At 41.2% G+C, this 72,089-nt stretch overlaps 1 protein-coding gene and 1 pseudogene across 1 annotated transcript; one reads left to right on the forward strand and one right to left on the reverse strand.

Moving 5' to 3' along the window:
• Nucleotides 1-2,022: 2,022 nt before the first annotated feature.
• Nucleotides 2,023-5,470, reverse strand: Pabpc4-ps2 (poly(A) binding protein, cytoplasmic 4, pseudogene 2; annotated as a pseudogene).
• A 20,732-nt stretch (nt 5,471-26,202) lies between these two features.
• Nucleotides 26,203-41,310, forward strand: Cldn1 (claudin 1). The gene is given in 4 exon segments (NM_031699.3): nt 26,203-26,604; nt 34,888-35,052; nt 37,052-37,136; nt 38,741-41,310. Coding segments are annotated over 4 exon segments (636 nt in total). The 5' UTR covers nt 26,203-26,381; the 3' UTR covers nt 38,904-41,310.
• Nucleotides 41,311-72,089: the final 30,779 nt, after the last annotated feature.

A 72,089-nucleotide genomic window follows, 5' to 3' on the forward strand; every position in this document is an offset into this window, starting at 1 on the left:
TGGTTCCTTTGGAAGAGCCAAGCAAGATTGAAGAATGCAAATGCTCCCAGGACTATCCAGAGGAAAGCCATAGTACTGTTGGTCTTCTTAGGAGAGAAAAGAGAAGCTGGATTCCACGGTACATGCTCACAAGCCCACCATCCAAGGGGCCAATGTAGAGCATGAGAACATTGTAGCCTGTATGTCCTGGACTATACAGTAAGGCCCTTCCTCAAAAATCAAAATAAAACAAAGAAAGCAAAGGGAGGCAGGAGGAAGCCTTTACCAAAGTCTGCTGTGTGAGGTAGACAGAAGGAAAATGGCCACTAATAAAACTGTGGCCAGTCTTCCAAGATGAACAGCCATTGTTGAGCCCTATTGACTCAGGACAGGGAACCTTGAGACAGAGCATTAAATAGAAAGTGTCACACAAATGATTTATTGGGGGAAAGTTCTTGCCAGAAATCTGTAAGAGATTAAGGCAGGCTGACAAAGGGAAAGGACGGAATTGGACATAAATGACTTCAGTAGAGTCTTGGACTGCTTGATAGAACTCCATGTAAAACTAGGGAGCACAGGTGGTACCCAAAGAATTTTCTATTCACAGCAGAGACCAGCACTGCTTATCCCTCATTGTTGGCCACCATCACAGGGTAACCCTTAGGGGAGGGAAAAAATAAAAATTTTAAACATCTCTGCTGAAATCTTTTCAATTTTTTTTTTTTGGTTCTTTTTTTCGGAGCTGGGGACCGAACCCAGGGCCTTGTGCTTCCTAGGCAAGCGCTCTACCACTGAGCTAAATCCCCAACCCCAGATCTTTTCAATTTTGTGAGAGGAATCTTACAGAGAAAGAATCAAGAGGAACAACTGTTAAACCATAGGTGCAGGGAACAAATGCTGACGACATCATTCCAGCCATGGAGATAGACAGGTCCTAAGAATTTCTGCTACGTTGACAATTTCTTCTTCTCAGCGCGTTGGCTTCTAGGATCAAGTTTTTCCCATTTGGTCTCAGCTTCCTTGAAGTACTGTTGGTCTCAGTTCCCGGAGACGCTTGTAAGAGAGGCATTAGCAGGAAAAATTATAGCTCTCTCCGCTGCAATTAGTCTCAGGCCTGCAAATGATACTCATCTTCTCTTTCACCTACAATTCTTGATTTCTCTTACCGGCAGATGGTCCAGGTGGCTTGTCTGGAGCGGTAACTCAGATCTTTATTCCCAAGAAGCCTTATTTCCTAGTTACCATGCTTGTCTCAGACAATGATTACTATACTTTTTAATTTATAATTAAAGTCCAGCAGTAGCAAGACATACCTGTGGTTCACCTGAAAAACCAAAACTATTCTTCCAGACCCCTATTAAGTAGCAGCAGCCAGATCACCTTAGATAATCTGCCTAAATAACAATGTTCATATTAAAACAAGTCAGTATAACCCAAACTGCCCTTATGACAATTATTTTCTGTTTGCAAGTCTATTGAAGAACTTAACATGTGGAGAATCATTCACGATTTTGAATTTAGAAAAACTCTTAGTGTGTCTCGGTTTGCATCTCCATTGTTATGATAAAGCATTGACTAAAACCAAGCACTTGGGGAGGAAGGGGTTGTTGTCTTCCTATCTTTGCTGCCTTCCATTATGGAGAGATGTCAGGGCAAGAAGTGGAGCAGAGGCAGAATACGGAAGACAGCTGCTCACAGGTTCATTTTCCCTGCTTGCTCGGGCTGCTTTCTTTTTCTATAGAGAGATTTTATTTCCTTTATTGAGAAACCTAAGTCTTGGCGCATCAACACCAATTTCTGGAAGAGGGGAAAAGCAGAACCCACAATAGAAAAAATAAGTTACCATCATCTAGGCCACAACAGAACCCAGAGAATATATTCTTATAATTGAAAAATTGTAGGTGCTTCATAATTAACCCTTTGATCTAAAATGACCTATTGAACTTGCCTTGGTTCTTGATGTGGAGGTCCACAAACCAGGAAGTCTTCAGACTTTAGCTGAATTCCATAAGGGATTATTTAACTTTCTTTTTTTTTAATTGTCTAAGAGATAGCAGCAGCAACTGTGCCCACCTTCTGGGCAGCTTATTTCTTGGCATAATGAGCTTGCAGGACTTCAATGGCTTCATCCTGCTTGGAACGGAAGAACTCGGGGGACTCCAGCAGCTCAGAGTTGTAGATTTCTAGCAGCACCCCCATAATTTTCCCAGCCAGGTTTGAACGCATCGTTTGAATAAGTGGAAACAAATGCTCCCCCAGTATGTGCTTGGGGGTGGGGTCGGGGACGGTATGTCTGCGCATGCGCGTGCACGCGTTGATGTTTGCTGGGTGCTTGTGTGTGCGTGCGTGTGTGCTTGTGTGCGTGTGTCCGTGTGTGCGTGTGTGTGCGTGTGTGTGCGTGTGTGTACGTGCGTGCATGCGTGTGTGCGCATGTGTGCTGCATGGGTGTGTGTGTGTGTGTGTGTGTGTGTGTGTGTGTGTGTGTGTGTGTGTGTAAGCAATCAGCGGCTCCTGATACTGGACATAGACTGTAGGCTAGGGGCCTGTAGCAGCTGAATGGCAAGTTGAGGGCTGTGGACACTGGATACTTGTATGGAGCCACAGCCCTGGGAGCAGCAGCAGCAGCAACTGAAGCATGAAGTGCAAAGTTTGGCACAGTTGTAGGGATGCCTCCAGACTGGCAGCTGTCAGTCAGCCCTTGCTGGGTGGCACCAGCCCAACAAAGTCCATAGCCAAGTGGTTTGGGCACTCAGACCCAACCCTCTGAGCAGTAGTAGGAAGGCCACGAGAGGCCAGAGTATTACCAGTTGAAGCCAGATGTCGAAGAGCTGGAAGAGGCTCAATCTGCCACAGAGCACTTGGCAGTCCTTGGAAGCCTCGAGGTCTCCCGCCTTGCTGCGTGGATTAGGCCCCATCTGTGCTAATTGGTTAGGTGTGTGATATGGAGGTCTTCCCTGAGCCTGCAGAACTACAAAGTAGCCACCAGCTGCAGGCTGGAACTGATTTAAGATGGCATCGGCAGGGAGCGCTCTCGTACTAGCCGCACGCTGCATGTACTGGTTAGTCAGGTGAGACTTTCCACTCTTCCTCTCGGCCAGAGCAGTGCGCAGTGGCTCAGAGCCTACAATTGCATCGGTTCATCTCGGTGACAGCTTGGTTGCCTCTTCAGGAGAGGAGAAACAGACCCCTAGGAGAAACAGACAAAGCCAAACGCCATGCTTATTTCCTCTCCTAGCACCTTTGCTCTAGTGATTGATCCAAAAGGAGAACATTTTTTTTCTTTAATTTCTCATCATCAATGCTGTCATCCAAGTTCTTATTGTAGAGATTTACTCCCTGGTACTGACTAATCCTCTCCTGCTTCAGCTGCTCAAATTTTTGTTTTAATTCAGGCTGACGTTCTAGTGTTTTCTGTGCATAGCCTATGAATATGACTTTCCCGCTCATTTCTTTTCCCTTCATTTCTTCCACAGCCTTATTGGCATCCTCGTGTTTCCTGTAACTTGCAAAGCCCAAGGCTTTGGACTTCCTGCTTGAGTCTCTCATCACCTTGACACTTAGGGTCTGACCAAACTGGCTGAACAGCTTTTTCAGATTCTCATCATCCACATCTTCTCCAATGGTTTTGATATAAACATTGGTGAATTCCTTGGCCTAGGCTCCAAGCTCAGCTTCCCACACTTTTTGAGACTTGAATCTGCCCACAAACACTTTGAGGTCATTCAGGAGCATCAGTCTGCTTTCTAATACAACCCATGACCACCTGTACAGCGGCAGCATGTCCTACAACAACCATTAATCAAGAAAATTCTTCACAGACATATCCACAATTGGATGGACTGACTTCCCTTCTCAGATGACTCCCGTTTGTGTCAAGTTGCCAAACACTAACTATAGGTCATGAATGAAACTACTGGTCCCTGAGAAGTATGTTCTCCCCTGGACCCACAGGATGAAAGCTGAGGAAACAGAGCTATTAAATTTCCACATCAAGTCCTAAGATAGTGCTGAAACATAGTCAGTTTTTTCTATTTTTTTTTCATCTCAGAATTGGCAAATCTGTCTGCTGTAGAATCAGCACTATACAGCAGACCTGGGTGTAGGTCAAATGAACATCTTGCTTGCTAAGGGATAGCACCCTCATTTCATACTGCCTTCTCTAAATTAAAGCTGCCCACAACCTTTTTAGGATGAGACAACCAATCAGTTGGCAGTGGCACTTTAATCCTAGCACTTGGGAGGCAGAGGCAGGCAAATCTCAATGAGTTCAAGGCCAGGCTGATCTCTCAGACAACCAGGATGACACAAAGAAACCCTGTCTTGAAAACCAAGAGGTGGGGTGGGGAGGGGTTAATTTAATTCCATCATTGGTAGACCAGTAAGCCGGCGGTGATGCTGGACCATTCCCAGGTTAAAGTCTTCATTTAATGTTATATTTCTACCATCTAGAGCTGTATCCTGGAAGGTTCTATAGCATTCCAAAGTAACTCCCCCTCAGAAAAGCAAAATTTCAAAGGTGAGCAAATGGAGACCATTTCAGATTCCTAACATAGCAGTTTCTAGTTAGGATTTAAAACTGTCAAATATAAACATGCAAAATCAAGAATTCATCATTCCTAATTAAGTTGGCTGTCCTTTTGTCCTGAGCCAAAGTCATTTAGGAGCAGGAAGCTCTGGGTCACTGTCATCCTGCCTTGTAGAGTCATTAGAGATCATTATTATGCACTGTTCTTAAAACTAGAGAGACTGTTGGAAAGTTTCCATTATAAAAAATAATTTGAGGAAATGAGTTAAATGGATTTAGACATGAATGCAATCATTCATTGAATATTACATGCTAGTCCATCAATACTCTTATATTTTAGATGTCAGCAAACAACTGAATACCATTCTGATTATCATGATAAAAACCTCACACTAGCTCATTCAGGATGTGAATCTTCTTTTTCAGCATACCAATGTGGCATACAATATGTTCATGTGACTTAGTAACTGTATTCAGTAACATACATGCAGACACGTATATAACCCATACACTAACAATGACCTCACAAGAGCAGTTATATTGCCATTTAAGTGTGCCAAAGAGAAGCACTAATGTTCTTCCATTAAGTGAAAAGGAGGCAGTTCTTTATAAAAAATAAAATCCACATGTCATGGCAGCAAGTATGTGATTAGAACAAATTCATCCCTGAATTTATAAGGAAAGAAAAAAAAATCCTTACTATGTTTGTTCTCATGCCCGAAATAATCAAGTTTATATTATGGTTCTTGATAAATTCATGGTCAACCTAAAAAGGTTTTAAATCTGTGCCTAATTTGCATATTATATAGACTTCTGTGTGGCAAAGAGAATTGTATATTTATTTTGAGCAATTTTTTCTCATTACAAATGAGTGACCCTCACCAGAACTTTCTCCATTTTGTACATCCCATCACCAGAGTTCAGCAGGCTCGCTTTGCATGGGCCTGTATCATTACAGCTGTTCATTTTGGGCTCACCCCAACCTACTGAGCTGGACAATCTGTGAACAGAGCCACTGTAGGGAACCGTATTGGATTTGGACCTGGCCACTTTGTGACTGTATGGCCACAGTTAAGATTACCGCCATATAGTCATGAGACTGTTGAACAAGCCTCTCCCATGAATTTACGGCACAGGAAGAAAAGACCAAGTATCTCCCTAGTAAACACCCGGTGTCTCCACTGCATGACCTCTGCTGAGCCCGGCTGATGCATGTGGAACTGACATGCCTGGACCACACCTGGGTGGTGGTCAATTTACTTCTGCCTTTTGCTTCCTAAGCCTTTTTTTTAAAAAATATTTTATTTATTTATTATATCTGAGTACACAGTAGCTGTCTTCAGACACAGCAGAAGAGGGCATCAGATCTCATTACAGATGGTTGTGAGCCACCATGTGGTTGCTGGGATTTGAGCTCAGGACCTCAGGAAGAGCATTCGGTGCTCTTAACCACTGAGCCATCTCTCCAGCCCCTTCCTCAGCCTTTATCCTTGAAATTTAGGCTGCTCTTCTCAGATTTCTCCCTAATTTTTGTTACCGAAGTCATGAGCCAGGTAGTCACAAGTCAGGGTTTCCCACTGTGCTTCCCAGATATTTTCTACCTGGAGAACTTGGGTATATAAGTGGTGAATAAAGCTACAGGAGACTCTCTGACTCTCTTCCGCTCTTCCTCTCTCTCTGACTCTCTCTTCCTCTCTCTCTCTCTCTCTCTCTCTCTCTCTCTCTCTCTCTCTCTCTCTTCCTCTCTTCCTCTCCTGGCTTGACACGATAACCTGTGTGTGTGTGTGTGTGTGTTTCTTTAATCCCACAGGCTTTCGCCCGATTCTCGGTACTGTGTCGGTGCAGGCGCCGACAAGCCACCATATTTTTCCTTCGTGTACTAGCTCTTCTACTAGAACTTTGAAGGAGCTTGAGCTGGACGGTATCTAGAGAGACCTTGCTAGAGAGATAGGAGTCTGAGATACTTGTTGATCCAATTTTCCTATTCCTGCTGTACCCACTTTAACGGTTATGTAAAATGTACACCTTTGTTTTAAAATAGCCATGGCGGGCTGCCACGTTTATGATTCGATGCATAAGCTTGGCCCCGGGACAGAGTAAAGCTTCCTTCCTCAGGCTTCTTTGCTCACTGTCTTGTTTGCTTTTCATGGCTAATGTCTGTCTTCTTCCTATGTTTTGAGCAATCTCCAATGCCCATGGATGCCAATGGCATAGATGCTTTGACCGTCTTCTAGCGGGACCTACCAGAGACTCTACTGGACACCCTTATCTCAAGAATTAACCCTGTGCCACTGTAGTATAGCATATGGGAGGACACATGAGACACTTGGCAAGAGACTGGACTACACGTATAACCTGACATGCCCTTTCTTGTTCTAGCTCTGATTGAAATGTTGACGTTTTCCACATCACTTGCTAAGTACCTCAGTTCTGTATTCCAACATGAGCTAGCTACTTCATTTTTAATGGCTTGATGCACAAATTCCATCCCTTTATGCTTTACTTTGGGAGGGTTTGCCCTGTGTGACCAAGAATACTGAATACCCAGGAGGATCACAGATGGGAGGAGACACTAAGTCTATGTAAGGCTTATCCCCTGTTCTCAGAAGCAAGCACACACGTCTCATCCTGACATCCAGTTTTAATTTGTGAGCTGTAAATTAAACTTCTTTGAAGTTCCACTGGGCTCACAATGAAGTTTGTATGGAGGTTTTCATCAGCTGATATGATCTAGTCGTGCAAGAGATAAGAATCACTTCAAAGGTGGCCAGGGAGGATCTTTTAGCACCCCAATTTTCAATGAATAATTGGCTATTTTCTCTAGGGAATGTACCCAAAATCTCTCACCAATTGCTACTCAGTTCCACGTCCTTAAGTTTACTCCCCTTTCTCAACGCCAATACGAAAGCCATCACCTCATCATTGCCACCATATTTATACTGCTAAAACATGAAAATAGCCTTTTGTATTTCCATACTCATGGATGGAGACTTAATTGCTGTGCAACTGGGTCATCACAGAACACAAAATCAAAATCTCAGAGTCTGTTCTTTGGTGCATTTCTGACCACTATCATCTGTGGAGTTGTTCTTGAACTAAAGTCTAAGACAGTTCATTTGTGTTATCAAAAGAAGCCTTTAGAGGGGAAACAAAACCGAGACAGAACAAAGCAAGGATCTAGAAACCGGTGCAGTTAGAAGGAAATTGGGTTTGAGTGTGAAGCCGTAAAAACTGCAGGGTCAGCTGTCCTGGGGTCTGACTGCCTGCATACAGGAGCTGATCGCTTACAGGTGGACAGTTGACCGATGCATATTGTCTTTTTTGGAACACAGAGCAGTTCTAATGATGAGGGTTTTGTTTGGTTGCTTGTTTGTTTTCTCAACAGTCAACATCTGTAGTATCTAGGGAATGATCTAGCATCCCAACAAAAGACAGATGGGCAGAGTGCTGTCTTAGTTCGGGGTTCTACTACTGTGATGAATGCCATGACCCAAAGCAACCTAGGGAGGAGAGGCATTACTATATCTTATACTTCTAGGAGTTGGGACAGCATCTGGAAGTGGAAACTGGAGCAAAGACCATGAAGGAGTGCTGCTTACTGGCTTGTGTCTCATACTTGTTAACCCTGTTCTTTCTTGCTTTCTCTCTTTTTTCTTTCTTTCTTTCATTCCTTCCTTCCTTCCTTTCTTTCTTAAATTTAGGTTCATTCTTCTCCCATTCAGTACATCCCCACTCAGTTTTCCTTCTCTCCACACCTGTCTGCCCCTAGATAACAGAAAGTCTCAAAGTGACATCAACTGAATACTGCAAAAAAAGATACAGTAAGCCCAGAAATGAACCCACACACCTATGGTCACTTGATCTTTGACAAAAGAGCTAATACCATCCAAAGGAAAAAAGATAGCATTTTCAACAAATGGTGCTGGTTCAACTGGAGGTCAGCATGTAGAAGAACGCAAATCCATCCATTCTTATCACCATGTACAAAGCTCAAGTACAAGTGGATCAAGGACCTCCACATCAAACCAGATACACTTAAACTAATAGAAGAAAAAGTGGGGAAGAGCCTTGAACACATATGCAATGGGGAAAATTTCCTGAAGAGAATGCCAATGGCTTTTGATCTAAGATCAAGCAGCAACAAATGGGACCTCATAAATCTGCAAAGCTTCTGTAAGGCAAAGGACACTGTCATTAGGACAAAATGGCAACCAACAGATTGGGAAAAGATCTTCACCAATCCTACAACAGATAGAGGGCTAACATCCAATATATAAGAAGAACTCAAGAAGTTAGACTCGAAAGAGACAAATAACCATATTAGAAAATGGGATGCAGAGCTAAACAAAGAATTCTCAGCTGAGGAATAGCAAATGACAGAGAAGTACCTAAAGAAATACTCAACATCCTTATTCATCAGGGAAATGCAAATCCAAACAACCTTGAGATTCCACCTCATACCAGTCAGAATGGTTCAGATAAAAAACTCAGGTGACAACAGATAGATGCTGGTGAGGATGTGGAGAATTGGAGGGATTGCAAGCTGGTACAACCACTCTGGAAATCAGTCTGTGGGTTCCTCAGAAAATTGGACGTAGTACTAACTGACCACTCAGCTATACCACTCCTGGACACATATCCAAATCATACTCTAACATATAACAATGACACTTGCTGAAATATGTTCATAACAGCCTTATTTATAATAGCCAGACCCTGGAAAGAACCCAGATGCTCTTCAACAGAGGAATGGATACAGAAAGTGTGGTACATCTACACAATGGAGTACTACTCAGCTATTAAAAACAATGACTTCATGAAATTCTTAGGCAAATGAAAATTCTAGAAAATATCATCCTGAGTGAGGTAACCCAATCACAAAAATAAAAAAAACAGTATGCATGCACTGATAAGTGAATATTAGCCCAAAAGCGCAGATTACCCAAAATACAATCCACAGACCACATGAAGCTCAAGAAAAATGACAACTAAAGTGCAGATGCTTCAGTCCTTCTTAGAAGGGGGAACAAAAATATTCATAGGAGGAGATATGGAGACAAAGTTTGGAGCAGAGACTGAAGGAATGGCCATTCAGCGCCTATCTCACTTGATGATACAGCCCATATATATATATATATATATATATATATATATATATATATATATATATATATATATATATATAGAGTCATCAAACCCAGATAATATTGCTGATGCCAAGAAGTGCATGCTGACAGGAGCCTGATATAGCAGCTGTCTCCTGAGGGGCTCTGCCAGAGCCTGACAAATACAGAGGTGAATGCTAACAGCAAACCACTGAACTGAGAACAGGGTCCCCGTTGCAGGAGTTAGAGAAAGGATTGAAGGAACTGAAGGGGTTTGCAACCCAATAAGAACAACAATGTCAACCAACCAGAACTCCCAGGGACTAAACCACCATCCAAAGATTACACATGGACAGACCCATGGCTCCAGCTGCATATGTAGGAGAGGATGGCCTTGTTCTGTACCAGAGGGAGGAGAAGCTCTGCCTTGGTCCTGTCAAGACTGGACCCCCAGTGTAGGGGAATGTCAGTGTAGAGAGGGGGGAAATGGATGGATGGTTGGGTGGGGGAAAGGGAATAACATTTGAAATGCAAATGAAAAAATCCAATAAAAATAATCAAACTCAAACTCAAAGTCAAAATAAAAAAAGAGAAAGAAAGAAAGAAAGAAAGAAAGAAAGAAAGAAAGAGAGAACAAACCGCAAACCTTTACATCAATGCTTGAAGAATAGAAAGACCCCTATTCCCACTATCAGGATTTCCCCCAAAATTTCAACCCAACAACCACACATTTATGCAGAGGGTCCTAGTGCAGACTCGATATACTTTGTAATTCTACTTGCCTATGAATGGGCACTCCCCCCATCCCCAAGTGATGGGCCACACCGACATCTATCAATAATTAGCAAAATTCAATACACATACAAATACACAGGGAGGGAAGTTAGGTGTCCTGCTTGTCACATTCTGTATTATTTCCATGAGACATGGTCACTCACTGAACCTGGAGTTAGGCTGGTGTGCTTGCCTGTTTTATGTCAACTTGACACGGGCTAGCATCACTGGAGAGGAGGTGCCCTCAATTGAGAAAATGCTTTCAAAAAACTGGACCGTGGGCAAATCTTTAGAGCATTTATTAAATTAGTGGGTGTTGGGAGATCACACCCCTGGCTAGTGATCCTGGGGTCTATAAGGAAGCAGACTGAGCAAGCTATGAGGAGTAAGCCAGTAAGCAGCATCCCTCCATGGCCTCCTCATTAACTCCTGCCTTCAGGTTCCTGCCCTACATGACTTAACTCTTGTCTTAAATTCTTTCAATGATGAATACTGCTGTGGGAGAACAAGCCAAATAACCTCTTTCTTCCCCAAGTTGCTTGAGACATGGAGTTTCTTCATAGCAAAAGAAACCCTAAATATGGCAGATGTCTATGAGCAAGGTCCAGAGAGCCTCCTGTCTCTTCCCTCCTCCCAGGACTGGGTTATCAGGTGCACATAACTACACCATTTGGTGGTGGTGGTGGTGATGGTGGTAGTGGTGGTGTTTTTTTTTTTTAATGTGAGTTTTAAGGGATTTGAACTCAAATCCTCCAGGCTTAGTAGCAAGTGATCTTACCAGATGATCCATGAAGTTTGTTTCAAACTAAAAAACAAAACAAAAGGTAAAGAAACAAAAACCCCTTTGCTTACGTTTTTGCAGCCCTTTCACGGTTTTATTACAATGCTTCTTTCAGATGTCTTTAACTTCCCATAAGAAAAATGAACATTTTGTTAGTACATTTCCAGTCCCTTACAAAGAGTGAATCTTTGAAAAACTAAATAAGTGGTAGGATGCATGAATACCTCAGACAGTGGAAAACTAAAGAATCCATGTTAAAAAGGAATATGTGTCACTTTCCCAGTATCAGAAAACAACCCCAAATTATAAGGAGATTGTGAGAAAGTCTGCTGCCTCACTAAGGCTGCACGATAAGAATGTCTGGATGCAGTGTGCAGTGCTAAGGCTCAGCAGTATTGTTCAGTATCTGTGGTGGCTTGAATGAGATTGTACCCCATGGGCTTATAGGGGATGGCACTAATTGAAAGGACTAGGACATGTGGCCTGAGGATCTAGATGTAGAATTTGAGCCTCCTTCTCCAGCTCCATGAGTTCCTGCATGCTGCCAAACTAATAACGAACTGAGCCTCTGAAACTGTAAGCCAGCCCCTACTAATGCTTTTCTTTATGAGTTGTTGTGGTCATGGTGCCTCCTCACAGCAGTAGAGATTTGACTGAGACAGTATCATAGACACATGACCTACCAATGGATAGATACAAGCAAATTACATAGACACATACATATTAATTCTTGTGAGTGAAAATTTCTCATTGCTAATAAATGTAACTATACCCACCGTTCTTTTAAAATAAAGATATACTCATGAAAGTTAGAGTACTTCAAGATACTCATTATAGTAATTTGTTGACGTATTTAGAGTAATACAAGCCCAAAGATTTTCTTTTGTTTTGGATTTGGTTTGGGCTCTTTATCCTGGCACTTACTGTGTAGGCTATGCTGGTCTTGACCTCTCAGAGATCCATCTGCTTCTGTCTCTAAAGGGCTGGGATTAAAACTGTGCACCACCACACCTAGCATAGCCTAAAGGTTTTTTCAGAATACATTTTTTTAAATGAATATCCTTCTCAGTGTTTCTTTCATGCAAAAGCCTTCTTCCCTGTTGTTTTGGAGGGAAAGTCTTTACCCACCCCACTCTGGGGGAGGTCCTTCAGTTCTACTGCATAACTCATAGGATAATATCATGCACAGGAGGTCTCAGGTGTCCCCAAGCCTCATCAGGTGCAAAGTTTATTTGCTTACCGTCTGGTAGGTTTTCACCGACCAGTTCTTCTGATAACAGCCATATTCTCCTTTAAAACATCCAACAAAAACAAAGCAGGGAGATGAAACGGTGTTGAAACATGTTTAGAATTAATAATATTCCAACCTAACCAGAAAGATGAGTAGTCTTTACATACCTCTCTCTTCCCACCTCTCTCTCTCTCTCTCTCTGTGTGTGTGTGTGTGTGTGTGTGTGTGTGTGTGTGTGTGTGAGAGAGAGAGAGAGAGAGAGAGAGAGAGAGAGAGAGAGAGAGGGTTCTCTCTTTTTACCATGTGAGTTATTGGAACTGAACTCTGATACTTAGACTTGGCAGATAAGCCCTGCTTCGCTATCTCTCTGGCCCATCTCCTTCAGACTTGATCTTTCTAGAGATTGTTATCACCATTGCTGGTCTGTTCTACTATTTTTACCTAAATTCATGACTGTTCAGCCACAGTGTATCTTAACTCATCTCTTTTTAATCTTCTAGGACACAGTGTCTTGTTTTATTTTCAAGAAATATAGACTACGTCTCAGTTACTCAATGTTGTAGTTTTGCAACCTTATCTTTCCGGCTATCTTAAGTCAGAAAGAAAATATTTATGAGTTGTGCCATAGAGAACATTTAATCTTGTCTCCTAAGTAGATAAAATTCTTAAAATCTGAGATTCCACAGATGACTAAGTTACCATGCCAGGAAGAAGATTCTCTTTTTCTAGTGAAATTCTTCCTGTTTGTCCATTTATTAAAAGTTGTCACTTCAGACCCACATAACCCCATGCAATCATGAGCTTGTGCATATAAATTAGCTGCTTGTGATCTAAGCAATAGTAATAATTTAAATTATTTTATCATTGCTAATCAGAATTGTGTTATATAGAAACACAAACAATATCTGTAACATCTGCAAAATGTTTATGTAGCTTCTGTCTTAAGGAAGATGGTTATTCATTGTAAAGTGCTGACTCGTCGTAGTAGACAGGATAATAAACTCTTCTGCCTGGAGATGCTCACACCTAAGTTCTGCACCGGGGGAATGAACTATGCTACATGGGAAAGGGAGAGCTAAGGATGGAATTACGTTTCTCACAAGTTACCTCAGGTTATCTGTGCAAACAATGCTCTAACAAGAGTCTTCTAGAGAGAGGGACAGAGGTGCCGGAGAATAGGCTCCACATACAATCCAGACCTGTAAAAAACTGTTTTGAAAGACCTTGATGTAATTTCTTTTAAAACACCGACTTCAAGCCGCTGGCTTCCAAAGCAGCAAGAAGCAGTCATAAACCACAAAAAACCCTATCACTTCCCTAATCTGGCAAGGAGAAAACCCAAAAAGTTCCAGAAAACCATGTGGCCCTGATGATACCTTTAACCCAATGAGACATGTTTAGGGTTTTGAGAGTTTTGTTTATTTTTTAACATGTTTAAAAAATAAATGTGTTATATTATGTGAATATGTAATATTTATTTACTATGATTATATGTGTATTCTTCTAAATTATTAATCTAGTTTTTATAGTAGCCACAGAAAACCAATGAGCTTATATTTAGTTATAAACAGAAATTTTCCAAAGATATGAAGATTGTGTATTTGGTGAAATCCATATCAGAACTCAAAAAAAAAAAATCACTAACAGCAAAAACCACATTTGACTACTGTTTATCAAATTCAGCAGCACAGTCTAGATCACATTTAAATACTTTTTCTCCTGTAACCTGTCAAAGATTCACAAGATAATACTGAACGAAAACAGAGACAAGTGTCTGCCTGATCGAAGACCCAGAACGATTAGTAAACTGTGTGTTCAGTCAATATTTAATGAAGCCGGTGGGGATGTGGTGTAGGCATCCGTCAATATGACAACAGAGGAAGACAGTACCAGGGAGGAGACCACGGTCGGCAGCTGAATTCAGTCTGCTCAGTCTCTGAAGCATCGAGAGCCCATAATTTGAGCCTGCAAAATGCTTTCAATGAGACTGGACCTGAGCCCAGACATGGATGTCATCACAGGTCCGACTATCAGAAAGCAACATCCTGTTCACTCTGAACCGTGGGACTTGTGTAATGTTCTGCTCTTGTAATATTTCTCACGTTTACTCATTGATCGTCGTTTTAGTTAACCCCAGTTTTCACAGCAAAAAAAAAAAAAAAAGCAAAAGGAGGAAGAAGAGTGAAACAGCAGCAGGCTAGAGTTTGTTCCTGGGACAGGCTCTCACAACCAGGCTGGCCTCAACCTCTGTACAGAGCTGCAAATGGCCTTGAACTCCTCACACTCCTGTCTGTACCTCCAACGAGCTGGGATCACAAGTTTGTTCTACAACACCTCCAGAGAGTTTAAATTTGAATTTGAAGTTCAAAATACACCTGTACGTATTTGTCATTCGACAGTCAAGTCATGTTCCTTTCAGTCAATTTTCTGGTGACCGTGGAGTGTTATTCACACCTCATTGTTGGTGTATTAATGAAGCTTCTCTCTCCTCGAAGTCTGTCGCCTTTATTCCACTCTCCATCCTCATAATTACATACTGTCTCATATTCTCACAGATTCCTACACCAGTCACAAAAGATAAGATTATAGAACAGTTAGTATGTGTCAGGCCCTTCACTGAGCATGTACTAACCTACTCCTTGCACTAACCGTCACATGCTACAAGGGAGGCTGGCAAGAACAGGGGTAGCTTGGCCCAACCAGATTGGGTTATGGACACCTCCTTTATTTTCTTTTTTAAAAACACTAAAATATAAATACCTCATTCCCTTTCTTTCCTCTAACACCTCCCATGAGCACTACTGCCCACTCCAATCAAATCCTGGCTTCTTATTTTTTTAATGTTTATTGCTCTACACACACACACCCACACCCACACACACACACACACACACACACACACACACACACACACACACTCACTTTATGACTTCAAGGCTGACCTTTAAGTACTGGATAACTGAGAGGGGACTCACCCCTGGGACAACTTCATTTCCTAATAACATAATTGACAAGTACCACTGTGACACCTCCCAACAGACAATGCTTCTAGGAACCTTGGGCCCTTACCTGAATCAAACCGTACACACACCTCTCTCTGAACCATAGGAACAATCAATCTCCTCCCCTAGAAACAATCAAACTTAGAGAGTTTCTACTCATTTTCCCAATGCCTCCTGTTTTAGCCACTCCCCACCACCCCACCCCACCTCTTCAGCTCATAAGGGGCAAAGCACACCTGTGTCCTGCCGCAAACTTGTAGGGAGACTCTTTTTACTACCTTGTGCCTATGCATAATTGGATGTTATCTTGGTTACTCTTTGGTTGCTGTGACAAAGCACTGTGAAAAAAGACAATTTACGGAAGAAAAAGTTTATTGGGCTCATGGTACCAGAAGGTTAGACAACATAACCATCATAGTAGAGAACCTTGTAGCAGGCAGGCAAACATGGTGTTAAAATGGTAGCTCAGAGTTTAATTCTGATCCACATGACAGACAGACAGACAGACAGCTAACTGGGAATGGCATGAGATTTTGAAATCTCAAAGCCCATCCCAGTGACATGCCTCCTCTAACAATGCCACACCTCCTAACCTTCCCAAACATGTCCACCAACTGGGGACCAAGTGTTCAATGTCTGAGTCTACAGAGATGATTCTAATTCCAACCACTGCAGATGTGCATGTGTTTGGGAAGGGACATCCAGTACAGTAGTATCATGGTTATGTGATCTAGTCTATCAATCAAAATAGAGGACTCTCCTTCCCTGGCCATTTAGCAACCCAACCTCTCTTTCTCCTGTGCCCCATGAAAGAAAATCTCAATCAGTAGTCAGAGTCTTTCAGTGTCCTCACTTACGTGGTCTGATGCCCCCCTTACAGTGGGGTTTGAGCTTTTCTGTTGCTTGGCTTAAAATAAAAGTTTCCTTTCTACTGTTGCAAATCTGCGAGCTTTTATTTCAAATCCTTGCATAAGAGATCAAGAACCTGAAAGCACCTGGCCTAGACACAAACCACAGTTACATTAATAATACCATTATATTAACTTTTAGTGGAGAAACGGAGGCATTCAGAATGTAAATTATGTACCAAGATTACACAACTAGGAACATGCAGATCCAGAACTAGAAGCTTCTGGACCATTTTGGCATTCAGATTTCCACAGCTTTATTATGACATAACCCAGTAACCACCAGCTATAGGGTGAATACCAGCCATTTCGTGTGTGTTTCCATTTGGCTTTCTATTACTGTGATAAAATGCTGACAAAAATCAACTCGGGGGTTGACTTCTCCTGTCTGTCATTGAAGGGAGTCAGCCCAGGAACTCAAGGCAAGAACCTGAAGGCAGAAACTGAAGCAGAGACTCACAATGCTCTCTACTGGAGGGCTCCCCACTACTCACTCAGTTCGCTCTTTGATATATGTCCTAGGACCACTGCCCAGGAACACCACTGCTCACAAGGGCTGGGCCATTCCACGTCAATGATTAATCAAGAAAATGTCCCAATGTCTTGTCAACAGGCCATTGGGAGAAAAAGATTTTCTCAGTTGAGGGGCTATTTTTCCAGATGACTCTAGGTTGCGTCAAATTGACCAAAAAAAAAAAAAAAGAAAAAAGAAAAAAAAGACAGTTTCTATATTTTAAAGTAGCCTAGCTAACTTCATAATATAGTAATTAGTTAACTTATTCCTTAGAACCAATGTTTTAAGGAATAGAACCAATAAAACATCCTTTCTAATGATGAAATGGATTGATGTTTCTGCCTCTAAACTCTCAAGATAGAATTCTCATTATAACAGGAATTCAGTCAGAATTCCATAAAGGCTGGGCAGTATACTATATTCTCAAGTTGAAAAACATTTACAGTTTGGGCTCCTGGTTTGCTTATAATCTTGCATTTGGCCATACGTAGGCTTAAATGAGAGAAAGGGTGGGGTTTGTCTCCCACAATAGTTCATTAGCCCTGAATTAGACAGCTACCTAGGTTCCAGCTTGCCACCCATAGAATCCCTCCGGACCTTTTCCATTCTTGGTTCTTGTTTTGCTTTCTCTTCAGATTATTTCATCATGACCCCTGCCTCCGTCTTTCATCTGGACCCCACTAGCAGCCTAACAGGTTATTTTGCTTGTGTGTACCTGTGTGTGTGCACATGCGTGTGTGTACATGCTGTGCATGCCTGCAATGTGTGTGCCTCTGCGTGCAGTACCATGCATGTAGAGGTCAGAGTACAACTTGTAGAATTGATTTTTTTTTCTTTCCACCATGGCTGCTTCCACACTGTGAGTCCCAGTGCCAGGTCGTCAAGGCTGATGGGATGGGTTCTCCATGGCCTGTGCGTGAAGATCTTCTACTCGTTTCCTATCACCTTTAAGAACAAATAGTCCTAAAGTCCTCATTCAAGCAGCTGCGTACACATATACATTGTTAGGAAATAATCTGTGACGTCTGTGGTTCCTCCCCCATCCTCCACACCTTATCTTAATGTCACTTCTAAAACGGTCCACCAGCTCCACTTCAATGGGCAAAATTATGTAAATATGAAGAAAGGATTATACAATGCTATTTCCACCTAAAGTCCCAGAGGAGAAAACACAGGTGAGACTGATGTGCAAGTGGGAAAGCTCCGGCCCTTCTCTGAGGAATCTCCAAGACGTCACCGTTGACGGCAAACCAAAGCCATGCTTTTCTTCCAATGGCCTGTTTGGGGCTTACTCAGAATTCCCCCATGTTGCCACACAAATTACCTAGAATGTTTTTAAATGATCATTTGTGGCTCAAAATAATCACTCAAAGCTTTATAAAAGCATAGACCTCTCCTCTCCAGCCATCTGTGACTGGCTGGCACACATTCCTATCTCCAGCATCCTTGCCTTTGAAAGTGATCAGATTCTCACCAAGGGCTCCTACAGGATTCCACAGGCTGTCTACTAAGTAAACTTTTCCCTTGTATTTTTAAATATGGTGTGTGTGTGTGTGTGTGTGTGTGTGTGTGTGTGTGTGTGTGTGTGTGTGTTTATGGACTAGAAAGATGGTTCAATGGTTAGGAACACTTGTACTTCCAGAGGATCCAAGTTCAATTCCCAGTCCCCATACGGAAACTTATAACAAACATCCATAACTCTAGGTCCCTTTTCTGACCTCCTCAGGCACCAGATATTCTCATGGTACTCATACATGCAAGAAAAATACACTCATACACATGGCATTAATAATTCTAAAGATAAATTTTAGAATTTACCAGGGCAGTTGTAGTGCATGCCTTTAATTTCAGTATTCAGGAGCTGAAGAGGTTTGCAACCCCATAGGAAGAACAACAATATCAACCAATCAGACCCCCCAGAGCTCCCAGGGACTAAACCACCAACCAAAGAGTATACATGGAGGAACCCATGGCTTCAGCCACATATGTAGCAGAGAATGGCATTGTTTTTCATCAATAAATGGAGAAGCCCTTGGTCCTGTGAATGCTCCTTTCCCTAGTGTAGGGGAATACCGGGGGTGTTGAGGTGAGAGTAGGTGTGTGGGAGTGAGAGCATCTTCATAGAAGCAGGGGGTAGGGGCATGGGATTGGGAAACTGGCAAAGGGGATAGCATTTGAAAAGTAAATGCATAAAATATCCGATAAAAAAATAAAAGAGGTATCCAAGATAGGAAATAAAAAATCCCAGTAGTCCGGAGGCAGAGGCATAGGCAGGTGGATCTCTGTGAGTTTGCAAACAAGCTGGTCTAGAAGCACATTCAAAGACAGCCAGGTCTACACAAAAAAAATCCTGTCTCAAAAAAATTATGTTCAACTCCCCTTGAAACTTGGTTATCCCCAACTCTTCTGGCCTGCTACTTGATAAAGTCACTGTGTTATGTAATAACTATGCCTACAGTGGCACCGAATGCCTACGGGCTATGAAAAGTCATGAGACTGAGAGAGGCAGGAGGAGCAGACCTTGTGGGATGATGAGGAGTAGGAGAGCGCACATCTGAATCTGCACGCATTGTTACTATTGTGACTATTCTAGATGAACCACAATCTACATTTTTAGCGCAATCTTTTAAAAGTACACATGTGCAGGCAAATTTGACACACTCCTTTCACCTTTGTATGTCTGTGCTACAAGTACCCTTCTTTTCCATGACAAGGAGGTCAGTTCGAACATCCTTAGTTCCACAGGAAGGCTCACAGCATGAACATCACAAATCATTGTTTAAGGTACAGGACTCTGAATTGCAGAGTTACTTGAAGTCACATTAAGCATCTTAGACACCTGTGCATCACATGTATTTAGTTTGTTTAGCAGGTGAGGAAAGAGAGCACAGAGGGATGAGGTAACCTGTTTAACAGGATCATCACAGGGAAATCGGGTCTGTGCACCCCAGACCGTCTTCTTACTCAGACAAAGGTATTAAAATGAATGATTCTCATAACATCGTTGACTTGTTCGTTTTTTTTTAACCCCCACAGAATGAAGAGTGCCTTTGAGGGTTGTCGTTATTTTCATTCACTGATGCTTTTCCAGGGTTTCAGAATCCTCAGAATCAGGGCCTGACATTCTTTCTCTGTCAGTTCCATTCCTTGGGTCGGTCACACATTACCGCAGCTACGCAAAACTTAAACAACCCTCTTCTCCACTCTGATGCAATGGCCTCATGGTGTAGGGACTCATCTTGTATCTGTAGAATAGTCATGGGGAAACTGGAGGATAAGCTTCTGCCTTAGGTGTTAGAGAATGAGCTGCTGTCTGCTGAGGAAAGATACCAATTCTGCCCTTTACTAGCTCATTTGACACAAGTTACTTTACCAACCTAGGCCACAGTTTCCTTATTGATTAAGGCAGCTCATCCACTTGGTGGCTTCTTTATGTCTTGAGCAAAATTCGTAGAACCTAATAGTCCCATACACACTAAGTACGGGGATGGTTAACTTCTTTGTGTCTACGAGGTCGGGCTGTGGTGACTTCTTGTTTGGTGACCACTGGCCTAGGTATGGCTGTCAAAGGTTTGTTTGCACATGAGTAACTTTGAAGTCAGTAGACTGAGTGAGGCTTCTCACTCTTGCTGACGTGGGGCTCGTCCAACCAGAAAAGGGAAAGATTTCTCTTCTGAACTGCAAGATCAATGATGATCCCGGTGCTTCTCAGTCCCCTTCCCCCTTGCTCTCTCTATCTCTGCTCTCTTGGTTGTCCAGTCTTTTTCCATGTCTCTCTCTCCCTCTCTGTCTCTTTTCCTCCCTCTTTCTCTTCTCTCTCTCTCTCTCTCGTTCCCTCCTTCCCTGTCTGTGTCCCCAGTATACACAAACACACTCTATCACTGCTTCCACGATTGCACACCAGTGTCCGGTTTCTCTGAAGTACACTTACTAACATAGATGGCCTTGCATTCTGAGACACAAAGTGGAATAACATAACAGAGATAACCTCGACTCCATGATCAAAGTAGTTGGATGTTACTGACTCCTCCTTCTACTAAAAGAACATTTTTCCCGGATAACACAAGCAAGGGACAGAGATTGTAGACCCCCACCAACATGCTTCAAACTTGACATTTACTATTTTGCAACTGGAATCCCAACTTTTCCCCCTCTGTTTTGCTGAAGAGAGATAGCCTAGTCAAGAGTAAAGGGGAAAGCCTAAAGAAAAGTTTAATGCTTCAATGATAGATAGTACAGAGTACAGCCGTTTGATCAAGAAGCTCGCAACCTGAGGACTTTTAGAGTCCCCCTCCGATGTTCGCACTGATTATATTTACATTTCCCAGCTCCCAGGAAGAACGCTTGCTTCAGATGCTCATCCTAGTCATGGGAAGTACAAAGCACTCAGAGAGGAAAGCTATGCAGTGCCTGGAAGGGATTAGAAATCTCATTTAATACCACAGCTCCATCTCTGTTTGCCCTTCTGTTTCTGGATACAAGCTGGTGTTGTCCTGATAAGGAACTGCAAATGTTTTTAATCTATCTGTTTATCTATCTATCATCTATTTTTCTATCGTCTATCTAGCTACCTATCATCAATCAATCTATGTGATGGGTGTGAACTTACGAGATGCATCCGAAAACCACCAAACTCTATTTTACCTATTATCATTATCTATCTGGTTATCTAGTTATCTATCTATCTATCTATCTATCTATCTATCATCTATCTATCATCTATTATCTATCATCTATCTACTATCTATCCATCTATCTATCTTATCATCTATCTGTCTATCTATCTATCTATCTATCTATCTATCTATCTATCTATCTATCTATGTGTGATGTATTTGAATTTGTGTAGATGCATCTAAGAGTCACAAAACCCCACATTTCTTTCTATTATCTATCTATCTATCTATCTATCTATCTATCATCTATCTATCTATCTATCTATACATCTTATACCTATATAATGTGTAACATGTATATTTGTGTTGGTACCATGACCAGCGCATGGAGATCAGAGGAAAACAGGCTGAAGCAGTTCTCTTCTTCTACCCTGTGAGTCTAGGGAATTAAGCCCAGCCTATTAGACCTGACAATAAACACCTTTATGCTGATCCATCCCACAGACCTGAGACCTGCATATTTTGTCATCATAAAGACTATGTCATTCAATGAGACGTTAATAGACTCAAGGCAGGACAGGGTTTTCTGAACACCCATGAGGATCATTTGCAAATGACAGGGTGAGACACTGTAGTGAATCTGATCTGTGTAAGGAATATGAACTGCCATTTTTCATTTGTTTGTTATACACTAGGCAATTCTCATGGATTGGCCTTTTCACCACCCACTTTAACCCCAGACTTTGATTCATTTAAAAGAGGACAAGGATGTTGTCTTTATTTCTCAAGTTTCTTTACTAGTAACTGTATAGAGTTCACAAAGTTAGCCCTTTATAAACATTTTTGAAATTAAAATATAATTACCTCACTTTTCATTTTCTTTTCCTTCTCCAGCCCCCTTGCATGTACCTCCTTTCCCTTGTTCTCCCTCAAATTCATAACTTCTGGCCTCTTTTTTTTCTTGTTGTTAAACACACACACACACACACACACACACACACACACACACCTTCAGTTCTTAATATATAAGGATAACAATTACTGAAAACTACAGCTGATCAGAAAGCAGATAACTGTTCCATCTATAAAATAAATTCAGAACCCAAGGCTCAGGGAGTATCACAGAAATGGACAGAAATATTGTAAAGTCAGGGGAATGGAGAGTCTACTGTGAGACTATGTCTCCTAGAAATGCCAGGAAAACTCCACTGGTTATTCAATGTCATACGATCAACCTTGTAATTATATACATACATGTAACTATACTTCCCAAACAGCTGGTGCTTTTTACCTACAACCCCTCACTACCATCTCAAAAGCTATGAGCAGTTTCAAAGGCTGTTTTAAGATGATTTTAGACATGGAGCAATGGTGTGTAGTGTTAGGAACCTTCATAGCCTAACACTAGAATTCATGGCATGTTTGCACATTTGAATTAATTCCTCCTTCACACAGCAGAATGTTCAGTGATGTGTCTAGCCATTCTGTATTTCCTTCCCGAACCTGACTGTCTCTGTGTGTGTCTGTCTGTCTCTGTGTGTGTCTGTATCTGTCTGTGTGTGTCTGTCTATATGTATGCATGTGTTTACCTATGTATATCTGTGTAAATGTGGTATGTGTGTGTGTCTTTGTGGGGTGTGTTTCTGTGTGTGTCTGTGTCTCAGTGTGTGTCTCTGTCTGTGCATGTTTCTAGGTGTCGATGTGTATGTGGGGTGTGTATGTGTGACTATGTGTCTGTGGGTGTGTGGTGTGTGTCTGTGCGTGTGTCTATATGTGTGTGTCTGTCTGTATGTGTGTGTCTGTATGTGTCTGTATGTGTGTGTCTGTCTGTATCTCTCTCTCTCTCTTTCTCTCTCTCTCTCTCTCTCTCTCTCTCTCTCTGTGTTTCTATGTGTCTGTGGGTGTGTGGTGTGTGTCTGTGCATGTGTCTCTGTGTGTGTCTGTGTGTATGTGTGTGTCTGTCTGTATCTCTCTCTCTCTCTCTCTCTCTCTGTGTGTGTGTGTGTGTGTGTGTGTGTGTGTGTGTGTGTGTGTCTGCTGGTCCTCAGGGTCATCCCAGAGTCCAAGCTTCAATCATGTAAGTATGTATGTGCAATAGCTGGAGGGCTCTTTGCTGCTAGCTTACACACCTTCCTCAGCAGCACTAACACCCTTCCAGGCTGGGTCTCAGGACATCCCAGATAATAGCCTCTCTTGGAAAGCAACAAAGACAAGGAAGGGACTATCATGGAACAATATAGTTCCCACTGCCTGGACCAAGGAGGAGGAAGTATCCACTTGTGCTCAGTGTGCTTGGTACATCTGGAGAAATACTATAGGTTCAAGACCTGGCCTCCAGAGCAGAGTTGCCATGTGGGATGTCAACACTGCATATTACCAAATGTGATCCTTAGGTAAGCAATGTGACCTCTTATTCTGTTTCCGTCACATAGAGGCAAGGTAGCACTCAAGAGACTGAGCCTAGACCTTGACAAGGTTGTATGGCTCACAAGTGTAGGCTGTAAGCAGGTGATGACCGAGAAGTCCATTCATACTACTATTGATTGCAAAACCAAGACAGAGAAAAGGAAGAATTTACATGCAGGCACATGGCAGAATTTTTCTTTAGACTGTACCAGAATTTTGACCACACCACTGGCAGTCTTACCAGAATCTTCTGAATCATGTTATTGCTTTTATTATTTATGCTTTATATATGAAAAGCTGATGTCTCTGAGTTGTTTTTGTTCTCAAATTAATGGATTTACACTAAGCTATTATCTCATCTGTTGCTCTTCTGAGGCTAGGGACAGAAAACTAGACAGGATTAAGCTGTCGAGGTGAGCGCAGAACAGCGGAGTGGGAAGCTCACCGCAGCCTCCCAAATACAGTTGTGGGCAGCGAAATAGTCATTCTCACACAGACCTGGATTAAAAGCAAAAGAAAACAAAACAGAAAGCATGCCTCGAATTCCCTGCCAATTGCAGCTTGAGAGAAATGGGTCCTAAGGCACAACTATATTGAATGAATTCAAATCTTATTTTTGAAAGGGGCTCTGAAAAACTGCAGCAGAAATCGATACAATCATATGATCTCACACTGCACAGGTCTTCGGGGAATTCTGGATTCCAAGCTGATTGACGTTTTATCTTCCCTGACAGACACTAGATACCAGGGGAATATTCCTCTGACTCCACAGAGAGGTACTGAAGTACTACCGCAGGGCCTCAGGGCACAAGCCTGCCAAGGCCTTGCCTACCTACAGATCTTATTTAGGGATCCTTTGTGTTTGAAAAAGCTGAGAGCAGAACCTAGACAATGAGCCCTTGTTTAAATCTCGCTATCTCCAATCTGAGTCCTGTAGTCCTTATACTCCGTAAGTCCCTGACTACACCAGATCTGGGTTTTTATCCCTAAGCTGGTCTGAAAAGAACAGCCAGCACGGGAGTGAGGGTGGTAGGGCTTCCTTGGTTATTGGTGGTTTTATTTTGTTTTTAACGTTTCTACCTGGTGGCAGGCTAGTACTTTTCTTAGCATGTATGGAAGCATCCCTTGTTTTCATTCGTATGTTTATTTCGGCCTTAGATTCTCCTGTTTTTTACTAAAGCCGTAGAAGCTTCTCTTTCCACCACACTCACACCACAGACAAAATAACAGCTGAGAAAACATTTTAATTATTCTCAACCGCAACGTGGGCTTCTGAGTAGCAGCAAACAAGAAAGCTGTATAGACCGGGAGAGGGCAGCTAGAGGCTGCCTAGATCAAAGCCTGCAGAGATGGTTTAACCATTACTGCCTGGTCGGAAGCCAGAGCGCTGAAAAGATACATCATCCAAGCGTGGCTCTTTCACCTGGGAGAGACTGGGGGGGAACTGGCTGGATTCCATCTGATAAGTCTTCACTGCTCGAGCACCTCGAATATGGAGCTGCTAGGCTAAGGAAATTGTTTTAAGGAAAAGGTAGGTGTGTGAGTGTGTGCATGTGCGTGTCTCTGTGTGTGTGTGTGTGTGTGTATGTGTGTGTGTGTGTGTGTGTGTGTGTGTATGCGCGCGCGCATGAGAGCGCACGAGCATTGGATGTAGTCGATAGTGAGCTGCATTTTCAAAAGGAAGATTAAAAACTAAAAGGATATATATTTTTTCCTAAAAATGCGGTGGGAAGCACACAGATCTGAGAACTAAGTTCTGGATATACTAGAAACCTGCCCTGTGGCACTCTCTGGGTAGCTCTTCCCTGATCTATAAAGTTTCAACATCTCCAATGCGCCTGGGAGAAATGGGAGAGAAATCTAATGGAATAATCTTGAAGAACAGAGGGGAACACCAGGCCCAAAAAACGAAAGAGGAGGAAGCTAATCAAACAAGAGGTGCCCTGAGGAGGAAGGGAATACCGAAGTATCAAGTTAGTTGTATTCCTGAATAAAATACTGAGACGATATTAAAAATGAAAATAGGTTTTTTATCTCCCTCCAGTTTTTTCATCTTTATGGTTTTTTTTTTTTTTTGCATTTACACAGATGTAATTTTTGTATTAACTACCGGGTGAAATGAAGAAAATGCCTACCAAGTGCTAGGAGAGACATGAGGAGGAGCGGGTAGGGAAGCCTGATTCTCTTCAGTTGGTCCCCAGGTCGCTCAAAAGTCATCCGATACCACGCAGGAGGCCTGCGAGGACCCTTGTGGGGATTTGGCCACGAAACCACCAGGGGGCGCTGCATGCCGGGAGGGGCGGAGCTGCTTTAAATCGCAGCGCCGGGCGGTTTGGTGTCCCAGAGAACTCCACCACTTCTCACTTCCAGACTCCACCACCGACCCGGACCAGAAGCCAGGAGCCTCGCCCGCAGCCGCACAGGGAGCAGGGGTATCAGCGCTAACCTCCTGGCTGAGACTCCATCACCTTCCGGGAGCCCAAGCGCGCACTTTGCAAACTCCGCTTTCTGCACCTGCCACTGAGCCTCAGAAAAGAGCCATGGCCAACGCGGGGTTGCAGCTTCTGGGTTTCATCCTGGCTTCGCTGGGATGGATCGGCTCTATCGTCAGCACTGCCCTGCCCCAATGGAAGATTTACTCCTATGCTGGGGACAACATCGTGACTGCTCAGGCCATCTACGAGGGACTGTGGATGTCCTGCGTTTCGCAAAGCACCGGGCAGATACAGTGCAAAGTCTTCGACTCCTTGCTGAATCTGAATAGTGAGTGCACCCTCATCCTCCAATCCTCTCCACTCTCCCCAGCCCTCTCTATCCCCACTCCCCAGCCTCGGAGCCCTTGTCCTCTGTAGTAGCTTCATTCAGCCAGAGCTGCCCTGGGATTATAGGAGGCTAACCTCAAAGTTGGTCAAGGCTTCTCAGCATGTGTTCTGTTGGTCTGTTGTGAGAAAGCAGAGAGAACCGAGAACCAGAGCTTCAGGTCAAAGCCCTAGATTTGCCTCTAAGTCTCTCTGCTTGGCACCCTCTGCCCTTTTAGGTGTGATTTTTTTCCCCATCAAATTCCAATCAAGGTGGGGGAGATTGGGAGAATGAAGGCCACTGTGTAACTTAGACTTTTGGGCTTATTCTGCACATTCATTCTAGGAGGGTTTGAACAAGAAAATGGCACACTTTATAGGTTTTCAAGCCTTGAGTGGATTTTTTTTTTTTACTTGTTTCAAGACTTTTTCCAAGTCACAGTTAAGGTTTACTCTTTCGGTCTTTTGGGTTTCCTCCTTGAAGAACCACTTGAGATCCACCCCCACCCCCACTCCGCTCCCCGCAAAGGCTTAGGATCTGCAGAAGAGTCAGCTTCTGCAGTACAAGTTTAGAATGAGACGGGGGGGGGGGGGGGGGGGCTGGTGGCATCTGGGGAGTGGGTCACTAAAGAGAATGATTCTGAATAACCCCGGCAGCATGTCGAAGAAAGGTTATTCTCACGTTTTGCCTTCTGTAAAGGAATCTCTGTGCACTGATGGACTGCTCCTCATATGTAAAGTGAGAAAGGCATGTGTAGGCAGGGACATTTCTACTGATTCTAGAAAGACAGGTGATAAAATGTGTTCGCCTTCACTTTCGGCTAAAACTTTTTTCAGTGCTCTGTCAGAAAGCCACTCAACTCCTACAGGTCATTTCCTCTTCCTGGAGAAATCACATTGGATGTGTTCTGTGGGTCTGCCCTGCCCTTTAATTCACAGGACGAAGAGTTCCCTTAGCCTTTGCCTAAGGTATTCCACAGTCCTCTGGGAATGCTGCTGTGAACAGTGCTAGCACTGCCCCTGTCTTATGAGAGCGAAGCTCTTCATCTGTCCCAGCAGAAGCACTTCGATTTATAGTTATGAGACCTGCCACAGATCAGCTTGGCACTTTGAGTACCCGTAGAATGTAGTGAGCTGGCATGGTTTTGTCTCCACATCCAGACTCCTCTGTCAAACGTAATCTATATGTTTGGAAGGTGCGTGTTGTTTATTACCCTCCTGGGATATGCTCAGGCTGTTAGCCGTTGGGAAATGATGAATTTGCCCAGTGGAAAGAGAAATGCATTTAAGAAAATGGTGCCAGGCATTCTAGAACCATATTGCGGACCTGGCAGGTGGGTTGTGCTATAGCAAGCTCCCTCTCAGGGCTTCCCTCTCAGTTTTATTCCTCTAATCCAAATTCTTTATTTTATCGGGTTTAATTTTCCCAAATGGCTGGCTAGAATAGTGGTCCGTGCAGCAAATATTCAGATCACCCCTACCCAGAATAATGCATTAAATTGTTGGTTGATTATAATTTATTCCCTTTAAATATAGTTATTATGTTTCCTAAAACTGTGATAAAAAGAATTGATTATCCTTCCATTGCTAAGAGTTTTCAAAAATTGCTTGTTTGTTGATTTGTTTTAATGAAGAACAGCTTCTTCTGTTCTGGTTAAAGCTGTCGTTTATTCAAGATGGAGTCTAGTAGGCTCTCTCCACAAACCAATTCCCAGGAGCGTGAGCCTTGACTCACACTTCTCTCCCAGGTGAGCAGTGATTCAGTAGGTGCCTTTGGACCAGACCCAGAAAACTTGTCTCTGTTTCTCCACCTGAGCTGTGGTGTTCACGCCTACCTGGTGAAGAGATATGGTTGGTGATTCACTGGCTGGTTTTGGTGTAGTTCTCTGACGCCTAGAGATGAAAAGGTTTATCTCTCTGTGTGTGCGTGGATGGGGGGAGGGGTCTCATGAGTTTTACCTCTTGTGAGATGTTTTGAGATGAGAAGCACAGCTCTGGGTTTCCTAATATTGTACCTGCGAGCTTTGCCAGCTAGCCCACTTCACCTAAGTACAAGATAGAAGAGTGTGTCAGTGTTTTGTAACCAGACCTTAAAGGCTACTTCTGTCATATCTGGTATCAGTTGTGAAAGACACACGACCTTTACACAACATGTACAGGGAGTGCACTCTAATCGTTCCCCATACAGAACCCCCATCCATAGCACAAAGAGGCCATATTGTATGGAGTTTTTGCCAAACAGTTTGTGAAAGGGTAACTGAATAATTTCCTGGAGAAACAACTGTCACAGTCAGAATTGTAGCCCACAATTGCCCAGCTCATTGCCACATTTCTGTTTGTGATAGATAATTGTCTAGAGTGATGATCCTTGTAGCTGAAATTCGAACATACAAAAGAGGGTCAGGCACAGTCGTAGTAGATATTTCTTTGTCTAATCTATAGTGGTTTTGATTCACTTCCCAACATTGTGGGAAGCCAGTTGCCTGCTCCACATCCTTAGCTAATTGCTTCTTCTTGCTTCACTTTGACAGCCAGCGCTGTGCAAAAGACAGGGCTTTCCTGGGAGGCTGCACGTTGGGAGGTGTGAAGGCAGAGAAGTAAGCATTTTTGTGGAATGCAGTTGTGAGGATTCAAGCACCAGACAAATGGGAGGTTATGCTAGACTCTCTTTAAGTCTCATCTAGCCCTGAACTGCCGTAAGTTGTTTATAAGCTACCCCAGCCTGTAGAACTTGCTCTGCATGAATCCACATGTGTGTAGGTGTGTTTAATGAGTATTGGTTGTTGTGAGGTTTCCCAGCACTCTTGCCATGAAGTCAAAGCTCAGCGGGGGGAGCAAAATCCCTGACTTGGACATCTGTACAGCACAGGCAAAGAGGAGGGTAACCACTCAGGCTTCGCCAGACTCCTTTCTGCTGCGAAATAGGGAACATCCAGAAGCACCATGGATGTGCCCAGTGGGACAAAAGTTAAACAAGAGCCAAAGTCTGAAATGGAAACGTGTGGAGCTCTTGCCCCAGTTTGTACTGTCCAGGGAGAGGTAATTGATCTCCGTGGACTATGGCAGATTCGCCATTTGTAACATAGGGCAGAGTGGGAGGAGGAGAGGAATGAATCAAAGGTCCACTGGCCTATTTAGCAAACCTGAGCTTGGCCCCATTCTCACTTGTTGGAATGCAGCAAAGGTCATTTGTAAGGCTCTAGCTTGTGACAACTTTGGTTGTTGCCAACTTTGGCGACTAGAGGAGAGAAGGCAAGCGGCATAGCACAGGCTTTCTAGACTGCAGTGATGATTGTCACAGGAAAGGTTATTCGAGGTGGACAGTGAGTGGGAGAGGTTGGGGATGAGGAGGAAAGGAAAGTGGAGAAGTGATGTAATTATATTTTAACAAAATACAGTGTCACAGACATGGTTAATACTCGGCGTAGATTGAATAATGAGGCGACATAAAAGTGAACGGTATGCTATTAAAAAGAGATAGCAAAACTGCTCAGGACACACCTCATGGTGGCGATCCCTCGTCCTCTGAGGCATCGTGGACTGCTGATTGGCCCTGAGGTGCCGAGTCACACTTAACCCACCAGCACATGTGCCTGCAAACTAGAAATGCAACGACGAAGGCACTTGTGAAACTTTTCACACGGGCTAAAGAGAACGCCTTCATAATTGAAAACTTCACAGCAGTGCTCCCTAATAGTCTGAATAAGCTCGTGTAGCTGTGAAAGAGAAAGGACCTTTCTGCTCTGGTCACACAGCGGGCAGTTATTTTATCCCCTGAGACTTATTAGCACATACTGTAATAAAGAGGGACTGTGTGAGGGCAGAAATACCATTAAAATCTGGCTTGCCCAGGATATACAGAATGGTCATGGCCCATAGTATGGGGCATGTACAGTGCCAGGTACTTATGGGGAGCCTCCTGCTTGGTGAGCCTGTCTTTAAAGTTTGGAGAGAAAAAGGAAATCCCCTGCCTGTCTATGCTTGTCTTTGCAAACTTTGATTAAAATAACTGTACTAGAAGTCTACTGTCTAACTCATTTCTTGTCTTATAAGAAGGGATCTTTGTAAGTATTTTTTTTAATTATACTTTCATGTTGAGAGTGATGAGGACTCCTCAGGGGGTCTTTAAGCTGCAGATTTTCAATCTGGCTGAGCTTTATTAAAAGGCTGCCTTCCTGTTTACTGCTGGGTAACTTTCAGGAACCCTAATGTAACTTTTGCAGTATTTGCTAACTCCCTTCTCCACATGCAGCTTTATTTAGAATGTTATAAAACTGGCTACAAATGTAAAGAGAGAAGAAAGAAATGTAAGCGCTCCTGGGGGAGGTACAAGAATACGTGGATGTATTTCTGCTCTAAATATTGTTTTATAACACTCATGCTTTGCTATCAAGTTCTATGCTCTGCCTTCCTCACTCTGCTGAGAGAGAAAGCAAGAGAATCCCCATCGAAAGAGTTCATTGAAGACAGAACTTTATTTAAATGCTATCAAGTTAAGGGGAAAGTGCCATTTTTCCCCTCTGCAAGTATGTATTTCTAGCATTTTTGTAACCCAATTTCAGCCTAGGTTGATGTAACAAAACTTTAGCAACCCTGGTCCCTGAAAGGAGGTGTTTATCTCCTTTCAAAGATGTAGCTAAACACAATTGTGTGATTTTTTTTTCTGTCACATTATTGCCAGTTTTGAGGAGCAAGCCACCTGTCTGGTCCAAGGTCACTGAGAACACATTGAATGACTTGGACACATGGTCAGGAAGTAGGAACAGTTCTTCAGTCTGATACCACTCCAGTGCAGCCATCTAACAGCTCAGAAGTAGATAATCCATGGCTCTGACTGGAATGGCTTCCACAAGACCTTCAGTGGAAAAAATTAAGCGAGTCCAGATGAAAGCTCTGGTTTAGAATGGATCTTTACCCAAAACTATGACAAAGAGTAGTTTCTTAGTCTGACCTGTAATCCAGAGTTACATGTGCCCAGCTAGTAAGTTTTCTTGCTTACAATCTTCCACCATTGTCTATGGTGTGCAGAAAAGCTTGCATTATTTTGTGTACTCCCTACACATGTCATTACGGTTAGACATTGTGCAATGTCTCCCTTTGATGCCAGTCTAATATAAGGCAGAAGATAATTCATAACTTAGTGGCTTCCAGGTGTAAATGGAAAATGTTGCTCGTCAAAACAACATTCTTATTCTGAACTGCTTTGCCATGGTTTAAATGGAAACAAGGCTCCCAGTCTCTAAGATTTTGTGCTTACAAAGTATATTGTCCATTGACTCCACATCTGTGTGTTAGACAAATGATACCATTCTATAAGGAAATGAAGCATTGTGGGGTTGTTAGCCAGCCTGCGACAGAATATCTGTCATTTCTCCTTAACTTTGCAAAAGTAGTTAATAAGAAAGGGGAAGCATGAAGCACAAATGCCTTCTTCATCATTTAAAGGTAAAACGTTTGTGAATAGTCGGTGATTGTCAGGAACATCCATAGGCTATACCTGGGTGCTTCTTTTTAAACCTGATTTATGAGTCTGGTGTTCATGGGGCTTCTGAAGAATGCCTTGTGCACATGCTCAGACCTGTGGCACTAGTGGCCTGTGTTGTGACTTCGTGAGTGGGTTGGAATGATTATATGAACTAAGTCTAATGGAAGCTGAATAACAAGGACAACATCCAGAGAGATCAAAGACACCAACAGAAGTCATTCATAGGGAGCTGATGAATGAATGGCAACAAAATAAAGGGAAGGTGTGGAAGACAGAAGAGGCTATACATGCTTGTGAAAGGCTACCATGTCATTAATGCTTTCTAATTACATTGTTTCTACACTAAGAGTAAACTCAGGTCACTCTGCCTTAGAATCCTCCAATGACTTCTCATTACATTTGGGATAGACTTTGAACTCCTGACTAATGTGTGTGTGTGTGTGTGTGTGTGTGTGTGTGTGTGTGTGTGTGTGTGTGTGAGTTTGGGTATGTGTGAATGTGTATGTACACACATTTATGTAATATATACATATATGTACATATACACATACATATATATGCCTTCTGCCAACCTTGTTAAACTTCAATTCGCTTCCTACCATTTGTCATTTATCTATAGAATAGCCAGTTGGCCCACTTTACTCAGAACCCGGGACCTTCTTAGGATGCTAGACTTTTACTTAAAATATGGAGCATCCTTGACAATCTGGCAGGAATGGTCACCCTCTCCTCCAGGCACATAGATCCTGTCATTGCCTGAAACATCTTCCCAAAATGCTTTCTACCTGAGCAAACTGTCAAATCTGTTTTGTAAGAGCATAATTATTTAGTTGTTGAATTTACTGAGAGAAACAGCGGCCCTCCATGTACTACTGATAACTCCGAAGGAAGTGCCCACCTTAGCTGGGCGTCCTCGAGACTTTCCTCTTTAAACCACAGCATGGTTTGTGACCCCAAGGAAAGTTTTCTAATGGTCACGTGAGCAGCTTCCCTTCCTAGTAAAGCCATGGGCCATGGAACATGGCTCTGATCCAGCAGTTCCTTCCCTACCCTGGAGCTCTGTGATCAGTGTGCAAGAGAGATGTGCATATGCTTGTTGCACATTTATGAGCAGATGAGTGTGGCAGAGGAGAGAGTGTACAGTTTAGTATTTTGATGAAAAAGTAAAAGTGGCTTCCAAATATCACTGAAATGATGTGAAAAGACATTTGATACTGCTTAGAAAGGCAGTGTGCTTCTGTCATATACACGTAATAGCAAGGATAGAAATGGCTGTAAGTTAAAATGTAGTGGCATTCCACACAGGTTTGTTTGGGGTGGGTGGGTGAGGGAACACCCTCATAGAAGCTGGGGGAGATATGGGGAAGGGGAAACCAGGAAAGGGGATGGCATTTGAAATGTAAATAAAAAATATCCAATAAAGAAAAACAAAAAACAAAAACAAAAGATTGGTAACTTAACTAGTCAATCTTGAGCATCGGAAGATTAATCCTGTGCATGTACTAAACACTGTGCCGATCATCATCTTGTCAGTCCTGAAGACCAGAAAGGAGCAAACTGTTCCAACTCCCTGGATAGAAAAGTTGTCCCTCATATTTTACAAAATACAAATATAGTCCCTAAGAGAAGTAAGTCGTTTCCCTAAGATCTCATTCCTTGCAATGTTAATGTCTCCGTATAAAAACTTGCATTAAGGGGGCAAGACGTTCAGTTTAAACAGGAAATGATTTATAATTTAAACATCGTCTAAGCAGGGTGCGCGTGCGCGCGCACACACACACACACACACACACACTATTGTTATACCATGATGCTGGCTTTCAGTTTTTGTTCTTTAGGAAACACATTGGCACTGTCTCTCAAATCTGATCCTGTCCCTGGTGATAATTTAACACAACAAAGATGCGAAAGAGGCCTTTAGAAAATTTGCAGAAACCCAAGAAATAAGAGTTGGGGTTATGGATGGGGATTTAGCTCAGTAGTAGAGCGCTTGCCTAGCAAGCGCAAGGTCCTGGGTTCGGTCCCCAGCTCTGAAAAAGAAAGAAAGAAAGAAGGAAAGAAAGAAAGAAAGAGAAAGAAGAAAAGAAAGAAAGAAAGAAAAAAAGAAAAAAAGAGTTGGGGTTATCCCCAACTTTATGCACCATGATGCTTTTGTGGTTTTAAAACCTCGTGTTATCATCTTCTATGAATCTATTGCCATGCTCCAAGTTGCCTTCTTAAATTTTGCCCTAGCATCAATGTTCTAGAAGTTGTACCTGTCCCCCAGCCAACCTCTTTTAACTAGGGATAAAATATTGCTTATCTAGCCATGATCATCTCTGAAAAAGTCACTTGCTTATTTCTAGTAACTTGTTCTTTCTGAAGCCTAAAGACTGTAGTCTAAAACTGGCGACTGGTAATGAATATGTATTTTAAGTCATCGAATTACAAATAACGAACATTAATATGTATGACTTCAGAATCCAAGTACCCAGTGATAATGATTACATATTCAATTCACTGATACCTATTTAACTGATACATTAATAACTTTCCGGCTGATTTTGGATTTCATAACCACAGTACCAGCCATCCTCCACTCTCTGTATCTTCCTAGCAACCATCCCAGTGGCAAGACCAGAAATGTCACTAGAGTCCGTTTTCCTTTGGACACCTTGTTCACTTTGATCCCTCTCCAAAAATACTAAAATGTATTTCATCTCCCATCACTCTCCTCTGACACTCTAGACATGGTTTTTACATGTCTTAAATGTTTCCCACCAGGTACTTTGCAGGCAACCAGAGCCTTGATGGTAATTGGCATCCTGCTGGGGCTGATCGCAATCTTTGTGTCCACCATTGGCATGAAGTGCATGAGGTGCTTAGAAGATGATGAAGTGCAAAAGATGTGGATGGCTGTCATCGGGGGCATAATATTTGTAATTTCAGGTAAGAGAGGCTCCTCCTTCTCCCTTGTCTGCTTTTCTCAAGTGTGGTTTGAAATCTAGCTTTCTGATTTTTAGTTTCTTTGGTTTGTATTTGAATCACCGAATCTGAAAATTTCTCAAGTATTTTAATATCTGAAGACATGAGCCTTACAGTCAGTTGGCTTTCGTCTTCTCAGTTAGAACCAATGGAAATTAGACCTCTGTACACTTCTGTCAAGGACAACCATGAAGGATTCAGGTGCCTACTAGATTCTTGGCCCAGTCTATTCAGACTAAGAAAGATTTTTTTTTATACTTTGCAAAAGAGTCTGGATCAATTTGATGTGATTCAGAAAATGCTATTTGGTTGTAATGGTGCCTGGCTGTGATCCTAGCATAAGAAAGGTGAAGACAGGGAATGTAGAGTTCAAGGCCAGCCTCAAGAAAATATACATAACATGTGGATGTTATTGGTTTGGGATTGGAGCTAGTGGAGAAAGCTGGGGGGAGGTAACATTGTAGATGGACAGAGTAATTTCACAATAAACACTATGTACCCATGGACCAGAGAAAAGGTACGTCAGTGGGGTACTGATGGGATATTAACAAGGTAGGATGTAAAGTCAGCTGAGCTAAGGAAGAAAACAGTACAGAAGGATTGGAAAGCTTCAGACGAAATAAGCCAGGTGTCGCGCAGAAAACACATATTACAAAAATGGCATCAAAGGCTATAGTCTCTTACAACACCCATCCCTGTGCTTTCCATAAGTGCTGTAGACATACATGTGTCCCAGTTCAAGCTGGGATGGTTTCAGAAATCTAGGTGACCGGTTCAAGAGCACGTGCATGATCAATTTGCACGGTCAACCTGGATGATCTTACATACTGTCAAGTACTATAAAAGAAGTTATTTGTTTTCTTTTTAAATTTGTTTCAGATTTGACAGTTTTCCACGCATTTTTTATATAAATTATATATAATTGCTCGGATACTGTTTTTCTGGTAATAACACTTTACATCCACTCTCTGGCATTTTTTATTGTTTTTTTGGGGGGAGGTAGTTTTAAGATAGGGTTTCTCTGTATAGCTCTGGATGTCCTAGAACTCAGTCTGTATTCCAGGCTTGCTTTGAACTTACACAGAACAGCTCGTCTCTGTCTCCCAAGTGCTGGGATTAAAAGTGTGGGGCACCACTGCCTGCCTTCTTTCTAGCATTACTTAGTCACCATATTGTACAAGAAAGCTCTTGATCTTAATCTTACATTCTCCTTGAAAGTTTGAATCTTTGGACAAACATCTCTTTGGATAAAAATAAACGTTATAATTTAGGCATCAGAGAGATAGATGTTGACTGAGTGATGACGACCAACTCATTTCCTTTCATTTATTGAATACAAAAATACCATGCGCGATTGAGTTCGGCTACATAAGTCAACCCAGAGTGTCACCTCAGCAGATGATCCCAGTAGTAAGGATTGCCTTAGACCCGGGGAAAGAGGAATCTGAATGCTCTGCGCCCTATGCTAGTTAGCCAGCTCTGGTTTTGCTGCTAGAGAGGAAAGTAAAATCTGATTTTGAGTTTGTCAAGAAGAATGTAGGAAGATTTTCATCTTACATTTGGTAAGCAGTTCTCTGCTGATATAAACATTTATTTTTTTTCAAAAGTAGTTTCATACACTAAACTACAGTCCTGCAAACCACTGGCCAAGATTTTGAATAAGATGGATCTATCCGGCTCCTTCTGAGTAACAGTTTTTGTGCCAGTGGCCTTGGACTATAAATAAATAAGATGTCATAAACAGTATAATCTAGGCCCAACTTCAGTCTAATGTCTTTGTAACTCCTTGCAGAATGGTTGGCATAAATCATATCTAAGTCAAATTGATTTCCATAATAATAAAATAAAATGTCAGCACTGTTGATGAGATTCAATTCTTATAGAATACAATTAGGTTTAATAGTCCTTGTTTTTGTGCTTAGTTTTCCTCAGTGATTAATGGTCTTGCTTTGAATTTCTGCAGGTCTGGCGACATTAGTGGCCACAGCATGGTATGGAAATAGAATTGTTCAAGAATTCTATGACCCCATGACCCCTGTCAATGCCAGGTAATTCTAGTCATGCATAAAATAGTTCATTCTCTGAAAAAAACCAATCCTTTCTGTGTTCTGCAGACTCCTGCCAGTGCCTTAGTTTCTCAGAATTGCTTTCAAGAATTGTATGGAAATTTATGTCAAACTTGCAAACAATTTAAATGACCTGTGACTCATGTTAAAATGAATTGGATAATTGCTTTAACAGCTAGGACCGATGACAAAATGCACTTCAAAGGAGAAATGTTCTAAGCTGGATGCTAGCCAGCAATATATCACAGCTTTTATTTATTCCCCAATATGAACAAAAACGCTAACGCGTTGGCCATGTTCTTCCTGAACTGTATTCTGATGTTTCTATATCTAATACCTGTGATTGTTCCAAACTAATATACAGATTCAGGACTTATGGGAAAAAACCTGTACCACCATAGTGGTCAAGAACAATGCTTCATTCCCCGTAATTTCCACATGAAGCCAGAATATATTTTTCTAGTACACTTAAAAGCCACTTTAAAATTTTGGGTTCCATTACAGCTCTGAAATGGACTTGACAAAGGTCACCTTTCTTAACAGTTCAAGTTTTACAAGTTCAGGACCTGAGTAACAATGTTCTTTGACCAGCGACAAGACTTACTGTCTCACTGTCTTCCCATCTTTAAAGCTTAATAACTACATTCAATGCTAGAATGTGAGGACATAATTACTGTTTGTGAGTGCCAGGGTGAGTGAATGGAAGAAGTTGCAGTGTTTGCAGAGGTAAGTGCGTGCCTTTTTGTACAGTCACCCACATACGGAACACAGGCTGAGGTGGTTGTTGGAGTCTAGCCCAACCTGTATGATGTGTGATGTAGGAACAAAAACTGCTGGAGGTCAGTGGGCCACATTTGCACCAGAGTAATAATATTAGGAGTGCACGAGGAAGCATTTTATAAATTGCTGGGCTCCGTGCCCTTGTCATCACAGGATGGCACATTGCCCTGAACACCCTCCAGGGAAGCGAGAGGGACATTCTGCTTCCAAGAGAGGAAAACCATGGCTGACAGGGAAAACTACCGGTCCAGAACTGCAGCCGCTGAGCCTAATCTGGACTCCAGCCCTGGGACTTCTACAGCTGTTTTCTCTGTTTGATGTCCAAAGTCAGCCGCACACACCTTATCCCAGGATTGCAGGAATCAGCCGTGTGATATTCAGACGTCTTTCTTTCAAAATATACATTTTATATTTTATTTTCACTAGGTTCCTGGATCGGTGAGCATTTTTGTTACAGAAATGAGTCCTATTTGAGGGTAGCTGACTTTGTAAGCAGTGGCCTAGGACTCTGGCCTAGTCCTCATTTCTCAAGCGTCTAAGCATCCTTTCCAAGCCTCCTTAGCTTGGGAAGGTCTTTGGAAATATTTGTGTAATTAAACTAGTATATTGCATGCCCTATTGCTTATGTGCTGTTACAAACTATCAATAATTACGATGTAACCATTATCTTATGTATGTGTTCATGAACAGCTGGAGCTACTGAAGGATCATGGGGTTATTTTTAAATATATTTATTTGATATTGATGGGTTTTTTTTCCTCTTGCCAATGGTCCTCATAGCAGCCTGTTGCTGTCTTTTCTTTCAGGTATGAATTTGGCCAGGCTCTCTTTACTGGCTGGGCTGCTGCCTCCCTCTGCCTCCTGGGAGGTGCCCTACTTTCCTGCTCCTGTCCCCGGAAAACAACCTCTTACCCAACACCACGGCCTTATCCCAAGCCAACACCTTCTAGTGGGAAAGACTACGTGTGACAGCGGCGAAGGAAGAGATCCTCCTGGAGCGAATACAAAATGGACATTGAGACTAGCATTGACATTAAGGCCTCAAACTGTTGACTATGGTTATCTAAACTGTGGTAGAACAAAAGCAAGCATATTTTTATACGTCCCCATGGCTATGAGGGTCTTGGCTGTGCCTTACCATCTTTCCTGAGTACAGGAGGGAAGCCTTTTGCCTTTGAACTGCTGCTTGCCACTGAGTGATGACACTCAAATGGGCAAAGGGTGCTCCTTAAGTGTGTATAGATATGTACATATACATATTTTCTATTAAAAATAGACAGCTAGCAATCTCTTATTCTCCCCATATTGTACCAGCATACTTTAAATGACTATAAAATATATACAATTCCACATTGATTAAATAAGCTTTCTGGTGTACTTTTCTTTTCTCTATGAACATAAGTGATCAGTCAAATATTACCCCTTCGATCAGCATTTAGTATCTTTGCCATAAGACCAGACTTCCTTACGAACTCAGACTATGTTCTTTTTTTTTTCCATTATGTCTTCTTTACATCAAAATATTTGTTCTCCATGTTTTCTTTTACTCTAACAGCTGCTTTTTCAGATTGTTATTCTGAGGCTTGATTCTAACTCCTGAATCTAATAATGAACTTTGAACCCATATGTTAAAACTTAAAACCAGTAAGAATCTCATACTGTGTTTCTGAGCTGTGGGGGCCAATGTTCCAGAGAGATGATGTTTCTCCACTGACCTTTCCCACACGGTCCCTGCACTTTGGTCTGCAGCTGGCTTGTTTGCTTTAAAAATATTTGTTTCCCTGAGTGGCTAAGCTGCTAACCCTGTGGTTGAAACAGTTTTATTGACTGCATTTTTCAGGTACTTATTTTCCATTCCAGATCCTGCAAACTGCAGCTCTCCTCTTCCCTCCTCAGCTATCTTGTTTTCCCACGTATAATTATCCTACAGTTTAGTTCTTTGCATATAGGTGTGGTCCATTTATCTACACAAACTGCTAGACTTGCCAGAGTGATAATCTAGTGACAAATATTCTCTCTGTAGCCGTGGACAATTTACAATCCTTATACCTCGTTTTCCCATCTGTCAAATTGGGATAATTACACTTAAACAGCTGGTAGAGGTAATGCGAGTATTAATTAGTTGATATGACTCTCATTCTTTGAACATGAAATATGCCTAAGTAGTGTTTTTCCTTGCTCAATTAGCAGTTCTGAAGTCACTGAATAAAATCTACACACATGCCTCCAATGCCGTTCTGTATCTCTCTTTGTCATGAGTTCATTTCCTCCCATCTAGCTGTGCATGGCCTGTCGTTGGTGCTGTTTCATTTTGATCATTCTCATCTGTAGCAAAGGCCCTTCAGCAGAGCAAGGTGTTGTAATACATAGGGTGTTGCCATTGCCACGGGTAGACCTGGATTTGCATCTTGGTGCTATCACTTAATTACTGAGGTTGGGCAGAGGCCCTCGATTGCCCTACATGTATTGCTCCATCTAGACAACGGGTTCATTAACTTCTGCCATGCCTATGTCGCATGAGTCAAGAGGGACGCAGGCAAACATGGTTTTATGTTGGAAAACAACATGTCACTCTATAAATTAAGGAATTTAAGTTAATGGGTTTTGTCTTTATTTTTCAAACAATAGGAAAGAGAAACATGTTAAATAGTTTCTTTCCTTAAGAACTCTCAAATGAGGAGTTCTCAAAGCTTACTAAGTTAAACTGATCTTAAGTCTTTAAGGCTTTCGGTTGTGAGTCAGTGTTTCAGCCTATGGTCCACGCTGGCCAAGAACTCCTGTGCCACACAAACATCCTTCTGCCTCAGCCTCACAACTGTTATGATGACAGGAATGAGCCCCATCCCACTGTTACACCCTAGTTTCAGAAGTTTGGCCTGGTACTTCTATTGCTAAGCAAATGCAATGGCGGAAAGTGACAGTGTATGGATACTCTAAAAGCATAAAGCGTGCTCTTTGTGAAGTGATACTTTCAAAGTCTAATGGAAGCTGGCAGTTCTAGGAGAGGTTAAGAATTATAACTTATGGTAAAACCACATGGATGAAGTTATAGAAAGAATGAAGTCTTATGTGAATTTGTACTATGTAAGTTTGACTGTATTTAGATGTGTAAAGTAATCATGCAAAGATCTTTTGCCACAATTACTGTGCCTAATGTGTAATGTAAACACATAGAAATAACACTTGCTAAACTACACAAAATTCTATATTCCAAAATAATCCCATAGAAGTCTTATGTCAGAACTTACCTAGATTTGATATTTTTATACCCTAATACCAAACCTGGAAACAGATGAATTGATATTTGGGGGCTGAGGTGGGAATTTGTATAAGTACTACTCTTTTTCAATAAATTGTTGGTTTTTTTTAATTAAAACGAATAGCGTCATGGCTTGTTTTTCCAATCATAAAGTTCAAGGCTGTTAATGTGTGCAAGAGAGGAAAACATGAGATAGGATCCTGGGAAATCGGGGTTCCCTCTCAGGTGTCTCAGTCTTCACTAGTAAAATAATCTAGAAACAGACCTGGAAGAGCATTGTGTTTGTTTATTTGTTTGTTTGTGAGAAAAACAATTAGCCAGATAAGCTGCAAATCTTTACAGTTGTCAGGAAGAAAGAGGTGGAAAAGAAGAAGTCCTAAGCCTTTAAGGAAGCAGACAGGATAAGTCAATGGTGGAGATCGGCAAGGAGTCATGTGACAGAGTAGCAGCTGTACCTCGGAAGAAGATAGGGGCTTCAGAGAAAGACCGACAAATTCCAGTGTCCTAGAATAAGTCAGAAAAGTGGGCAGACCACACCAGTGCTATATGATGGGGCCCCTGCAAGCTACTACATAAGATAGGAGTTGCTGAGGTAAGTCCAAGAGCTCATTGAAGGGATAATTACTCCTTCCATCTCTATTGCATGCTTTTAGGTGAATCATCTTTCCTGAGGGGTGGTCCCATGAACAAGGTGACTGCTAGTCCCAATTGGATTAACTTTGAAGGGAGGAGACAAGAATATGTAATGTTCTAGACTTTGAAGCAGATCAGAATGCCATGTCTCCACCCCAGGCCAGAAATAGATTCTGGTCTTTTGAACAGGAAGAAACAACTTTCCCTTAATGGACCTCCAGAAAGCTATGATTACCATCCTTAATGGCCTCTAAGACTATAGCTTTCTCTATTCAAAACTCAAGACCCTAAAAGCATTTAAGTTATGAGTAGGTTAAAATTCAGTTCCAAAGCTGTTCACCAGGATGAACTAGCATCTGGGCTGTAGTTTCAGTCACACCCTCACATGTAGCCTCCATAAAGAACTCATTTCAGAGAAGAGAGATAAGAGAAAGCACATCTTAACGTGCTGACATCCCTGACCTGAAGCCCATACACGGTAGAGGTCATTTCCACCTTCTGACAAGGACAAGGAACCAACTGCTTCTTGTAGTGCCTCTCCCCTAAACTACCTGACCTGTTTCTATCTCTCGCACTCACCAGTATCACACTCACCTGACCTACCTTTTATATATTTATGTTGCTGTACTCAGAAATCTATATATCATTCCCAGATGGGGCTTCTTTCTAGGATGATGATATAAATGCCTGGAGATTGTACTTAATTCTTTCTTTTCACCCATAGAAAGGCATGCAATGATGAATGAAGAATAAAAAACATAGTGTGAGAATCTTATTATTTATTTATTTATTTATTTATTTATTTATTTGATAAATATCATGAAAGCTACCTCTTAGGAATGCAAGTGATAAAATTGTTCTCTTGTTATCTTAAAGTATCTGTGGATGACAATAGCTTCATGGTCTCTCCCTGGGTAATTTTTATATGAATATTATCAAAGGTATACGTAGATGTTTCAATCTACTGGGCAGTCTCTGGTGGTCCATGATGGGGAATGGATAAAAACCTTTGCCTATCAGTTTAAACTCCCCTTGAAGAAGTGCAGCAGCATCAATTTCTTGCTTGCACTGAATTTAAGTTCCAAAAGGTGAGGTCCAGGTTAATGAACTTTGACGAAATGAAATACCAAGAACTTGAGGGAAAAAGAAAAAAACAGGTTGCAAATCACCCCTATAGATTCTTACCTCCAGGAGCCCATTCTACGTCTGGGGGTTTTTGGATTTCACAACTAATCCTTTCCCTCCCCTAATTAATTTAGCATTCCAGCATACTCCCACATCCAGCAGGAAACTCCCATGTTGCTTGGCTCGCTGCTAGTATCCTATTATGATCTCATTATGGACTTCACCTCCATTTCTAGTTGCATGTGAAAGATTTCTCTTATCCCATCCTTCTCAACCTCAATTACACATGACCATTTAATTTTTTTTTTATATTTAGCTGATTAGAAACTCCGAGAGAAGGCATTCTAGGACTCCTTGGTTACATGGGAATAACACGGTGCGGTCAAACCTCATACTGTGGCATTCTATACGTCTCACTTCCAATAACAGTCCCCAAGGAAGCTGATAATGGTAATCAGAAACTAAATATAGATTCAGCAAATTAATATTTACAGTATCCCTACTGTGGGGCCAGGAAGCCTAGAGAACATCGTCTTAAATAAATTAGACATAGTCTTAAGCCTGAGCAGCATCAAAGGTGCCTAGTAAGACCTGAGCTACACAGGTAGCTCTCATTGCACTCCTGGTTGTCATAGGAGTGTGGAAGTTCCCCACCCACTGTTCCTTAGGGTCCCACAGTGACTCTTTACAATAAAAGCCACTTAGAGTCACCTGAGACCTTTTGTAACTTTCTAATTTCTAATACTGATTTGATTCTTCAAATCAGAAGCCCAGAAGCTCTCAGGAAGGAGTCCTATTTGAACCAGCCTGGACATTTCCACATAACAGATGCCATGTGACGACCGACTGCTCAGTATCTTAAGTCCAATCTAGTCCAGTGTTCTGTGTAAACACACATGTAGGAACTTGGTAGTTTGCACTCCTACCTCTCATTCTTTCTCTAAGGTCACCTTTTAATTTTCTTGTGTTGGGCTTTGCTCGTGTTTGATGTAGGAGATTAAAGGATTAAAGGCCCACAGAAAAATTTGCTTCATTTCTTTAAACATAGCCTCCTTCCTTGCTGGTCTCCATTGTTTTAAATTTATACCCACAATCACTCATGCAAAGCAAATACTATATTGAAGATCAACTTTCTATTTAACAACAATGTGTACTTGAATATGAGTACACATGGAGCCTGGGTTATTCTTATTTTATGAAGTTTTTTTCAAGGAAGCCCTTAAACATTAGCCTTGCTTCAATTTTTTAAGTGAATAGCATTTCTATTGTTTTAATTTACGTATTTCATCATTTTTGTGAGTATTGCCTTAATCTTCTCTACTCAAAAAAGAAAGAGAAAACACACACACACACATACATACATACATACATACATACATACATACATACATACATACACACATACACACAGAGACACAGACACACACATTCATTGGTGAAAAGTTGATGTTTGAAAACTATCACTTCTTTTTATGATCTGACATACATTACTCCAAGAAATACAGGGAAGAGGGGTATCTCTGAGTTCAATGGTGTCTTTTTCTCTTGCCTCACATGGCCTTTAACTCAGGGTTATGGTGCCAGATGCTCACTGTGACACGAGTCCACTGAGTCTGTGGGCTCAAAGACTTTTGTCTCTGAATCCAAAGAAATAAATAGTCAAGCCATAGAGGTTGAATTTCAGAAAGGATTACAGATTTATAGGTGGCAACCTAAGAAGGAATGAAAAGGCAGAGAGAGACTTTGTGTACAGATACAGTTCCTGGGAAATGGTATGTGGCTGAGCTGGTAATCTGGGGGCTAGAAGTAGGGTCTGGCATGGGGAAGTGGTTTTCCAGTTGGAGTACCCATGAGGTTTACAGTTGGCACACCACATCCTCATGAACAGCCTCCAGCCAGGGTGTTTATTTAGAAGAAGAGATAAGAAGGAACCATGAACCAGGACTTTCTTCTGTCAATCCTGCTGCACAGGGTTTCCTGACCTGTCTGACTAGTTTCTGTCTCACACTCTCATCACAAGGACCCCCTCCTCCTTCATGGTGCTTGTCAATGATTTTTCCTGTTTTCATTATCAATTAGTACCCACAACTGACCTCAGACTAACTGAGATCCACCTACCTCTGTCCCCAGAGTGCTGAGGATAAAGGTACCCTCCTGACCACCACACCTGGTTTATGACCAGGCTTTTAAAACTTACTATTTTTGTTTGTTTGTTTGTTTGTTTTGGGGAGTTTATACCATGGTTCATGCATGAAAGTGAAAAAATACTATATAAGTCAGGGTTCTATAGAGTCACAGAACTCATGGAATATCTCTATACATTAACGGAATTTATTGAAATAACTTACAATCTCCAGTCCAACTAACTCAACATTTGGCAGCTGTGAATGGGAAGTCCAAGAACCTAGTAGTTGTTCAGTTCCAGGAGGTTAGGTGTTTCAGATGGTGTTCTCTAAAATCTGCAAATCTGAAGATATTGACTCCAACAGATGTGCTGGCAAGTAAGTGCAAGCAGCAGAAAGAACCTTTCCTTTTCCATTGCCCTCTGTAGGCCTCCAGAAGAAGGTATGGCCCAGATTAAAGGTGTTTGAACCACCATGCTTGGATCTAAGCTTTCCCTTACTTGGAACTTAGGGTATCCTAGAATATCCTAGACTGACCTTGAATTCAGAGATCTACTTTCCCTTGTCTCTTGGAATTAAAGGCATGTACCCCCATGTCTGGGCCTAGTCTTTCCATGGCCACTATGCCTCAAGATCCAGATCAAAAGCTTGTGTTATACCATGTCAAGATCTGGATCAAAGCCTATGTCTTCCAGCCTCAAGATCTGGGTCACAGATGTGCCTTCCATTTCTGCATTGAAGTTTACTCCAGATGTAGTCAAGTTGACCACCAGGAATAGCTATTACAGATACCTTGTAGCAATTGGTAATCTGGAGCTTGGAAATTGAATTCAGATCCTCGGACTTGGCAGCATGCACCTTTCCCAGAAGAACCATCCTACCAGCCTCAAAGAAATCATTTAAAGAAATAAACAAGCAAGTCTAGTCATTGTCTTGTAGGAAACAACATTCTAAATACAGTATGCACAAATGTCCTAGAGTAGAATCATTCAATAAAATGTTCTAGAAAAAGTAGGCCAAGGCAGCTCAACTGGATTAAGCCAGGGGTGGTGAGGAGGTAAAATAAAAAAAGGATGACCAATCTAAACTGTAGAGATTATGGCAAAGATTCTAAGGGATTCACCTTTCATTTTTAATTAAAATGGAAAGACACTGTTAGGTTTTGTGCAGAGGAAATGCAAGACAACATACATCAAAATGTTACAGCACCATTTTTCTTGTTCTGTTGAAAACAATAAGTCAAGACAGCCTCAGTGAATCCAGACTGATGATGGCTACAATTATCCATGGGAAATATGGCCTGGGTCAGTTACAGATAGAAGGAAGAATTGGGTGAAGAATATTTATAAGTAAGCCCAAGAGATATAGCTGATTTACTGGATATGAGTCAGGAAATTTTAAAATAATGACTTCCAAACTTAGCACTTGTGCAATTGGTACAGAACAGCTGCCATGGTAGGAAGGGCTGTGGAGGAATGGGTTTTGAAGAGAAAGTCCAAAGACTAATTCTGTGTATGTGGAGTTTGTGATATATACTGTTCATCCGATAATGCAAACCCTAAGACAAGAGTGCAGAGAGCTAAAAAAGAGAGAGAGTTTTTAGGAGGAAACAGAAATTAAACATCAGTTTCATAGAATTCATCAAGCTGAACATCTGCACTGATCTTGAGACATTTAAGTTGACAGCTATCTGTCACTAGGTTAAAAACTCAGTAGGGCAGAGGTATAACTATATTGCCCATTATTGAATCCATTTTTCCTCTTATTTCAAATTTTAGCTCATTTTTTTCTCCTAAGGAGTTCCTTGAAGACACGGATGTTTTAGACTTCCCCCAGATGTGGACCTTGTTCTGCCTTAGACTAACTCTATCTTTTAAAACTGTGCTTTAATAATTTAGTACAACAGAAACCAAACATGTCCATCAAGGTATTTCAGGGAAACCAAGATAGAAACTGTTGTGAATGTCTGAGAAAAAGCAGAAGTTAGGAATAATCACTTTCTCAAGCATTGTTTTTATATGTTTGGTTGTTTGGTTGGAAGATTGATTTACTATAAATAGTCATAATGTAATATTGCAGGTCCTTTAAGTCTCACATATTGTCCTTTTGTTTGTTTGTTTGTTTGTTTTAATAACCATTTAAAGCAGTGGATCTCAACCTGTGGGTCACAACCCCTTTGAGGGGGTATCAAATGATCCTTTCAGAAGGGTCGCCTAAGACCATTGGAAAACACATATTATGAATCATAACAGTTGCAAAATTAGAGTCATGAAGTAGCAACAGAAGTATGGTTGAGGGACCACAACCATTAGGAACTGTACTAAAGGGTCACAGCATTAGGAAGGGTGAGAACCACTGATTTAAAATATAAAAAGAACCCTTAGTTTATAGCCCATACTAAAACTGGCTGAAGTCCAAGTTTGGACCACAGGCTCTGATTAACCAACATGGTCTAGGCAGACCTGTGAGAAGAGATTTTGAGGAAAGGACCCTTGTGTAGGACTGGTAAACAGCCCAGTGAGTCCTGTAGGCAACCTAGAGAGTTCTAGTTTAAAGGTTGTCCACAGTGTTATGCATTAGGCTGAAATTGCCAGGCCCTCACACCCCAGCTGGTGAGTAGGTATGCCTCCCATCAGAAAGCTACGGCCGATACCAGAAGTACCGTACACACAATAAAGCTGAGCAAAGTCTGTCCAGATCCTCAGTTAAATAGTAATGTAAGTAGTTCACCTCCTGGCGATTTCACATAAAAGCATGCAGAATTAACAAAATAGATGTTGGTTTTTCCATGTTGTCAGATGAACCATCCTAGGTAATACAGGGATGGCAAGATCAGAATGTCATCATAACATGAAAGCTTGGATAGCTTCCATCTTTTTACTTTGTCATGCATGGTTTATGGCTTTCATCCTTGTAGCTACATTAGGAAGGCTACCCGACCTTACTCTATGTCTTTTTTTAATTAATTAATATACTTTACATCTAGATCGCAGCTTCCCCTCCCTTCTCCTCTCCTTCCCTTCCCCCTCCATCCCCATCCTTTTCTCCTCAGAGAAGGGAAGTCCTCCCACAAATATCAACCAGCCTTGGCAGGTCAAGCTGGAGAAGGGCTAGGTCCATCTTCTCCTATTGAGACTAGACTAGGCAGCCCAGAAATAGGAAAATGGTTCACAGGCAGGCAATGCAGTTAGAGACAGTACCTGCTTCAGCTGTTAGGGGTTCCACATGAAGACCAAGTTACACATTTGTTATCCGTGTGTAGCAGATCTTGGTCTATCCTTAGGTCTTTGGTTAGGCTCACAACCAAAATAAATAAATAACTCTATTTCTTTATAAAATGGAAGAAGAGCAGGGAGAAAGCACACAGGACTAGGTAATACTTCAAAACAGCACTAATTACTCAGAGATTTCCACAGAGAGTAGAGACAATGGAATATAGTAGAGAATCTAAGTAGCCCACGTTCACACTGAGCTGTGCATAAGACAATGTACATGTCAACTAGGAAATGAACAATCTCCCTAAGTAAACCATGGGGCAATTGAGTGTCTATGTAGAATAATTGACTCTACTATGGATCATATGTAAAAAATCAATGTTATGTGGGCATTGTAGATTTTGTCTAGTGTTGAATGTATTATGTTAGTTCGGTCCCCAAAATTTCATGAGAATACACATGTCTGTGTGCAAGATGCTGAGGGACCCTGCCTCCTGTAGGTTTTGATAGGTAAATAAAGTTGCTGGTGGCCAATGGAGGTGCAGGGAGAGAGAGTCAGGAATTTAGGATTCCTAGGCAAGGGACTGAGGAAGGAGCAGGAACAAGGGAGCTATCATGCTGGGAAAGGAGGAGCTGCCACACCTGAGAGATGCTGGACAGAGAGCAGAGCTGTCATGTAGATTCTGAGGAACTCAGCCCAAGAGGTCTGCAGGTATGGGCCTAGGACACCAAGATGAAATATAGGTTTTAATAAACTCAGGAATATTGGAAGGGAGAGTGTTAGCCATGTGGAGATGTGGAAATGACCCAGTCATTAAGCTGTTTAAGGCATATCAAAAATAAAAAGGCTGTGTGTGTGCGTGCGTGCGTGCGTGCGTGCGTGCGTGCGTGCGTGCGTGTGTGTGTGTGTGTGTGTGTGTGTGTGTGTGTGTCTTTCATTCAGGAACCCAGAACATAGGGGTGGGTAGCAAAGAATTCTGTCACCACCACCACCAAGATTATTTGAGTAGAGTTGGGTTCAGCAACATATGGTTGAAAAACTTAAATAAGAAAACAAACCTTTACATTTTTAGATTATAAAAGAATAGATTCCTTCATGTGAGATAGAGAAGTTTTCTCAGTAATCAAGGCATGAAAATCATTAAAAATAAAATTAGATGTATGCAAGAAGAAATGAAGAGCTTCTGCTTATGGAAAATAAAATAGGAACAGATAAAAGCTGTTGGAAATTGTGAGGGAAATCACCACATAGCATATGATAAGCAAATGCTGGCTGTGTAGAATGTAAATAGAACCTCAAGAAAGCAATCTAAAATTATAACGCGGTAAGAAGGTAAAGCAATAGCAATTGGACATCTCACAAAGGACACAAAATGTGTACAATGTACAAATGGTAAAAGGGCATGAAAATGTTAAATATGCTCTATCTTATTCATAAAAGTTAGAAGGTACAAAACTGTGGATTTGACTGGAATTGTATTTCCACTAGACTGATAAAGATTAAGAAATCAGATACCTCAATGTTCAAAGGGAAAATGAATTAATGATAATATTTTCTCAGGCCTCAGAAGATAGCATGGTGAGTAAAATGCTCATGGTACAAGCACAAGGACTTAAGCTGATCTCCAATACTCAGGTAAAAAGTTGGGTGTATTGGTATGTACATATATTCTCAGTGCCAGGGAATTGGAGAGGATTCTCCAGGTTTCCCAGCCAGGCTAGTTGAACTGGCAAAGCTCAAGGGCACTGAGATACCTTGTATCAAAAAATTAAATGGAGAACAATCAAGAAATATTTCAGATATAGATTGTTGGCTTCCCTATGCATTCAGATATATGCACATGGAACCTACACCATATATCCACATGCACCTACACACATATGTGCATGCACACACAAACACACACACATACACACACAGACACACACACACACACACACACACACAAATACTGGTATCTGGGTTGATGCAAATGTTTTTTGAGAGTCTTTTTATATTTATTTTATTAGATATTTTATGTGTTTCCATTTCAAATGCTATCCCCTTTCACTCCTCCCATTCCCTCTCCTCCTCTTCCTGCTTCTTTGAAGATGCTCCCACTCCCATCCACTCCCACCTCAACACTCTGGCCTTCCTTCATCTTTCATTTTGGAATACCCAAGAAACAAATCACAGACCTTATGAGGGGTTTACCAAGGGCTTCTTCTTCTATTGATGCCAGACAAGGCCATCCTCTGCTCATATGCAGCTGGACTGCATGGGTCCCTCCATGTATATGCTTTGATTGGTGCTTTAGTACCCAGGAGCTCTGGGGGATCTGGTTGGTTGATCTTGTTGTTCTTCCTATGGGGTTGCAAGCTCCTTAATTCCTTTCTCTAACTCCTCCATTGGGGTTCCCATGCTCAGACCTATGGTCAGCTGCATGCATTCTCATCTGTAAGAGTAGAGATGGCTCTGGCAGAGCCTCTCAGGAGACAGCTGTCAGAAACGCTCCTGTCAGCAAGCACTTCTTGACATCTGCAATAGTGGCTGGGTTTGGAAGCTGCATATGAGATGGATCCCCAGGAGGGGCAGTCTCTGTATGACCTTTCCTGCAGTCCTTGCTCCACTCATTGTGCTTGTATTTCCTCCCTTGAGTATTCTGTTTCCCCTTCTAAGAACTGAAGCATGGACATTTTGGTCTTCCTTCTTCTTGAGCTTTATTAGGGCTGTGATTTGCTTCTCGGGTATTCCGAAATGAAAGATCTGTATGACAGGAACTTCAAGTCTCTGAAGAAAAACAGCGAAAATGATCTCAGTATATGGGAAGATCTCCCATGCTCATGGATTGGCCAGATTAATATTGTAAAAATGGCCATCTTGCCAAAAGCAATCTACAGATTCAATGCAATTCAATGCAATCAAAATTCCAACTCAATTTTTCATAGAGTTAGAAAGAGCAATTTGCAAATTCATTTGGAATAACAAAAAATCCAGGATAGCAAAAACTATTCTCAACAACAAAGGAACTTCTGGGGGAATCACCATCCCTGACCTCAAGCTGTATTACAGAGCTATTGTGATAAAACCTGCATGGTATTGGTGCAGAGACAGGCAGATAGATCAGTGGAAAAGAATTGAAGATCCAGAAATGAACCCACACACCTATGGTCACTTGATCTTTGACAAAGGAGCTAAAATTGTCCAATGGAAAAAAAGACAGCATTTCCAACAAATGCTTCTGGTTCAATTGGAGGTCAGCATGTAGATGAATGCAAATTGACCCATTCTTGTCTCCGTGTACAAAGCTCAAGTACAAGTGGATCAAGTCCACATAAAATCAAATACACTGAAACTAGTAGAGGAAAAAGTGAAGAAGAGCTTCAAACACATAGGCACAGGGAAAATTCCTAAACAGAACACCAATAGCTCTTAGATCAAAAATCAACAAGGCCACTGTCAGTAGGACAAAATGGCAACCCACAGATTGGGTAAATGTCTTTTCCAGTCCTACACCCGATAGAGTGCTAGTATCTTATACAAAGAACTCAAGAAGTTAGACTCTAGAGGACCAAATGATCCTTTTTAAAATTGGGTACTGTGCTAAACAAAGAATTGTCAACTGAGTGATACTTAATGGCTGAAAAGCACCTAAGGAAATGTTGAACATCTTTAGTTACCAGGGAAATGCAAATCCAAGCAACCCTGAGATTCTACCTCATACCATTCAGAATAGCTAAGACCAAAAACTCAGGTGACAACAGATGCTGACTAGGATGTGGAGAAACAATTCCATTGTTGGTGGGATTGCAAACTGGTACAACCACTCTGTAAATCAGTCTGGCAGTTCCTTAGAAAATTGGACATGATACTACCAGAGGACCCAGCTATACCACTCCTGGGCATATACCCAAAAGTATGCTCCAACATATAACAAGGACACATGCTCCACTCTGTTTATAGAGCTTTATTTATAATAGCCAGATGCTGTAAATAGCCCAGATGTCCTTCAACAGAGGAAGGGATACAGAAAAAGTGGTACATTTACACAATGGCGTTCTACTTAGCTATTAAAAACAATGACTACGTGAAATTCTTAGGTAAATGGATGGAACTAGAAACTATCATCCTGAATGAAGTAACCCAGTCACAAAAAAAAAAAAAAAAAACAAAACAAAACAAAAAAAAAACCCACACATGGTTCGCAATCACTGATGAATAGATATAGACCAAAAGCTTAGATGATCCTAATGTTTTAAAACCATAATAGTATTATACTATAAAGATCCAATTCATACTAAAATGTAATAATGGGTAAATCTATTATAAAACATTTATATACAAGTAGAAAACATTCATAAAAATGGCAAATGAAACATTTTAAAATTTTTATGTACTTGGATGTTTTTCCTGCACATATATCTGTGCACCGTAAGTATAAAGTGCATGAAGAGACCAGAAGTGAGTTTTAGACCTCATGGGACTAGAATTACAGATCTTGTGAGCCAACATATGGGTGTTGGGAATCAGTCCTAGATCCCCTGGAAGATCAGCCAGTGTGATTATTGTCCTGCCCCCAACAAAACAAAAACATTGGAAACATTTTTGATATTCACCAGAGGATTGATAAGTAATAGTTGATTTATACAATGGAATATCTCATGGTGAAAGTGAAATTGTTACAGATATATAAGACATGTCTTCTAGAGATATAGATGAGGAGGAAAAAGAAAATCCCAGCAGGACACATTGAACATAATAACAATTTATAAATCTTGACTCAGAAAAGAAGCAATAAGTTGTACTGTTGACTACATAAATAGCATGGTTAGAAACTGATATAATGAAACTTTTGAAAGGCAAAAGCAGGACAATGACTGTTTTAAAATTAAGTACTGTCGAATGTGACAGACACCACACTGAATGTGGCATCTCACCAGTAAAATTCGGAGTTACCTCTGGAACGTAAAGATTTATATAAATCATACACTTAAGAATGGATCATTCTTATGCTTAGCCTTATCTGAGTCCTTTTATAGGCTGCCCCCCACCTCAAACACACACACACACACACACACACACACACACACACACACACACACACACACATCAATTATCAAGTATGGAAAAGACAATACAATTTACTTTAAAATAAGCATTCACCAGACTCTCGGTTTTATATTTCCTTGGATAGACTGGCTTCCTCCTTATTTTTGATCACAGACAAAGTTAGAATGTTTCATTTCAAAAATAACCACATAGCTGTTTACCCCAGTCAGCCTCTGCCAGCCTCAGAAGCTATGAGATTCTGACTAAATACACCAATTCACTAACAGCAATAATCCATGTCCAATTAATTCACAAATTTTGATTAAAGTTAAATGATGCATAATGTATATGGATGGTTTATATAGACCAAAAATACCACAAATATATAAGTGATTACATTTCTCAGGTATATTTTTGTGAAACAAAATTTCTTGAATTTTCCAGGTTCAGTTCATTGGGTAGAGTCCTTTCACTAATTTGAAGTATAATCCTTCAGTGTCTGTCTTTCAGAGTAGAATAATATATTAGCTCAGTACCAAGGGTTCCGTATTGTAGAATTCTGGTGATTGGTCTCACAATATACGACCCTTTTCCAGATAATATGACTTCAGGAAAGAAGGAAAAACACAAATTAAAAATCAAATAATTATGTCTAAAGAGCTTATTTATGTTTCAAACATAAATGTGCCAGCCCTTTACCAAGCAAAGGATCAAGAGCAAAAGAAAGTAGTCTATTGACACTTATCAATTATTAGTACTTAGCTATTATTTTCTGTTATCTATTAATCTACACTATTACCATTATCAGTTAAAAGTTAGGTAACTCTATATTTTAAAGTAGAAAGCATATAAAAGTACACGGTGATGGGCTAAATGTTAACTGTGACAAAATCTTTCTGTACTATAGACTATTCTTGGAAGTTTTTATGGTTGGTTTGGTTTAGTTTTGGTTTTGCTTTGTTGATACCTTCTCTACTAAGCATGATGGTGTACACTATAACATCTGAGATTTAGCTTTTTATCACATTAAGACTTAACCTTTCCTCTGAAGATTAAGGTTCTTTGGAAACAAAACACAAAGGGATTCAAACTCATACCTCAGGTTGAAAACCAAGCTTCTCCCCTCAACATCTGTGATGTGTTTAATGTCTAGACCCTGAGACTGCAAAGAGGTTATAGAGTCTAAGCAGATGGAGGCCTAAAACTTCACCAATGGACCAGAGCTCAGGTTATGAGTCTTGATGTTTGTATGCTCAGAGTTTACTGGAGCAAGTCCAACACACAAATATGTCACTTACTGCTTGACAGGTGGGCATTTGATCCCCACACTATCAACTCTGTCTCCTGAATAGTGTTTCCCTTCTAGGTCTGGATTATTTCACCAAATAAAATGTCTTCTAAGGTCATGTGTTCTTTTACAAATCACTGCAGTAATATGTGGATTGTAAAATTAGCTGATCTGGTAGGAACAGTGGCTAGTTCTCAGAGGGTGGAGAGATTGTCAATAGTGTACTATATGTTTCAAAATAGCTAGAAGAGAAGTTTCTGGATTTTTAACACAAAAGAAATCAGAAGCAGTGAATATGATAAAAATATTTTAAAAAGATAAATGAATGAAAAGGACAGGAATAATGATGATTACTTACATAACATGGTTTCTAGGAACTCACTAGAAATCATAGTGGATTTGCTTTATAGAAACCTCCCCCCACATCTTTAGGAGCATCTTCTCTTACTCTAGTCCAAGCCAAGTTCTCATAGTGGCTCTCATTTAATTCCACCCTCTGTGTTCACACAAGGCAGGTGCTATCTTTGCATCCCACCAGCTTCTCAGAGAGGTAAAGACAGACCTTGCCCATGTCCCCATGTCCCTCCCTGCCACATCTTCCCACTGTCCCAGTGAGATGAGGATTATGCCATCTTCTTTAATGGGCTGAATAGTGGGAACACAACTGAAGACAATGACTGCACATACCTTAGTAGCCAATAGTTCCATATGGAGAGATAGGGCTCCATGATCCTCTCCCTCATCCATGATGGACAGTTGACATGCACAATCCTGAGCAACTGTAGTATAAGCAAAAGTAGCTCCTATGAAATCCTGATTTCAATGACTGGGTCATGCCCAGATGACAGTACCATGTCAGTTTAGTTAAGCAATAATGAGAGCTTAAGACCTTCCCAGCCATAGGTGTTTTACTATATTTAGAGTACCACATAACTTTTCTGTTTTGTAGCACACCTCAAATTCAACCTGAGAGTAGTTGGTTACCTCCAGAACAGGCATAACTCTATTGTACCAGTGGGCATATTTTGCCTGGCAGATTGATATTATAATTTGTAGAGTTCACAGTTAAATATAATCATTGATACCACCCATTTCTCATTTAGCAACCTGCACAGGACTTTCAGCCACTAGAAATACTAACCAACAAGAAGGAACCTTCCAACTGAGTATCAGCTTGAATGCTCTATATCTTGCAAGCAAGAGGTGATTTCTTATTGATAAAGAAATACAGGTAACTCCAGGGCAAACCACAACATTTCCCCCTTTTTCCAGTTAAAAGGCCTTTTAACTTATATATAAATTGAGTGCAATTATTATCAGTCTACAATTTATAAAACATAAGATACATTCAACATCCAGTCCATCAATTTTGTCCATTAACACTTTGTCATCTATCCTAAAAGACTATAATTTTACATCCGATTTATATCTTGGTTTGAGATTGTATGCCATCTGAAAAACCACCCTTTCAAATTTATTATCTTTTTCAATGCTAAACAGCTTGGGTTGTCTATGAGACAACAGTCAGAAATCTTTGAATGGCCAAATATCTATACACATAGGAAGTCTAACACGGCTTCCAGAATTGAGAGGTTGTAGAAATAAATCTCTACTAGAACGGTCCTCTGTTAGTAACATGTGAGCACAAGTCTTCAGCCTTCTGACCCAAAATCAACTGACAGACTCTAGAAATGCAGATTTTTGAAGGGTTGATCACCCTGCCTTGGCAGAGCTTATCAGTCAACTATTCTGCATAATTTGTCCTTTTCTGGACAGTATTAGTCTGCAGATGAAACAGGCAGTTTTGTCCAGTGGATGCCTAGCCACAAAGGATTGCCTCACCTGGAGGTAGAGATGTGCAATTTCTTTATTAACTCAACCAAAGGGGGACTGTTAGGAATAGATATGTCTCAACAGAATAAAAGATAATAACTTTAAATCTCAAATTTTGTGGATTTCTGATGTTTTGAAAAGCATCTATCCATATAAGGTGATCTGGACTGTTGTCTTTATATCTTAAATATTATATTGAAAGTACACTCACAAACTCAGAGCCATGAATTTGTTATTTGGCTCTCAACTCACATGTGTAATCAACTCAGAAGTTTGTAATAACATCAATAGAAGGATTGGTTCTAAACCTTGTACTTTTAAATTTTTGACAAATAAACTCTATATCAAAACAAAGATAGAATTTTAGCTTTGTTACCAAATGAGATTATGACTGTACAACTCAGTCTAGCTAATTCAATTGTTAAATACAACCAAGTTTAAATTCCTCATAAAAACAACTTTAGTATAACCACTTTCAGCCCCCCAAAAGTCCAGGGAATTGGGGCAATGACTCCTCCATAACTTCTTCAAGCTGTACCTGGGCACTGAGATATCCTTGGGGCGGGGGGTAGGAAGAATGAAGCAAATGCTGTAGCTGATGTGTCCTGGCTGAACCCAGCTGAAAGACCTTGAGACCAGGAATCCAAGTAGGCACACTCTGCAAAGTACAACTTTCAAGACAAAAGTTTAGAATCAAGATATATTTTTGTTTGATTCTCCTGAATCAATTTTTTTAGGCGGTCTACAGCTATCAAATCTGATCAGTATGACTCTGTGAGGTTTCCAGAGCCTAACCGCACCTTTTAAAAACACAAAGACAAAATCTTTCTCCCAAAATATTGTGTTCCTTAGTCTGTAACCAGAAAAGCTTGAATCTTGTACTCTCTCCCAGAATAATAATATAACCATAAAATTCAGTCACACCCATTATGAAAATTAAACAATTTTAAAAGGGAATAAACTAACAATGAACCTGATAGCCTTTTCTACTCTGTGATGTCAGGGAATTAACACCAAATTCCCGTGGAGCCCACGTTAAGAGAATCTGAGCTTCCTGTTGTGGTAAATATCAAAAATAACCACAAACCCTCGCTAGCCGGCATCAATGAGCCATATGGCCTTTAGCGGGGTATTCATAAAACTAACCAAATACCTTCTATCACTTCAGATATCAATAAGTAACATATCAATCCAGGACTTTTGCCCAAAATATATCCATCTGTTAAGCTTTCTGTTGAGTCACAGACTTTTATTTAACCTTAATAACTTCTATAATATATGTCTGTATTCACTCTGCCTGGTGTTACAGACATTTATCACAGCTCTCTACTTGGAGTCAGTGACTAATTTTCCTTAAATTCTGAACCATGGGTGAAAATCCCCACGTGATTCGAGTAATCTCTGTACTCTCTCCTTAAAAACAAACTTAAATCACCTTCTAATAATACCTGTCATTAAGAAGTAGCTTTTCTAACTAGGATTTCAACCCAAAATTCCCATGGAGTCCACATTAGAAGGAATATGAGTATCCTGAAAAACTTTCTAAACAACTTTCTTTAAAAAGCAGCTTTTAATCTCTAACTGCCATTAATTATCACACAGCAGGGGCCCCACAACCTGCCAGCACAGACTGCTTCCCTGTTTGTTTAAATTTCCCCCTTGAGACATCACATGATTAATATGGCACTGGCCTCCTTTTACATAGAAATTAAAACTTTCTCTCAAATCTTAGGGTTACTAGTGGATTCTTGCCCATCACATTGGTTTGCAATCTGTTGTCTTCCAGCTACTCTCTCTCTCTCTCTCTCTCTCTCTCTCTCTCTCTCTCTCTCTCTCTCTCCCCACTTCTGTCTCTTCCTCTTTCAAACTCGTCTTCCGCCCATCCTTCCTTATCATCCATTGACAGGCCTCCTTCTATCCTGTACCTGCCCTCCCCTGTATTTTACAATTTAAATGGAGATGGTTCCAGTAAAGTCATGTGAGTCCTGAGTAAGTGACTAGGCAGCTGTCCTTGAGACACCATAATTAGCATCAAAATACAGATAACTCCAGGGCAAACCACAACAAGGATGAGGGTCTTAAAGCTTCCACCCACAGTGATTCCAACAGCACCATACCTTGTAATAGCACTATTCCCTGGGCCAAGCATATACAAACAATCACATTGACTTTCTCCCATTTGGAATTAATGAACACCAGATGCATCAAGGATCTTCACAGAAAACCAAAAATTCTGAAGTTGCTAGAACAGAAGGCAGGAGTAAGCAGTGGCACATAGGTAAGTGCTTTCCAAACAGGACTCTGTTTGCTCTGGAAATAAACCTAACAATTAACCTCTGTTAGGTAAAGGAATAAGACAACCGAGTGAACAGGCAGACTACAGAATGAGGAAATAATTTTGCCAATGCACCTGAGAGGTTAATTTCCCAAATATACAAACAACTAAAAAGCAAAATCAAGAAAGCAACTCAATTTAAAAACACTGGCTAACTCATATGCTATGAGGTCGTGTGGGTATGGGGGTGATCCCTTCTCTTTGCCTTCTATTGCATTAAGAAGAGCTGGCCTAGAGGTATGATAGCTGGATAGCTAGCCCTGACCCCTCATTGGCTATAAAGCTTAGGAGAGCAGGCCCTACATCTCACCTGGGCAACACACTGGACCTTGGTGGTGATAGCACATGTGATCCAGCCTTGAGGGAGTAAGAGCTAGAGTCTGTCTTAGCCCTTCACAGGCTGCAGCACTTGGGAGAGTGGGTCCTATGGCTTCACTAGGTAGCAAAATGGAGCTGGCTCTGGAGGCATAGGTGCAGATTAGCCCACCAAGAGCAAAAAAGCAGAAGAGCTGATGCCTCCAGCTGATGGAGTCACTGGGTGGCCTACCCAGAACAGGGTTGGGAAACTCACCTTGGTAGTGCAGATAAGGGAGATAGATCAAGTGGACTGACCAGCTCTGCCCACATCCAGATCTCAAAGATGGCACACCCCAAAATCTATATTATCTGTAAAGGGTTGGAACATATGAAAGGGCCATTCTTGATGTTCCAAAGCTGCAGGATATCTATGACACAAGGCAACAAGAAGATAACTGGGAGGAGTCCTGAGGAGGATTCAATGTTGATGGTGTCAAAGAAGCCAGAGATGTTGAACCAGACCAATGACTCATTGCACTGAAGACTTACAAGTGAAGAGGTGTGGACAGAGGACTATACAGTGAGACACACTGTGCCATACTACAGTTTCCATGATGAGATATTTCTATGCTTTGGTTTTTGTTTTTTTTTTTCTTTGCATGATGTGAAATTCACAAGGAACCAATATCAGGGTTTTTCAAGTAGCTATAGTTATGAAGAGAAAGTTCACAAAACAAAAATTGCAAATGGTTAAGAACAGTTTTTAAAATGTTCAACCTCATTCACCGTCAGGGAAACGTACATTAGAATTACACTGGGATCTCCTTTCCTCCCAGTCAGAGTGACTATCATCATGAGATCAACAAATGCTTGAGGCTCTGGAGAAAGAGGAACACCTATCTATTGTTGATGGGTGTGTAAGCTTGGGCAGCTACTTTGGAAATAAGTCTGGAAATTCTTTAAAAATCTATTAATAGAGCTACCATATGATCACCTATATTGTTCCTTGGCACATACTAAGAGTATTCTGTATCCTACTCCAGATATATATATATTTGCCACTGTTCTAGTCACAATGACCAGTATATAAAATCAGCCTGGATGTCCACCAACTGATGAATGGACAATGAAAACATAGTACATTCACACATACATACATACAAAAGAATTTTATTCATGTATAAAATGTATAAAATCTGTAAGTAAAGAGATGACTGGAAAGATCAACCTGAGTGAGATTACCCAGCTCCATAGAGGCGAATGTTACACTCTTTTACTCTCTCTCACATGTGTATCTCCTAGTTTGTAACCAATAGACCTGTGTGTTTAACTTGGAGGTTCTGTGGAAGCCACTGGGGTGGAGCTTAATGGAGAAGGGCTAGAAGAATACAGACAATATGAAAGTAGACAGGAGATTATTGAATGTAGAAATGGTTAGGTAAGGATGTGGATCAGAGCTAACAAAAGCAAAGGGTTATAAAAAGCCCTTTGGGAGGAAAAGAAACTTATGGAAACTGACTTTGTAAGCCAATTTTACTCATAAAGAAACTAAATCTCAGAAGTGAATAGTGCTTCCCTGTGTTACCAATTTCTCCTTGTTCACTTTCTGCTAAAAGTATCCTCTTGATATGGGAGAAATCAAGTTTGTACTTGATGTCAGCTATCTTTCATAATATTGAAAACTGCTACGTAAGCTGTTGTAAGAGGGATGGACATGAATAATCTTACCCATCCAAGTGGTAAGATATGGGTTACAATAGCAACACAGATGTTACTGTGAAAAATTCACTACTTTCTGATCAGGTATTAGGTCTACAACACTTACTTGACACTGTAAATTTGTGCAAGAACCCATGATTAGGGAGCTGACTGCGGTGAATCTAACACCATTATTCTTCTAAGTGGACATAGTGACAAAGTGCCCTCTAAATTTGTATCTCTTATAGACTAGTTCAGACCCCATCAGAGAAGGTTCTTTGTGGAACAGATAAAAGCTGATGGAGAAATTCCCAAATGATCAGTGTGCAGAGAATGAATGTCAGCAGAGGGATCAGCCAGAAATGAAATGTTTATATCATGTCATTGCCCTCAGGGCTCAGGGAACATCACAGAAGAGGAAATAGAAAGATTAGAAAGACTGAGAGCCAGAGGTAAGGGAGGGTTGGAGCCAAATGTTGCTCTCTGGTCATGACAGAGGCACTGATGAATTTCATGGATTACAGCATCTGTGGTTGCATGCTAGATAGTTTCACATCAACTTGGCTCAAGCTACAGACATCTGAGAGAAGGGAGCCTCAGTTGAGAAAATGGCTCCATAGCAACGGGCTACAGGCAAACCTGAAGGGCATTTTCATTAGTGATCAATGGGGGAGGGTCCAGAACATAGTGAGTGGGATCATCCCTGAATTGGTGGTCCTTGGTTCTATGAGAAAGCAAGCTGAGCAAGGAAAGAAGAGTTGGCCAGTAAGCATCACTCCTCCATGACCTCTGCATCAGCTCCTGCCTTCAGGTTCCTGTTCTAATTGGGTTTCTGCCATGACTTCCTTTAGTGATGTTCTTTCAGACCTTCTTTTGAGTATGGTGCTTCTGTATAGCAGTAGAAGGAAGATGTAGGACAAGTTGCTTACATGAGACCTACAGGACATCAAGCCAATGAACATGGAACGTGAGGGGACTGTGGACCCTGACTCCTAACAGATGAGCTCTGGGCATTGATTTTTTTTTTCAGAAAATGGAGTTAGTTTAAGGATGCGGCTCCTAGTCAACCAAAGTCAGTGGTTGGCTAACCCCCCAGAAGTATATAGGCAGAACAAAAATGGATGCAATTAAATGGGGAGAAAAGTCGGATATTTTTTAAAAGCAAAGAAAAAGAATTTTAAAGGATACAAAGTGGGGGTGTGGGGTAGGGAGGTAGAAATAGATTTGGAAGGAGTGATGCAGAGTGACTGTAACTAAAATACATTGTTTGAAATTCTCAAAGAATTAATTAAAGAAACTTTAAAAATCAAAAAGGATCATGCATTTAATTTTTAAGGGCTAGGTGTTTTTTCCATGTAAAAAAAACGTATTTACATGGATTTATGCTGCCATCGAACATGCTATAAAGTAGAACGTAGATCTAAAGAACAAGATTCTTGACAAGCACATGTGAATCCCCTTGAGGAAACTCTGCTATGTGTGGAATATTAAGGGAAGCACAGAAAGAGCTTCTGGTGCTAGACCCACGTCTTACAAAACTTGCAGATGCAGAGATTGGTACAAGAAAGGAAATTCCAGACAGAATAAGCTGCTGAGCTCACTCCAGAGGGGATGCCATAGTCCAGCTGAGGGGATGGCTAGAGAGGGAGAGAACGAGATTTGGTCACTGAGAGAAAGTAACTGAAGAGTCTTAACCTTTCCCCTGACTCTTCCCATACTCCTGTTAATACTTGCACCAATCCTGTGACTAGGGACAGTAATCCCAAAAAGTGGTTGACTGGAAGCCAGGCTGGTTTTTAGACCAGTAGGGAACCCTGTTTATATACTTCCTAGGCCTGACAGTAAAACACTGAGAGAATAGCATGCACAGGATGTGCCTATTTGTTTTAATTTTTAAAGACAAGATCTCATATAATCCAGGTTTGATTGAATTGGCTATGAAGCTAAAGGTGACCTTGTTCTTCCTGTCCCCATCCCCCAAGTGCACCATCGTTCCAGGCTAGTTCGCCAGACCCCTTGTTTCAGTTATTTCTAAAGGAACAAACTACTTCTACAGAACTGAAGTGTCCCCGCCAGCGGGGACCCAGTTATTCAGGGTCCCGAAGAGGCTTTCTACCTGTGGGCCAAAATGGGGGTGAAGAGAAGAAGGAGACCAAGCAAAAGTTCTGTTGTCAAGGTCTCGTTTATTGGGATGAACATTGCAGCTTTTAAGGCTTTCAGGTAGGGGGAGTGACCTTTGTGAAATATGAAGGAGGGGGAGATGTGGGTATAGGCAGTGATAGCTGGAGGCAAAGAGGTCAGGCGATGAGGTCAGGTGGTGGAGACACTGGGTGTTGACTGAGGAGATAACTGGTATCTGCTCGAGCTGAGGCATCCCTTGAATGTTATACTCCTGTGCCGTAAATTCATGGGAGAGGCTTTATCCAACAATCTTAAGATTTATGGCAGTCATCTTCGGGGTGAGTCTCTGTGGCCAAACAGCCCAGAGTCACTTTGAACCATGCAGTCAAAAAGCGGCTAGGCCCAAATTCAATATGGCTCCGTGCACTGAAGGAAAGGTTCAGAATGGTTTTTCTAGACAACTTCTGCAATCCTGTGTGTCTAGTGTCTGGTTCCCTTTCAATAGCAACGCTATGGTTTGTCTGAGAAATCCTACCTGCTTCACTTTTTTGAGTGTGGTTGGGAGGGTACCTCTACCACTGGCCCCAAGCTCTGAGGCAAGAGCATTACTCTATCTCTTATTCCTAGAGAACTCCAGAAATCTTTATTAATATGGCTGTGCCCTGTAGGGAAACAGTGTCCTTGTGAACTGGCCTACAGTTTTACACCTTTATTTTAATACAAATAGAATCTTTTGACTTTTGTTCTTTCTGAAGGACATTTAACCCATCTGCAGATGCTGTTGACTCTGCTTTTGGAATTTCTTATGAATCTGACCATTTCCCTTTGGCAGCTCTGTGGAATCAGGACACTCCCCACCCAGGCCATTCCAACAATTTTCAGCTGGCCTTACGCTTTTCGTCTTAGCTCACACTATCTTTTGTCTATGCAACAACAGTGCAACCCTTGTAGATCCAGCTTCCTTGATTCTTTCTTCACCCTGCTAATCACTTGTCTCCATGTTTTCAACTGAGTTAAGACCCGTTGGTATTTACCTTCCCATCCCTAGGTCTTATGTCTCTTCCTTTCTCCTCCTATGCCAGCTCTTCTCCCCCCTGGGAAGCAAGCAAGTCTCCTAAACTTGCCTTGTTTCTCCCAAGAGAATCTCAAACATTGCGTATCAGCAAAGGCTGATCTTACAAAACAGACTCCCAGCACACTTCATGCCATTTCCCTGCTCTATCTGTGTAATACGATAAGAATTAAAAATATAGTAATTTTCATCACCTGCAAAGCTGTGCCTGATTGTCCCATGAGAATGAAGACTTTATAAATGAGGGACTTGAATTATTTCTTTTTAGTTATTATTGTATCACATCTAGAACAAGTTTTACCACCTAGTAGAGATAAAATAATGATTAGTAATACATTGATGAGTATTGATATAAGCAAGTAACTAGGTTGAACTAATGAAATCACACTTGAGATCTCTTATTAAGATAACTTTAAGGAAAGCTTTTTTTGCTTAGAAGTTACTGGATTAAAAGAGAAAAGCAAGGCCTGGAGAGTGACTCAGCAGTTCAGAGCATGGCTCCTTTCCCAAAGGACCAGGGTTCAATTCCTAGCATCCACATGGCAGCTTACAGCTATCTGTACTTCCAGTTCAGGGGATCTGACAGCATCTCACAGTCATATATGCAGAAAGAACACCAATAATCATAAAACAAAATATTTAGCTCACCAAAAAGAGCGAGCGAGGCCTAATCAAAACAAAGCAAGACAAAACCAAAGCAGTAACTGACCCAAATGAGGTCAATTCTGCAGGTAGGGAAGAACCTGGGTTCTTTTAATCATCTTCTAATACATAATATACAGAAAGCCTGCGAAATCCAATACAGACACATTGGAGCTTCACTTATAAGACCTAATGCCACTCACTCTCATACAGACTTTTGTTGTATACACTTGGTGCTTTTCTCCTAAGGAGTGGGGAAGAGACTCAGGATAAGAACTTGTGATCCAGTACGTGTAGAGGCATTCAGAACCCTAATATTTTCAATTATGAGCAAGAGTAAATTCTGAATGTTCTCAAATTCTGAATGTGCCTTAGTCTGCGTGTCTGCCACATAATTCCCAAAGAATCTGCCTAATATAGCCATTCCTCTCCAACAAGAAGTAGTAGACTGGGCCCTGCAAAAAAGCCCATATTCACAAAATTCTTGATGGACTCAAATCCAAGCTTGGTTCTTGTGAGCCTGAGCCCTGGCTTTTCCACTCTGCTGCTTAGCTGGAGCATGGATTCAGGTTACCCTCGGAACTCTGGGTATGTGTTTAAGAAATAGCATTGTTTTCCAGCTGGGGACCCTAGGAAACTAAGTAGCTTGAGATGAAGTGACTGCCTGGTATTATTCAGTCTTCTAAAATCTAAGCTGCTACCTCACTGTAGGAGAAACAAGCTTAGAAAAAAAGAAGTGTCTTCCTCCCAAGAAAATACTAGGTTTAATCCTCTCAGTCTTACTTAAGATACATGTTTACTAGGGAAAGAGAATAGCTTTTTCATAATGATTTTTTTCCCCAAAATTTGTTACAGTTTTGCTTTGTCTTGGATTTTGGTTTTTTGGTTTTTGCTTTTTTGCAACTCATATGTCTTTTAAATACCTGCATATTGATGAAGGCAGGCCAGTCATTGTCTCTGTACACTATTGTGTACCACCCAACAGCGTTACAGGATCATCACAGACCACCAGAGAACTACAAAAGCGTTTCTTGCTCAATTTTTGGGTACTGCGGTCAGCGTGTACATCACATTCATTGAATATGAAAACCAAATGTTTGGAATTTGTATAGAGCTGTGATGGCTATTCCTGGTTGTCACCTTGATTACAATCAACTACAATCCAGAAATGGTCGGCACACATGGGATCCAGATCTTGAGGTTGGAAGACAGGTTTCTGACCTGGAATTTGATATGGAGATCTTGAGGCCTGGTGGCCATGAAAATCTTAGCACAAGCAAGGTAGCCAACTTCAGAAGACTGAAGCAAGCAGATCGAGGTCAACCTAGGATGAAGCAAGTGTCAGATCCAGGCACAGTGGTGCGCCCTTTAATCTGAGGCTGGAGGCCTGCATAAGAACACGGAAGAAGGAAGATTCCCTCTTTGACTGCTTGCACTCGCCTGCCAGACCATCTGCTGGAATCTACTTCCAACTTCTACAGAAGACCGTCTTAAACAGCTAGCCTCACGGATTTGAACAGCTACTAGACCACTGGATTTCCATTTGCAGCTGACCATACCTGGGTTAATTGTACTACAGAGTGTATGTCTCAATTCCCTCAAGATAGAGAGACATTCCATAAGTTCTGTGACTCTAGAGAACCCTGGCTAAGACCACAGCAAAAGTCCATGTGACAGCGGGCTTATTTATAACATTGGAGCTCTAATGGGCATGTATTAGATCCCTGGCTTTCTGTATACTATGCATTAGAATATGATTAAAATAAAGCTAAGAGTGTGAGTGTCTCCACATTGTGTTTTAAGTAAGCTTACTGGAGAAGACAACCATTTCCTGACAGACTTTCTGTTTGATTTTTATTTATTGTTATTTATTTATTGTTATTTATTTATCTTTTTTTCTTTCTTGAAGACAGGTTACTTTGGGTAGCTCTGGAACTCACTCTGTAGACATAGCTGGCCTCAAACTCACAGACACCTGTCTGCTTCTGTGTCCTGAGTGCTGGGACTAAAGGTGTGCCCCAACATGCCTGACTGTGTTCTATTTATCACAGTTGTTGTGCTCTTATTGGTTTTCTGAGATGCTTCAAAACTCTACTTAAGCCAATTTTTATAAGCGTTGTGGTTTGCAGTTTATATTAAACTGTTTAATACAACAGAAAAGAATGTAGGTGAAGCCTCGATATGCCAGAACCAATAACTTGATATTTGAAGTAGAATTAGTGTTCAGGGTGGAGTGACACTGGTCCACAGTATCAGCTCTTAGGAGTCAGAAACAAGAGGATCAGGTGCCAGAGAGTTTGTGGCCGCTCTGATCCATACACGATAATGTCTCAGAAAACCTTTTATATTTCTCTTAATAAAATTGTCTTGAAATTAAAATGTACAATAATGCTTATTGTCTATGTCATTTGTTTGTATTAAACTAGTGCTGTAAATAATTGAGCATTTGAAAAAATATTAGTTAATTAACTAAATCCTACGTTGAAAATTATTAACACTGTTTCTTTATCCTCTAAAAGAAAACGATTAAGAGCAAACATTTCTGACAGTTAAAAAAAATGATTCAATTTGCATTTGTATTGGAATCTTATGGCATACTTTATCACATTAAACATTAATTCATTATCCTTCTATAGTAGCCCAAATTATGTATTAAGTGCTTATAACAATAAACTATATAAAGCAGGCTCTCAGCACTTGCCTAATATAGCAACTTAGCTTATTTAATGTTTAATTGTCTATTCTGACACAGTCATAACACCAGCAGTGGCCATGTACAATTGATTAGACATGATCGAGATCTCAAACAGATTACAGAAGAGTCCCCAATTGGAGAAAGTACCCTGGTTCTAAAACAGCCAGGACAGATGAGGAAAATCCCAAAGGGAACAATCCTCAGAACAGTAGGCAGCCTCCTTAGGTTTCTTCCTGCTCTTACTTGTGTCGGATTGATGTGTATCACCTAAAACCACCCTGGGCTTAAGGTGCAGTTCAATCTGTCACCAGAAGTCCACAGTTGACATGTAGCTGCTCGCCTCATCTATACACTCCATTGCTAATTGGAAGCTCAAACAAAACTGTCCTTCCTTCTCTGTCCCTTCCTCATCAGCACCACTAGGACAAAACAAACCCCTCTATCTGCCTCTATCTAAGTGTGGCTGCATCCTTTCTCCATTCTCCTAGACAAAGTTCCCACAATACCCTTGACTTCTAACATCCACTCATTACATCCGGTTATGTAATCCGTTAACTTCAGTCTTAAGTTTCACTACAAACTTCATTTCTTCCCAGAGTAAAGTCTCCCGTGTCATCATTGAAGTCCTATTTACCTTTTCACTGGACACTGGACATTGATTTCGTGAGAACATCGGGTCATTTTAAAATTCAACCCCTATGCAGCCTTCTTCTGCTCAAACCCTTCTGAGGATTTAACTCTAGGAACAAAGTTCAAATTCCACATGTCGAACCTTGGTCTGCAGGACTCCTATACATTGTATGGTTCTTAGACACTTCGCCTTGCCTGCTTCTCTAGCAGCTGCATTGAGCTTTTAGTGTTTCCTCACACAAGGAGATCACAGTCCCACTGCAGGCCAGATACACTCACTGCATGACCTCTCTGAGATCTCCCAGCTTCTTATTAGCAGTCTCCACAGCCACCCAACACTGCATCATCAAGCCTCCACACCTCCCCAGAACTGTGTGAACAGAGTTTATAGACCCCACACACTGTGCCAGCAACCTCCATTGATCTTCTCTCCCACTTCTCTACATCTCTAGCCTTAACCTCTCTCACTTTAACAGTCACTTGACCACCAAATATATATAAACCCTGTCCTTCAGCAATCTGTTGCATCGTAGCTTTTTTTAACCCATAATTCTTATGACAAGCATACATGCTGATTTATGCTTACATATTTTTGTATTTCCACAGAAGTATGAAATTTGTCCGTGTTTTGTTCACTGCTGTACTTTCAGTTTCTAGAACTTTGTCTGACTTAGGCTAGGCATTTATTAAACAACTGAAACATGATTAAATCTTTTTTTCAATACTTGTAAAATGACTGCATCATGGGTCCCCAGCAGCCAGCAATAACAATTACTTGGACTTGATTTCCCCACATTCTTGTCTAAGACAGACAAATGTGCTGTGGTACAAATTTGTAATCCCAGCTTTTAGCATTTCTTCTAGACTCCACCCAACAGTTACCTGGCAACAGCCAGGCAGGAGCCTAGATTGCTATAAAAAGGACTATTTGACCTCTATCTCTCCATCTCCCTCCCTCTTCCCCTCCCCCACTTCAGTCTCTCCCTCTGTCTCTTCCTTTCCATTTGTCTCTCTTGCTTTCTCTCTGTCTCTGTCTCTCTAGTTCTTTGTCTCTCTCACTCTCTTGCTCTCTATCTGTCTCTAGCTCGCTTTCTAGCTCTCTCACTCTCTGGACTGTCTCTGAGCCCCCCACCACTGTTTCTGTCTGTCCTCTTCCCTTCTTTCTCTCCCCTCTCCCTTTCTGTACTTCTCTGTCCTATTTTTTCTCTTCTCCACTCTCTTCTCACCTGTACTTCTCATGTCTCCCCAAAACAACATTTTATACTATCATACTCAGGGTTTTCCAGTAATGTCAAGACTTGGATCTTAGCAGCAGTGTTTCCCCATATTGATACTAGCAGGGAATTTTCATCAATGAAACCAGTGAAGAAGAAAAAGTGATGTTCTTTCCTGAAAATTCTCCTTCAGTGAGGCTAAGTACATTCTTCATGTAATTTAGATTGGGTTTGATTCTTTTTCCAAGATTCTGGGGGAAACAAAAGGCCATTTACCCTTCAAAATGAGTGACTCACAGAAACTCAAGGCTGCAGACATACAGCAATCTCCAGGTTTTAAAATCTCAAGGATCTTTCAACACATTCTGATGTTTATACCACTTATCCCTACAAGTCACCCCTGTCAAGTTTCCAGAAGCTCCTTCCAGATCCCCTGTCAGTCACAATACTGAGCAAGGGTAAGAGCTGTCACAGACACTGAACTTCACTGTCAAGCTTTGCTCTCCCTGTGCTCCGTTCCTAAGCTCTGCAGGAGTATCTGCCTAACCGTCTTCATGACTCGGCTCACAGGTCCAGCATTGAGATGCCTACATCTCAGACGTTCTTTTGTCAGTTTCTCCTGCAACCTCAGTTTATGAGAGAAGCTTGTCCACAATGGTAAACAGTAACAGCAGCTACAGATTAAGGACAGGAGCCATCTGCGTTGATCTCTGTGGTCCCCACCCTCTCTGGTCAGTTCTAGAGTTCATCATCGTTAAGTTTCTTAACTCTTATGCTCTGACTTTGGCAAGCGCATGAGTTCTCTCTGAGTCTTACTTTTCTTTGCTTTAATAAGTACATAGTGGTTTTAGTGGTTGTTATTGTAAAGTACTCAGCTATGATTTTGGTCATGGTGGCCACTAGGTAGTGTTTCTTAATGTCAGCACAGGGGGACAGAGACTGCAGATTGATCTCCCGGTACTCTAGAGTGGAAATCTGTAGCTTACGGTGTTATTTTGTACTGTGTTCAATGAAAGCACCTGGATAAAAGTAGCTGTAAGTGTAGACATTGTTAGGTTTAAAAATGGGATTTGTACTGCTCAAGTGGAATTCGTTACAAAACATCCTGTTCTAGTAAAAGATAGTCAAGTACTTTAAGACAGCTCAGTTAACAAATAATGTCACTTAGAGATAAGACATCTCTCTTCAATTATGTAGGTACTTTGATAATTTCAATATACCTTAATGTATTTCTGCTATTATTTTCATTGCGTATCACCCTGGGTAACGCTATGTCTCTGGGATACAGCGAAAGCTTTGTTGAGCAGACAATTGTAGTCTTGTCCTTGTGATAAAAGGGATCATACATTACTGACTTTTCCTGGTCAGTAACACAATTACACAAATTTAATAGTGCTAAGGCTAGATGCCACATTCTGTCTTCCAGGCTACACTAAGACCTGTTCAGGGGTTGTGTGACATCAAACCCGTCGTCAGAACATTCCTGTCTGTACCATTCACAGAGAGAATACGAACGCCCCAGAGGCGAGACTGCTGGCTCAGCATAGTGACATCACAGTGTGCTCACCACCACACCAGTTTCGTTCATCAGAGAAGGCCCTCGTGGGGCAGAGAAAGCTATTAACATTATTAGATAGCAACATGTCTCCCTACCACATATTTGCTGTAATCAGAGAATGACGGCTGTCTTCCAGGAAGGCCATGGGGAGTGCCTGAGTCACAAGTTAAAGCCCCTGCTGTATCCATGTAACAGTGGTTTACCTTGGAAGAATAACCAGAAAAATTCAAACTGCTTTGTTAGATAAATGTTTTCTTGAGCACCTAAATGAAGAAAAGTTATCACTTCAAGGAAAACAGCCAAGAGCCTTTAGAGCTCATGACAGCATTTATACTACACACACACACACACACACACACACACACACACACACACACACACACATGCTTCTCTGTATAATTTGGGCAATGTGGTTTCTGCACCACAACCTTGACAGAGCTGCTCCTTCCTGATAAGACTGGTAACATTAGCAAGGAGAATTTGTCAATATTATAGAACAAAATGATCCATTATCAAGATTTATTTAGCTCAGTAAATCCATATTTTATAAACGGTCAATACATCATATATGGAAAATATCCAAACAAAATATAAAATTGAGTAATGGATTTTGTGTTAAAGAATACAAATAAAAAAGATATTGATGTAGTCTTATAAACCATATTTCAGATAGTCTTTATGAAATTGTCAGGTTATTGGTTTGCTATCAAAGCACACTTATTTACCACGTACTACAACAGTATCTAATATAAAGCGTCTGTGGAAACCTTTCCCTTTTGTTCGGACACATTTGTGAGTGGCTCTGCATTGGGTTTCATATACTTCAAACAAAAGGCCACATTCCAGGTGAATGACTTGGAATATCTGGAACCCAGATGTCTTCTAAAGAGACTTATAAACATGGAAGACAGGGTACTTTCCCTGATTATATTTGTTGCAAAAATAGATTTTAAAATATGTCAATTTTGTTAAGGTGTGAGTCTGGTGTTGTTATTTTACATACATTAATAATTTAAACTTTCTCGTTTTACGTTAAAACACAGTATTAATACATAAAGATAATCTGTTATTTGCTTTTAAAAAACCCTACAGGTAGTAGTAAAATTAAAAATTTAAGATTTGGTGCCTACTATCAAAGACTAAGGAAGTACCCTTCTCACTGAGACGATCCCTAAACAAGTCCAGTTCTTTTGGAAACAGAAACAAATATATTCCTATGAAGTGGGAGACGAGATGTAAAATGTCGAGGACAGTAGATCCACACAGAGATATGTGTACACCCGTGTTCAGACACAGCAGACAAATGTGGAGAAGGAACTCAGTACTCACAGCTGAGGAGCAAGTGAGCGAAGCGTCATGTGTGCATTCGCATGCGATCCAGCCCTTTC

The sequence above is a fragment of the Rattus norvegicus genome, chromosome 11 (assembly GCF_021556685.1).
Source record: "Rattus norvegicus strain SHRSP/BbbUtx chromosome 11, alternate assembly SHRSP_T2T, whole genome shotgun sequence".
In the NCBI taxonomy this organism is placed as follows: Eukaryota; Metazoa; Chordata; class Mammalia; order Rodentia; family Muridae; genus Rattus; species Rattus norvegicus.